The following is a 71,133-nucleotide window of genomic DNA, read 5'->3' as shown; positions in this document are numbered from 1 at the left end:
TTCAAGCTTGCTGCCATGGGGCAGGTGGTACCTTCAGGGCACCACTCAAAGTAGTTTAAACATAGACTTTTTTGGGGAAAGGAGAGGTGAAAGGAACCTGGAAAGGCGATACAGGGGCCCTAATGTGGATGCACCAAGCTCCTTAAACTGGTTTAGGGTTCAAGCTGGGTCAGTGTTGTATCTAAACCAAGAAAATGCAAAATATTCCGTTTGCTGATGCAAGTGTGAAACCTGCTGGTAGAGGCTTGGGTTTGTTTAATGTTCTTCACCTCTGCAATGTGAACCCACAGGAAGGGAAAAGCAGCACGAAAAGGAGTCCTCAGCAGAGGCAGAGCCCAGTGTTTTATCAGAGCTGGCATGGATGTGGTTAATAAGATAATCTGCGGACCCTCCAACACAAAGAGAAAGTGAGTTTTCTGATCCATAAAGGATCAGTCTGCAGGAAGCCCCATCAGACTCCTCAGCGTGAAATTACACCACAGCAGGGGGGTACAGTCCTGCTACTGTACAACATTAGAGAGATGAATTAGGACTTGACATTCATGTGCTTAATATGCCTATTCCTGGCATTATCCCACAAGGACCAGTCACCGGCAAGGACTTACGGTCACCGGGTCTAGGAAGGTATTTAGGGTTGCTCATTTGCTTCCAGAGCCAGGCTATCAGGCTTCCCCATCTAATCTCTCCTCATCGGGAGCAGGGCGGGAGCACAGCCCAGCTCTGCTATCTCACAGCAGTCTGGTCTGGGGAATAACCACCAGGTGCTCCCTTGTTTCTCGAATAAATCACAGCGATCCTCCGGACTCTGAGTGCGGAACGAGGGAAAAAAACACATGAAAGCATGACTTGGTCCTCAAGAAGCTGAGAAAAGGGGAAAGAGCCAACCCCAAAAGTATGTGTCTTGCATAGTTGCTGCTAACAAAAATAAATATTTACTGGAAAGGGAAGTCTCAGCAGGTCTGTATTAGGAATTATTCAAACTGGGTTTGCCTCTCCAGTGTTAAACAGGCTGGAGGTGTGCCTTGGACAAACATGGGCACTCTGAGCTACTTTACCAAATGGGCTTTGTCAAGAAGCCAGAGTATTTCCAAGCCCCAGGTCTGGGCTGTGTGAAAATTCCTGCCTGTTTGAACTCCGAGCCAGGACAGAGTGCTTTTGGTTTGTTTTTTATCCATGAAATACTTTGTTGAGAACAAAATTTTTGGGGAAGGGGGAGAATCTACTCCAAATTCTGGAAGAAATAAAAAGAAAAATGTTGGCTACAAGGCTAAATAGTTTTTGAACTGATCATTTTCCAAGAAAAAAATCCAAATTTTTTTTTTCAGAGAGTAGCTGTCCTGCAGGAAATTCCTGATTTCATGGACGTGCCGCACTTCTGGCAAGTGCGCTTGTGACCAAACTGATTGAAAAGCCATTTAATTGGAACTGTTTTCAGAATGCAGAATGAGCTAAAACCTGGCAAAGCTAATGGGGGGAAGCATGGACAGACCCAGGAGAAATAAATGAGAAGCAGAATCCTCCCAGAAGCTGATTTTGCAATGGTCTGGCATGAAGAAAGGGCAAGAGCCTCCCCAGCATGAGCATATCCTTGCGGCTGTGATCACATTGTGTGGCATGTGGGCACTTTGCAGCTCACAAATCCTGCTCCTCCAGCTCTCCTCTTCAGCTGTGTTCCCTGGGGAAGGGGAGCAGGAATATGGTGGGATCTTGGCCATGGAAGTGATGATCAGCCTGAACATGCAGGATCAGTCCTGGGCCTGGCCATACAGAAACATCTCTTGTTCTGGACACAGAGAATGCCCAAATTTGTAACCCATTTCTACAGCACTTTGAATATGGGCACATTCCTGCTTGCCCTGCTTGAGGAGGGATAAAGCAGAGAGGTCACGAGACAAATTCAAGGAAATTTAGTGAATTTGGATTCTAAACCACAAAGCTGCTGTACATATATGGGGACATATATGCTGTACATATATGGGGACAGCGTCACCATGCCCCTTGACTTGGTTCTTCTTCTCTCTGTTAAAACCGTGGTATCCATGGGGGTGGAGATGAGGATTTCCATGGGCTTTTTCCCTTAAGCACAGATTTTGTGGGAGTATTAATTCTAAATCAGAGCTAACATAGTCATGAGTGAAATCGAATAACAATGTGTACACCCAGATATCTTTACTCTTTTCCATGTGATGGAATTTCTGGATCTGGGCTCCTACACCCTGACACCAAGCCAGGCATGGATATGATTCCTGGACTTGTAGAGCAGACTCTGGAGAATGCAGTTGCCATGGAGTTCAAGGCCGAGGTGGATGGATTACCCATCCCTATGGACAGGATGTGCTTGCCCCTGTTGTTTCCTCTGCCTAGTGGCACCATCTCAGTGAGTGATGTGTAGCCACCACTCCACCTCCTTAATCTTCAACAAACTAGTCTTTAAGTCCAGATAAACACTTCTGGGATGCCTTGTGTTCAAGGAGCCTCGAACACTGAAAACCGCACAACATTTTGGTTGTTCTGTTGTCCACACAAGCCAAACACAAAGTATTTCCAAACCCATTCTGTTGATTTAAAATAAATCCCAAGAAAAACATCCCTAAGTAAACCAATGTCTGGAGGCTAATGGAGCACTTCCCACCTGAATGATAAATTCCCATTCTCCGAGGGAGTGACAATTTTTTTTTAGCGTGTTTGGCTTTTGTCTCCTGTGAAATCAGAAGTCTCCCACTGAGGGTTGGGTTTCATGTCTGGGTCACAGTTTCTACTGAAAGGAATTTTCATTATGGGCTTGGAAACACTTAAGCCTCCCTGTGCAACTGATCTATCTGAGCTTTTCATATCCATCAGGACCATGGGTGCCACCAGCAATCAGGGGTGAAATCTCAAGAAACCCGAGAAGGAGGTATGAGCCTTAGGATGAGACAGGATCTCATAGTGAGATTAACATGGCCTGAGAGGGTAATTAACCACAGTAATTATTTGCTGAAGGTGAGGTGGGGGTACCTCCTTGTTGGCAGACTTTAGACTGGAGGATGGATTCCCTGTTTCAAGGGGGAGTCAATTCTCTGAGATCCTTTGGTTTGTGATGTGCAGTGACAGACCAAATTATGAGGCTGAAACAGAGGTTTGGGGACCAGCCTAGCAATAGCTGAGTCCCCAGGCCACACAAAGTGTGAGAAGTAAATAACTATTCCCAAAGTATTAAATGACATGGGAGAGAGAGAGAACATCCCAGGGAGATAGGAGGCCTAGGAAATGCTAACAAGGCAGAAAGCCTGGATGTATTCTGATCAGCAAAATTCAAAGATTGTATTTCTGTGCCTGGATCTTGCCCTGTTCTTTGAGAACATAGTAAAGGGACTAGTTCCTGCCCTTAACAGACCTTTATGTAGTTACAGCACCCACATATCTGAAACTCCCTTTGCTTTCTCTTTCCAGGTTACACAACATCAATCATCTCAATTTTTCTTCATGGATGCTGTTTTCCAGTTATTCTCATTATTTTTCTTTGGACTCTCTCCAGCTGATACATATCTTTCTTGAACTGGTTCTCAAAACCAGACATGTTTTTCCATCTCAGGTTTAACCAGAGATGAGCAGAAAGAAGATGCATTCCCATATCCTATGGCCTCTCTCAGGGTTGTCCATGGTTGTAAGAGTCCTTCATGGGTGTTGTATGGCTTCAATCAAGCAGTTACACCAAAAATCTGTGACAGGGGTTGTGTAGGCTGGAAATGGAACACTCTTTTGTGACTTTTTCTTTCTTGTTGAATGGGATGGAAATGAGGAATGTGTCTCCTCCCACCCACCCCCGCCCCCAACTTTCTCTGCAAGGTGAGATGCCAAAACCACAGAATGAGTTATAAGAAAGCAAAATAACTATTGTAAGGTGGACATCTTCATCACTATTCTATAGTTAAAGGTTTTCTGCATCAAATAAAACAGGTTTTGACATAGAATTACAAGAGAAAAGAGCTGAAAGGACTCAACCATTGCTCCTCCCCTGTTAACTGGAGATGATTCATCACAGTCCAGGTAGGCCCTTGGAATCTGGGGTAAATCTGACAAGGTGTGAATCTACAGCATCAATAATTGTACAAGGACATTCAGCTTCCTTTGACAAACAAGAAAACCAGAACCAGGAATGTGAAGCTTTTTCTCCAAACCACATTTAATGGGGCAGCAGAGACAGCAGCAGCAAGCCAAGCATCTCTGCCCTGCTCAAGGCCAAGGCTGTACTGTTTCCTAAGAGAAAGTTAATCCTCTAGCTTGGGTGGTGGGAGATCTATTTTTAGGTCTCTCTATTCTTTTATAGCTCATCAGATTTTTACCTCGTGGAAGCTGCTACACAGTCTCAGAGTGCTCCTCTTGAGATAGCACTTTTTTGTTGTTGTTGTTTCTTTTCTTCTCAGGATAAAATCTCTTTTTCAACATTAGGGAACTGAGGAGCACGTTTGGGTGGGGTTAGGGCACCTGGGAACAATTCAAACCCACCTCCTGCCTGGAGCCAGGCTGTTGCCAACACCAGGTCAAGGTTGTGTTTACCCAAGTTTCACAGCTGCTAGAAAGGGCTGAGAAGAAAATGCTGGTGGAGTTTGTGTGAACAAATCTGTGAACTAGGGCCAGCAGGATGGAAAGACCCCAGGGGAGTTTGTAAGGGGATGCTTTTGCAGTGCTGGGAATAAATTAGCCATCTCAATTTCTGCACTCTCTTTAACAACTCATGTTTTTTTGTGCCCTGTTGTCAGTTCCTCTTGAATCACAGTGTTTACAGCAGCAGTTTGCATTTGAAGGGGTCTTTGGAGGATGTCTGGTCCAGGTGTCACCTCGGTCATGGGGGGCAGCAAGTGGAGTTGGGGGTGGTAGGAGCTCATCCTTCTTCACCAGCTGCACAGTAAGCAGAGAGCAGCATCCTGATTTCTGGAGGACTGAAGTGATACAGGATGGAAAGACTGACACTGTCCTCAAAGTCCCACCTTTTCCTCAGTCCTGGAGGTTACACATCAGAGGAGACCCACAGTTCTGTGACAAATGTGAATGGCTTCCCATGGGCTCACAGGGAAGCTCCTTCCAAGCCAGCATTGACAACCTGCTGGAAGCTCTTCAGGGAAGACCCTGGGGCTGCCTCTCTGAGAGCTGAAGGCTCCTGCACCTGATGGGAATTACTGGGAGCTCCCAAATGATGTTCACTCATTTAATTCCTACAGCAGATTTCTCATGTGCTGCTGGCCAAATCCATTGGTTCTCCCCATTTCTGCTTCCTACCAGGAAAATGTCCCCTCCTCCTCCCACCTCCATCTTCTCTGTTTAGGTGAGAGGGGAAGGGGTGTTGATTTACGTACAGTGTACAAAGCTCTGCATGACCAGGCTCTCTTACTCCCTAGGGGAAAAAAAGCCTCAAACAGGATAAAAATCCCCACCAAAATCCAAAAAATGGCACTCTGCTGAGCAGGTTTGGGGGGCTGCTCTGCAGAGAGGAATGCGACCAGGGCGAGGGGCGAGCCAGCCCTCTGCGCCGGCCCCCACCTGCCCCTCTTTCCCCCACTGTGTGAACCTACTGTAGATTTCTTGAATTTCCCTTTGATGTTTATCTCCCCGCAGTCATTCTCTTGGGGGGATTTGCTGGGGCGGCGGTTAGAAGAATACAGCCCGGGAATAGGGCGGCCGAGGGGCGGGAGAATGTTGGAAACAGGATTAAGATCATATTCTACAAGCGGCTGTCAGCCGCTGAATGGGGCTAAAGTTTCTTATCGGGCCGGGGTGCCAGAATGCCTTTGGATTCCTCTCCCCTCTTTCCCTCCCCTCCTCAAAGGGCTTTCAGCCTGGTGGGGAAAGCACAATCGTGGTCCTCAATGGGGAGGTGGGCTCTGGGGAGCATCGCCCCACGGCGCAGGAGCTGCCAGAGGGGGTCAGGGCATTGCTGGGTCTCACGGGCAGCCAGCACAGCAGCCTGGGAAAAATAAGAAAAAAATTAAAAAAAAAGAAAAGAAAAGAAAACAAAGCAACACCCACCAACAAACAAACAAACAACCCCCCCCCCCAAAAAAAAACCCCAACCAAAAACAAAACCAAAAAAAAACCCAAAACCCAGTGCTAATGCTGAATTAATGCTGAAATGGCTGGAGGATTTTTAGGTGCAAATGTCTACATTAAGAGGAGAATATTCCCTTTTGAAAGTTCCAAGCTCAGTTTCTTGATTTCTTCTACTTTTTTTTTTTTTTTTTTTTTTTTTTTTTTTTTTTTTTTGGCTTGGGATTTCATGGCTTTCACTGGGCATTTTAGTTGTTGGGGTTTTTTTCTTCTTTTTCTCCTTCTTTTCTTAAGGTGGAATTGGAGTCCTGGTGAGAACTTAATTGGAAATATTTGGGGCTTGCTTCTGAACATTCCAGGTGGTAGGAACCAGAAGTTTCAGAAAGCCAGAACAATTTTGAAATAAAGAGAGGAGGGCGGAGGGAAACCAGAAAGTGCATTTTGAAAACTCAAAGCGTGTTTTGAAAACCAAGAGGCGAAAATAGTTGCGAAAGAGAAAAAATTTTGGAAAATTTTGAAGCTACTTTCATACAAAACAAAAACAAAAACACACAGAGCTTTCCTGGGGAATGGAATCAGGATCAAATTCCCCTGTGTGCTCATTTCAGAAAGCTAGGGACATGCAGGCTTTTGATGTTTCCACCTGGAAGATGCTTTTGTCTTTTTACAGTTTAGAACCTTGTGATAGAGAAGATTTTGAAGGGACCAGTGTCCTCACTTTTCCCTGGAACATGATGGATGGACCTGTGTGAGCCCTCTCAGAGCTGTACATTTCAGTAGAAAAGAAGCATTTCTGGTAAAATATTCAGATCCATTTAGGAAAATCTGGATTTCGTTTGACTCTGTGGGTGTGGAATGTTTTTCACTTGTTCTGCACAAAGCAAACAGAAACCTTGCCATTGCTTCTGGTTTGTGTTGGAAAAGGAAGTCCTGCAGGTAATGTCGTTTCTGGGCTGCCCAAAATAGCTGGGGAAAGGAACAACTTCTGTCTTTTTCACTTTCTGGATCATGACTACCTGTGGCTATTCTATAATGAGGATTTGTGTTTTTCTAGAGCCCTTGCCTGATTGAAAGCATCAGGCAAACTTTGTCAAGAGACCTGCTGATGAAAAAGAACTTTGCAGAAGCTGCGGAAATCCAGCAAGAGGAACTCACTGCCCAGAATTCGCACTTTTTGGGGAGTGACAGGGTGAAAGCCAAAGGAGTTAAGATCCAGCTCCCGGACACCTGGGAATATGAAAACACCTCTGCTTTTAAATGAGTTTTTCCCTTGTGGTTTACAGAAATTTGACAGCCGACTACAGAAATCAAATTGTCCTTTATGTACATGACAAAATCTCATTAATTATTTTAGAAACTTGAGAGTAACTTTCGTAATGCTTGTGGATGGCAATACCATGAAACTTGAGAGAAACAGAGACTGAGTGACATTACCATGTCCAGAAGCAATGAGGTTCAGGAAAGTTAAATAGTCCACCCAAAATGACGTAAAATAAATTAAGACTTTTAAAATCCCTCTGTTTTTCGTAGTCCTTAACAAATAATGCTTTCAAGTCAAATTACAAGGCAACATTCTGTAGTTCTTATTGATCTCAATTGCAACTTTGCCTAAATAAAATACTCCCGCTTTATTTTTGACTCTTTAAATCCATCATTTCTTGCTATTATTCCTAGACTTTGTCAGCTCACTCATTGCTGGAATCAGCCCTTGTTGTGTGAGGGCAATCTACTCTCACCCCCTATGAGCTCCTACCCCGAGGACCTGACAAACTGCTGCATTTTTGGACTTAAAACTTACATTTCCAGCCCCCCTTGTTCCTTCGAAGTAGCAGAATATGAACAACCACTGCTCATTCATGGAGAATTGAAGGAGGTAGGGTTTATGAAGGGAGAAGGGATCGTCACAAAGGCTGTTTGGGCAAAGGGTGCTCTGAGGCCCATGTCCACAGGGGTCACTTACACGTTCCATCTCCCATTCTGCTCCTGGCTCAGGGTTTTTATGTAAGTGCAGGGTTTATACAGAGTGAATAGATCATGCCAGTTAAAGGCGGTGTTATTACCTTCCTCTCGCAGCTGAGGAAATCACAGCCCCGTCGAAGAAAAGTCAAGAAATTGCAGTAACTCCTTGGAGTGAGCCAGGGTACAGGAATGCTCCTTCCTCAGCAAACTGCTGTCCCTGAAATATTTCCAAGAGCCTCCCTCCTGTTTGCATTTGCCTGTGATTGTACCACCTTCTCCTGAACACCCACTCCTGGGTGCAAGTGGGACATGTCAGGGTCAGCTTTCTGAGGAATTCTCCAACTTTCAGAAACTTTTCCCAGCTTTTGGAAGTCAGCTGAATGCAAAGCAGGGCTGGACTTGGCAATGGTTGGTCCAAGTGATCTTAGAGGCCTTTTTCAACCTAAATGATTCTGTGATTCTGGATCTGGCTCCTTAATACTCATAATCCCAGTTTTACAGCAATGCCTCCCCCTTGTGCAGAGGCAGGTTCATGCCCAGTCCTCCCTGTGACTCAAGCAGGTAAAGCAACATCAAGAATTTCACAGGACACCTCATAACATATACAACCTGTTTGATCCTTCTAATTACCTTTTCTTTTTTTTGTTTAATCAAGATTGAGACATCATAAACAAGAAGTGGCACTTTGGGAAGAGGAGAAACCTTTTCAAGAAACGCTGGGAGATGGACTGTTATCCCAAATCCAAAAAGGACAAGAAGATTGGTGTGAAATTTCCTTTTACCCCATAAATTTTTGATGCAACCTTCTGCCTTTAGCTCCTGCTCGTTTTGCCAGCACGGTGCAAAGTGCTCTCCCCCCATCCCAGTGTCACCACGAGACTCATCCAAGCAGAAACCCAAATACTGAGTTTCTTTCCCCACGATGCTGGGCCGTGGCCACCTAGAGCCATTCTGAGGCTGCTGAGCCACGTGGTGGCAATCAGCAGAGGCAAACAGCTGGGCAGTGCTGGGTGACATTCAGGGGGACAACTGGGAGCCTGCAAAGGGGACAGGAGGCTCTAAACACATGCTTAAACACGGTGCTTTTTGCCCAATAATCAGTAACATCGAGAGGGCGACATTAAACAAAATAATAAATCGTGTGCTGGCCCTCAAATTGGATCCCCCTTTTTTTTTATTTGATTTTGCTAGGATTTATTCCCTTTGACAAACCATGCTGTTTAGAATACAATAGTGGCATAATCACAGCCTGGGGCCCTCATTCTTCAAGATAATGGGATACTTATTCATCTAAGGCAGGTACAAGTCTGTCCTTGGCTTTCATTTTACAAGATTACTTGTATTTCTGTCTCATTTGCAGTAGGTGATATCTGTCAGAAAGCAATTTTCACCCAATTTGGGGTTCTTAATATTTTCTCTTTAAGCTCCTTTGTTGTTGATTTTCCCTCCCCCTACCCCTTGACATGCATTTTGCAAGCAACCCATGGACAAGCTACCTTTTATTTCCCCCCCTTTTAAACAAACAAACAAACAAATAAATAAAGAGCATCCCTGGCTCTGTTTACACAGCTCGATAATTTATTAGTTAAGCGTGACAGCACAGGAATTTTTCAATGTACGAGGCAATGTCCTGGCTGGTGTGTGCTCCACTTCCCCCTCAAGAAAAAGAGAGCAGTGCTCACTTTTGTTTGGCCTGACAGTCTGAAAGTTCAGAGGTAGGAGCCCCTCGTGCCCCCAGAAATGTGCCAAAAAAGCAGTGTTTTAAAGGCCAGCTGCAAGGCCTAGGCTGAGGTCCTGATTCAGGCTTTGAGGGCTTAACCTCAGCATTTTTTTTCAAGTAAAGATGAATGAAAAGCAAATGGTTAGGTTTTGGGGTTTGAGTTTTTTTGGGGGGGGAGAGATTTTTGCAGGTATTGTTGGGAAATTAAAACAAAAAAAACTGGCCCACTAGCAAGATTCTACTTCATGCTAAAAAGAAGTATGTGGTTGACTTTTTTAAGGTTAAAAATGAAGTGAAATGGGGAAAAGTATGTGATAATGTGTTTGGACCTAAAAGGCATTTAGATAAAATTCTAACTATTTGGGATTTCAGCCCTTCCAGATTCCCTGTGTGAAAGGCTCCTCTCCTTTCCTTGCTTTCCTGTTTTCCCCTGCTTGCCCTGCAGCCCTCCCTGCTGATTTTGGATACCCCGGGTCAATCTGTCCTTAAATTTTATTTGCAAAGTGCAATTGTTCTTGCTGAGAGCTGCAGGAACGTGGGCAGAGGTGAAGCCCCTTCCCACCCCTGGCTCCTGAGCTGAGCCCTGGTGCAGACACGACACATTCCTGCAGTGACAGCCCTGCAAACGTCCTGGGAGGTGCAGGGACTCAAAAACCCAGGTGGAAGCAAAGCAAACAAATAAAATTTGGGAAATGGAGCTGAAATCAAAAGCACATCTCTCGTCTCTCTTTGCTTAAGCTGTTTAGAGGAGCTCTGTGTGCAGAGGAATTACTTTGAGGTAACTCAGACACCTTTCTTTTCTCCGTGGGTGTCTCTGAAGGTGAAACTAATTCACTTCTGCTCCACCAGGTCTGCCCTCTATTGTTCCCCACTAATGTAATTTTTTTTTTTTGTCTTCAGAAACATTCCTGCTTGTGTAATCATCTCCAGCACAGACAGCAAGGAAAGGAAATTAAGATGTTATTGAGGGTTTGAGAGATATCTCATATTTCAGAGTGGATCAGAGGCCTTCTTTTTTTCCTTTCTCCTTTAAGGTGCCTCTTTTGGGGAGATGAGGCAAATATGTTGTATGGTTTGCTGAGATGAAGCAGGGCTGGTCTTCAGGAAGCTGTGATGCTTTTCTCTTGACATAGCAATAAAAATGTCCTTAATTCCACATGTGGGTCCCTCTGAGCAGGTAATCTCTTGGGGGAAGAGTTTCAACTCTGGTGGTCTCCCCAGGGCAATCCCAAGAAGTTTTTACTAAACAGCTCCCAGTTCTCCTTGGGGAAGAGAGGACTGGACTACGTGAGGTATCAGACAAGATTTTTATTTTTTTTTTGGTGACATGAAGCAAAACTGAAGCTGACAAATAATTTCTGAGTATTTTATTTTGTCTTCAACAAGGCCGAGCTGGAGGGAGCTGAGCTGCTTCCACCAGGCGAGTGATTTATCTTGTTACAGGAGAGTTCATTTTTTAACTAAAGAATGAGACTGAACACATGAAAATCCATCAGCAAAGGTTTTTCCAGGGTAACACAGTGTATTTCTGTTTTCCTCATGTTTCCCAGGGCAGTGTGAGGACCTGCATGGAGATTTTAAGGTGGCTTTGAAACTGCTTTGTGTTTCTCTGCTTCTTCTCATGGTGTCATTGGAGAAATGGTCTCCTGTCCCCAAGAGCCACACCGGCCATGGCCACCAAGCCCCTGAGATGACACTTGGCTTAACTCACAGAGCCTTTGTGATGCTCATGATCTACTCACTGACTCCATAAGAAAAAAAATAATTGGAAAATTAGCATAAGTATTGCATGTCAGACTAAACTGCTTGCAGCTGCCTTTGAAATAAGGGGTGGTGTAAAGTTTACTGCACAAAAATGATGGATAAAAAGTCAGCCTGGGAATCACAGGTGCCTCAGCTGGGCTTCCTGAAGCTGGTGTGTTGTGCTGAAATAACCTCAGCCTCCCGTGCATCAGTTTGCCCATGTGTTCCTTGTGGACAGGTTGTAATCCCACACTGATGTTTCACCTTACTAATGCAGAAAGAATGTGCTGGAAAGAAAGGCAAGCTGAGGGAAATCTGTACCTTGCTTTTTGCATCTGTGTGTGAGTGAACTAACTTTGCTTTAGGCCACTGCATTCCCTGCTCAGCACTTGTTGGGATGGTGATTTGGAAAAGCACGCAGAGTGGATGCTGCTGGAAGCTCAAAGCTCTGTAAACATGATCTCTGCCCTGGTGGCTTCCAGGAAAAGCACAGCTGAGAAATGGACTTGGCCTGTCCCAGCACTGCCCTGCTCCAAACAGGAAAACAACTTGGGGTGCAGGTTTGTGAAAGAGGAGCAGGATTAGGGCTGCAAGGGGGCAACTGGGTCACTCCGCTCCGAGTCCTGCAACATGGATGCGAGCCTGGGTCCAACTGGGCTTGGCTGAGCCACCTGGATGGATCTTTGGTAAATCAGGGGTTGAAGAAAACTATTTCCCTGACGTCTGCTGATTTTTATGGAAGTCAGAGAGTTAAACACGTCTGGGCTCTGTGTCTAATCTGGCGAGCCTGGTGCAGGCGAGATGCAATCCTACCATTTCTGCAGCTGGGCACTCTCCCTGCACCGCGGGGATGGAAATATTCTCCTTCATCAGCTGCAAAAGGCAAAGAACAGGCTGCAGTCTGACAGTGGAGAGGCTGGGATTCATCATCCCCATCCCCATCATCCCCCACCCTCACCTGGGGTGCTGCTGGCAGAGACTGGAAGGTCAGTACTGAAGAATTTGCCAGGGCTGAGCTAAAAGCAGCTTTTATCCAAAAAGGGGCTGCAAAGCGTGGAGACACCAGGTAAAATTTAAGCAAGAGCCCCAAGTGGTACACAGACAAAAGCTGCAGGAATTTAAGCCACTTAGGCATTATTAATAGCTGGGTTTGTCTGACGTGTGCCTTGCAGCAGGTTAAAATAAAACACCAGCACGGTCCCTGCTGGACTTGCAGCTCCTGAAAACAGAGGCAGCCCTAGTGTGTAACAGGATCTTCACTGCTGTTCTGGGGCTTGAATAACATTAGGGTGACTTTGCATAGATTTTTGCCCTTAATGCAAATAGGGAAATGATTTTCTAATCAGGTAAAGATTAGGCTGGAACATGATAGCTAGAGTTTGGTTTGTTAATGAAATACAAAGAAATAGCCTGTACCTTTGTAAACTATTCTTTAAAATAATGCAATGTTAAAAAAAAAAGGTTTCTTTGGCTAGCAGTCATGTGAGAGAGCCTTGATGCAAATCTTTGTAATGAGTGCATTCCGATGAGCATTCGAAAAATATATATGTATTTATTTGCATTGATATGTTTATATGGCTTTACATATCAACTTAGTCAGGAAAAATTGAATAAAATGTCTCAGGTCTGGGAAATGAGAAGAGATTATGAAAAGCAGATTTAATATAGCACCGTTTTTTGATGTTTGTGGCACATTTCATCATATTGCCAGAGACACCCAATTACACAGCTTGCAGAGTAATCAGCAAATGGGGAATCCGAAGGAGAATATTAACTCTGGTCTTTTTTTTTCCCCTTCCTCCTCCTCCTTCTTTAGCAAATATTATGTTATGCCTTATGGAAATGGATCAAAATGCCACATGTGCAGTTAATACTGAGCTCTGGAGCTCTTTCAAATCTTATTTTTCCCCTCACATTGTATTTTTCTGGAACAAACCTCCTGATAACTTTAGGACATGGTCTTCAAGGCCAAAGCACCACCTTAAACTTCCTGCAAGTTTGGGTTTCAGTTTTAGCTGGTGGCTGACTTTACCTCATCAACCTTGTGTGAGGGAAAATTGGAGCTATTAATTGAAGATAACCACGTGCAAGGACGTGATCATAGTTCATCCATTGATTTCCCTCTTTGTGAAGGCAGGAATTTACTGAGCAATTTGGTGTCCTTGATGGTCACAGGCACTCCTTACCCACATGGCTTTTAATATTCAAAGCAGACCTGAACCTGCAGCGGGAAAGGAGATCTAAGATTAATATTTCCCTTATTGTGGATTAAAAAAAAAAAAAAAAAGCAATGGCTGCAGTGTAGGGCAGTTGTGGCTGGCTGATATTTTGGGTGCATGTGATCAAACAGTCTTCAAAGGCACTGGTGGAACTGGGTCAAAACTATTAGCACTAAAATTTTTGCAGGCAAGGGTGTTCCCAGTCTCTGCCCACATTCCCACTGTTCTCGTTCTCTGCCTGGCTTAAGAAAAAGCCACTTTTCTTGAGAATGTCTAAAAAGCTATTAATCACTGTTACAAATGCACTTGCATTTCCTTCCAGATTCCTTTTTCCCTTCTGTGTGTTTCCCTGTACATTATTTCTACAGCTGAGAAAAGAAACTGGGAAATCATATTAATGGGGGATGACATTCTGAAATGGAATAATTTGATTGTTTTTAAAAGAGCTTGATTATCAGATGACTTCAGGAAAATATTGATAAACTCAGAAAAATATTTTTTTTCCATCTGCTTTACCAGGCATCAAATTGGGCCTATACCCAAGGTGAAAAGCCCAAGAAGCAGTTTCACCTTTTAGGTTCAAACTAACCCTGAAGGAACAGCAGGTGCAGGAACAAGTTTGCAGAAGCTTTTCTGCCATCTCCTGGAGCACGGCCCGCATGGCTAGGCGTAGAAAAGGGCACAGGTCCTCCACCAAAAGAACAGAAACATCCTCAAAATCACATAGGAAGCCCAGTCATTTGAGAGTGGTCCCATTTACTGTGCACCACTGTCTTCAGAGATGGGCTGTCTGGTCTTTCCTATCTTCACCTCACCAGGCAGGAATTTTCCCCTGGGTTGTGCAGGCAGGTGACAAGAGCTGCTGCAGCCACTGCAGCGGTGTCTTGAGGCCAAGGGGGATTTCCACCTGCCACCCCAGCTGGAGATGTCCACCCCAACAGCAAGAAGCTGTTCTTCAGCGCCTTCTTTTGCAGCTTTTTCTGGTAGCCCCAGCCTCAGGTTAATGAATGATTCACAAAATACATTTTTCTTGGGTTTTTTTCCCTTTTTATTAGTGGAGTATGAAAACAGGCAATAATTTTACAGAAAGCAGGACTGGCACAATTGGTACATAGCATCATGCTGCAGCTTTTCAGAAATGAATATAAACTCTTTTTTTCTTCTTCTTCTTCTTTTACCTACCAGAATAAATAAATATGATACACATTTGAGTTCCTCAATAGTGAATTCTAAAGCACAAGGTCTTACACTACAGCTCAATTTTACAGCGATCTGTACAGTGTATTACTTTGATTTCCTTTTTGCAATTTAAAAGCCTTTGTTCCTTTGCAAGATGGGTTTGACATACAAACACAGGTACACTTTGGAGCTAACTGTACACCTTGGGTCAGAACCTGGGAAAAAAAGAACAAATTGACTGCCTCCGGGCCTGAGAAAATAAACAAAAAAGTTAATTTTCCATCGCACAGACACATCTAAGGTTCTGCTTTATGGGATGGCCCCACTCAATTGACAGAGCAGTTAGAAAAGGCTTTGGCCATTCATAGGCCATCAGCTGCACCCTTTAATTTGCTGTGGGTTTAATGTGTGTCTAACAGAGGTTTTGAAGAAGACTTCCAGCCTGGAACCCAGACTATTAAAAACATAATAACTTTTGTTGTTGTTGTTGTTAGTATACAGAAAATTGTCTATTCTTTCAATGTGGGGGTTAAGTGTTGCTCCCAGCTGTGCTCCAGTGAAACTGGTGCAGTAATTCCACTCTGGCAAGTGATGAGGGTCTCAATTCGTTCACCTCAGCTTTTGCATCTCTTCCCCAGGAGCCCGGGACAGCCAGGGACGATGTGGATGCTGCTGCCTGAGCAGCTGGAAGCAAACAGCATCCACAAAGTCTGTGGGAAGCAGGGAAGGGAACCTTCATCCCTGCTGGGCTGGTGTGCAGCAAGGTGGGAGAGTCGCAGCCGCACACCAGAGCAGGGGATTTTTTTGTTTGTTTGATCTTGCATTGCTGACATTTTTGGGGGTTTTTCTTTTTGTTGTTTATTGCACCAACCTCTTCTTATCCTTCCACTATGGATTTAGGCTGAGAGCAGACCTAGGCAGAGAAATAGCTTTTTTTCACTCAAAAGAAAAAAAAAAAAATTAGATGTATGCTGCTGCTGCTGCTCTAGAACAGATCATAAAAAACCAGCAAGGGGCACATGCAGGGCTAAGAAGGGAGGAAAAGAAAAATCAACACAGCTTGTAAAAACCAGCAGGAAAGTTCTGTAATTGACTTTTTTCAAGCTTAATTGAATTATGTTTCATAGCTACTGTAATTAAACTAATAGAATATGGTGGATTTTAATTTGCATTCCTTTTCTAGAGAGGATCATTTAATCCTTTATGTATGAATTCTTCAGAAATGTCCTGATGTTGCTCAAAATTGTCACGTCAGTGGAAGCACCACACGTGGAACGCAGGGACAGAAATAATTACAGTTCCCAAGTCTGTGTCCACCCACTTTGTTTTTTCTTCAGCAAAAAATGAGCATCCCTCTGGCTGGCTGCAGTGGCAACACATACCTAGAGCTCATTAAAATTCTCCACATGGTGAAACATCTAAATGAGAAAGAAGATGTGGATGGATCTGCTTGCTGATGGTTATTTTCATATTTGGCAGCATTTTTTGTGTTTCCTACACAGCAAATGATGATTTTTCTTGGAGGAAATATAGGGGAAAAAAGTATCTCCCTTTATTCCCATATTCACCATCAAGGATACTTCCCCTTCTTAGCCAAAAAAAAATTAAAGACAAAAAAAGGAAAAAGGCATGTTTCCTTACAGCCTCCTAACATCATTACTGGATACTTTCTCATTTAGCATTTCCTTTTTTTTAATTTTTTTTTTTTTTTAATTAGCACTTATTAGACTTCTCTTGCAGTGTAGAAGACATTTAACTGGAAACTTTTGCCCTCAGTATCGTGACTGATTTTCTCCTGGGTCTTGATCCTGCAAGAACCACGTATAAAACCTTTATAAATTCCCTAAGGAGGGTTTGGAGCTGTAGCTGGTTCACCAAGGAGAGGCAAAGCAAAGCCATAGGAAGGGCAAAAGATTGGCAGAGGAAATCTCCAGATCTATAACCTGTTTCCAAATAGGAACTAGGGAGAGTTTTTCCAGATTTTCCACCACTGTTTTTAAAGGATTGGGCAAATTCTTTTCCTGGCCTATATGCCATGCTGTGCGTTTGTCTGGCATTCCTTTCATACATTAAAAAAATCAGCTTGATCATCTGCCCCACAGAACACAAAACGTTGCTTCCCTTTCTACATTTCACCTCCCCGTGGGTGGAGCTGTCTGGGAACGCCCTGCCCTGGCACCAGGTTGGCACAGCACCCAGGGGGGACGGGTAACTCTTTGTTACCCCTATTAATAGTTCAGTTGTAGGGTCTCTGTGTTACACTCCAAGCATTTTATGCCTGTGATGGAAGAAGCCACGTTATATCCAACTAAAATGTTTGTTAAGAAGTGTCAGATCTCTGCCTGGAAGTGAGGAGGGGAACCTCAACCTGTTTTGATTCCGAGACTCATCAGTGACTTCATTTTCCTAAATATCTGGGGCTGGTGGAAGGAAAGGGGACAAGCAGAGCTCACATCCCAAAGTGGGACATTTGCAGGGGTTCTTCCCACCTGGAGAAACATCCAGCTTTGCAAAGTTCAAAGAGGAATGATGCAGAATCAGTCCTTTCAGCCTTCCCAATATATATATGCAGGATTATATTGCAGGGGGAGTTTCTCCCTACGTTTTTTCATAATTTTCATTTGGTCAGAAATAGCCCAAGAGCTCAGAGACCTTACAACAATATGCAGGAAAGATTCAGTTTTGACAGATAATTATTTATCATACTTTCGCAAGCTGTGAGCCTAGCTTCTTGCATTTTTGCGTTTCCAAATAAATTTTGGCTTTTCAGGTCAGCTCACTCCCCTCATGGATGTTTAAGGTTGACTGTTAAGAGGGTAAACACCAAACTTTGCATAGAATACTTCAGGGGCTCATCTATATTTAAGGAAATCTTGTTTTTTCTGTTTATTTTTAAATATTAGGTATCTTCACCCTGATTCAGAACGGGAGAAATAATCTCCAGGTGGGAATGATTCACATGCCCTGGTCCAGGACCAACTGCACCTCGGTCAGCTGCTGCTCCTTGCAGAGGCAGATGAGGAGGATGCTGAACAAATATCCCTGTGGAGTGATGGAGATCCGATTGTCTCCTCTCCCAGTTTGCTTCCTGAGCCGTGCTGGCCTCACCCCAATGCTGGTTTTTAATGGGGTGAGAGATGCTCCACTGGGGAAGTTCCTGGTAGCAGCTCCAAGGCTCTGAGAGGAAGGAGATCAGCAGAACCCAGGGATGAAGGGGGTCAGGCTCCAGGGTTGGGTGAGACGTGTGAAGGCTGCAAATGTTACCATGAATTTTTGCACCGAGGCAAAAAGGTGCAAAAGGGAAGTGTTTCCCTCCTTGGCTCAGTGGGGAAGGTCTTGTCTCCCTCCAGAGGATCACGGCAAATCTAGTGCTGGATCAAGCTTATCTCCTGTGCTCTCTGTCCTCGCCTTGCAGGAGCAGGCCATACACCCAGGTGTGCTGACCTTCCTGTGGCAGATGCTGTGGTATCCATCATCAGCCACGGTTAGGCTGTGTGTGCCCTGGTATGAGCTGATGCCTGCCTTTCCAGCCCCAAGGGCAGAGAAGAGATGCCTGTGTTACCTGGGATGCTGCAAGAGCAACTGCAACCCCACTGACATGAGCTGCTCTGCCTGACACACCCAGTGACACGAGCTGCAGTTTGATGGGCATCTTTTATTAATTAAAAAAGAGCTCAAATGCAGATCTGATCTCCCACCCAATTACCTCATGGGTTCACTGGCACAAGGAACATCATCAGAAGGGGTGTTGATTAAATTTGTGTTTGCCCTGCTCTGGCAAAGCAATTCCACCACCTGGAATAGTGCAGAGGTCAGCAGGGCACAGAAAAAAATATAGGTGAATAAAGCCTTTTGAGGAAGGAGGAGGAAAATTAAAGCTTTGTTTGGGTGTCCCTGGTTTGGGTGACAAGACAGCAAAAAATGAAAGCTGGGACTTTATTTTTGGACAGAGTAAATGTGCTTTGGTGGTTTTAATTTACTCAGACTCCTTTGAAAGCGGCAGCCAAAAATCTGCTTCCTACAAATACATTTGGTTTTGGCAAAGTGGAGAATTCTGCCGGTCACGGTGGCTGATTTGACACAGTCAGGAAAACTAAAGCATGAGAGAAAAGCCCCAAACTGAAGTGTTTGGCACAACAGAAATATTTATGGAAGACGCTCCATTTTCCTTGGAAGCTGGTGCAGTTGATGAACTGCCCCCTCCGGAGGTCTGCTCCTGCTACAACTTTATGAGGGACAAACCATTATTTCCCATCAAACTGCCGTTCCTACATCTCTATTTGTGGGAATTAGATGCATTTCCAAGAAGCAATAATGTAACAGAAAACACTCTTTCCCTCCAGGTTTAAATAGGAAATTTGACCCCAAGTAAGAAGCAAGGTGGGAGTGAGAGGGGCCACACTTGGGTGGCTGTGGGTCTGCACTTCAAGCTAAATCAATTCTGATTATTTGCAGAGAGACAGGACAGATCTGCCCAGGCTGTCAGTGACACACCCAGGCGACACTCGGGATATAAACATACCACCTGCCCCAGAGTCACTCACTCTGGATTTTTTTGATCCTAGGCAATACTAGAGGTGAAATCTGAATATCATCCCTCCTTAATGCTCAGAGGAATAGCAGTGAGTCCAAAATGTTTATTTGGATTTGGTTAGGCATAAAAAAAAAGGAAGAAAAAAAAAAAGTTATTTAAATTGGCAGAAACATTCCTTCTCAACAAGGAAAACCACCCAAAGGTGAATGATGGGTCATTCCAATGAAAAGAGACTGAAACTGTTCAGTCCAGTAATTCTGAAACTGGTGAATTCTGGTTACTTGCAAACCCTGCATTTTTGGCAAGTTCATCTAACCCCCTTCAGTTCTCAAAAGAACATAAAGCCCCTGCTTACACCTGCTTTGCCTCCAGCAGTTCAGCATTTTTCACTTGTTACATTTTCACTTGATAACCACTTTCTGGACTGAGGGCTTGAGAACAAAATTTGGTGATCAGAGATTTTTTCCTAGACACAGCTTGCATTAATCAAGTTTTCTGTCAAAGAACCATAAAGTTCATCGTGTGTGAACACACCAAGAGTCCGTATGAAATTTTTATTACTACCTATTGTCAAAGTAAGACCAAAATGCTCTCCAAAAGGAAAACCCTGTAACTTGTAAATAAAGTTTACACTTCTCTGAAGATCAAAGAGGAAACAATATAGATCAAAAATAATCTGCAAATTTGGCCTTCATTTTCTCCCAGCCAGCAGCATTTGGCCAATATTTTGTCCTCTTTGAGCAAGTGCTATTAAAAAGAAAAAGAAAAATGCTTGCCTTATAGGAAGTGCTTAAATAGGAAATTCACCTTCAGATAATTTCCTGCTTGTTAAAAAATTAGCTTTAGCAGAGAAGGGAGAAGTGGAGTGGTGAAGTGCATGATCATGTCTCTTCCTCATGAACACCTTTAGGATGCTGACCCAAGAAGAGCAACTAGCTACCAGCTGAGGTCATGATGATGGCTGATTTGTAACTCTGATACTAGCTACTAAAATTGAAAAGGAAAGGGGAGTAAAAGCAAAAGAGGTCACAGTTCTGTAACACTGACAGTAACACACAGATGATGGGTGCTGTCAACATTATAAACTATATACAAGACGAAGCAGGACTCTTGCTTCCCCCAAAGAACGTAACAACAGCAACAAAAGAAAAGGTGAACAGAACACAGTTGGCACCTTATCGAGGGGATGAGGACAAGGGGCTCCTCCTGAACGTTACAGGCTGAACTCATGGCAGTCCAGAGGACAGTCCACCTGTCTGAACACAGATCCTCTCCCCCTTACTCATTAAATATTTAGTGAAGACCAGGCCAGTAGCAATGTCTGACGCAACCGTGGTGCTAGTAAGACGTTAATGAACGCCAAGTTTTCCCTGCAAGGGAGCACCTCACTCCAGGAAGAGGTGGGGGTGAGTGGGGATCCAAGGAGTGCCACGTGTAGTGCCAGCCTCGGGGCACCTTCTCGGGGGCAGTCAGTTGGGGAGGGTGTCCAGCCCCAGGGACGCCGCGTGCTGCTTCGCCCGGAGCCTCAGGTTCTCAATGCTCGTGGTTTTACTGTTCAGGCTCGGCAGGGAGCTGGAGGCCTGCAGGATGGGGGAGGACCAGACCTGCTGAGCGTGGGACAGCGACTGGTAATAGGACTGACAGTGCAGGGAGCTCAGCGGGGCCATGTTGACGTTCATGCCCAAGTAGGGCATGGCAGACGGTGTCCCCATTTCAAAGGAGGAGTAATGGACCAAGTTGTTGGTGGCTGCCATGTGCTGGCGGAACTGCTCCTGCAGGCGGAAGAGGCTCAGGGGCGAGGAGGAGTAGGAGTGAGTCTGAGCCAGGCCACTGCTGGACGAAGGCGTCACAGTCGCGCTGATAGGGGACTCTGCAGCAGGAGACAGAGGGGATGGGGGTTATTCCTACAGGCTGGATAAGCAGGTGCTTAATCATACCCCAGAAAGGTTTGGGCAGCAGCATGGGCTTGTCTCTTGCACCAGAGGGCAAATGAGAGAGGGTGTGACAACTCACGAGAACTAAATACATGCCCTTCCCACACCTGGCACCTCAAGAGTGTAGAAATGGGGCTAAGCTCTGCTGCTGCTGGGCACTGCTCTCCCCAAGATCTAACCGCAGCAAAAGGTCTTTGCTCTTTCAGTGTTCCAGCTGCAGTGGACATCCTGCCCTCTGTGGGGCCTCTTCTGTGCTGAGGACAAGCCTGGGCAGCCTATCCATGAGCACCCACTCCACAGGGAATGTGGGGCTATACCCAACCACCAGCATCCCCCTTGGAAAGGGGTCCTGACCACCAGCCTGCCAGGGTCTGACACCAACCCCCATCAGGACACTGCCCCTCACCTGCTTTTGGGCTCGCTCTCTTGCAGTTCAAAGTCTTGCTGTCCACACCAGGGCTCTTGTCCACTTTGGCCTCATCCAAGGTGCTCTTGAACTCCTCCTCCCTGTCGGTCTGGTCCTCGGGTGCCGACTCGCTGGCAGACTGCTCCGACAGAGTCAGGTTGAGGTCAGTGCCCACCTCGCTGGGGAGGCTCTGGACCTTCTCAGTGTCCGGGGTGGGAGCCTGGGTCTCCAGCACAGGGGGCTCCATCTTTCCCTCACTGTGGCTCCCCTCACAGTCCTTCTGCTTCTGCAGCTGCTCCTTCTGCAGGCTGCGCTGCTTCTTCCGGAATTTGGCTCTCCGGTTCTTGAACCAGACCTTCCGTGCCACAAACAGCAAGGGAGAAAAAACAGTGAGAATGCTGCTCAGGGCCAAATTCAGCATCACTCAGCCTCAGAGCTTCAGGGGAACCACAAGTAACGAGGTGCTCCAAGCCCACTGTGCCCAAAGGCCATTCCACTTTGCTGGACCTTAGAGCTCGACTGTTTTCAGTGAATCTACAAATAATATTTCAAACAGAATAAAAAAATATCCAGCGTATATTGATCCTTTAACGATTCTTTAATCTACTGATTCTTTATGGGCTCCACTGCTGATGTTTTTTGGGTTTCTTTAGGTTTTTTCCCCTAAATTGGTTAGGCAGCTCATCCAAAAAGAATGTCTTGCAGCTGTAACATCTGATGACATTACACTGGCTAACAGTCTGTTAAGTTTCTAAAACCATTTGGTTATAAGTGTATCAAAACTATGATGGCAGCACTCAAAGTAAGTCATTTCAGGCATAGGCTTTTTTCTGGGAACTGCATTTAGGAAAGGAGGAGAGAATCTGTTATTTTTTAACCTAAATCAGTAGACATGTATTAGAAGAAATATATTAGCAAATCTTCTTTGTTGTTTGCTTGGTTAGATAAGGGGACAAACCATTCTTTAGATCAAAATGCATTGATACTTATATAAAAGAACTTATTTTTTTCCACAACTTTTTCTCTTCACAGTTAAAAATATTTGCTTTTAAAAGACAAGAACTGCTTCACCAGCAGGTTATGAACTAACACACTTCACTAATTGAAACTAAAAAGCAAACAAAAACAAAAAGCAAACCCAAACCTTGGCCTGAGATGTTACAAATATTGACACTGGTGGAAAAGAGCAGCTGGAATTACTTGGGTCTTTACTTTTTTGAGAAAGCCAGAAAAGCCTCACAAATAAATAAATAAATAGACTTGTGTTGCTGTTTCTAAAATTTCCCCCAAAGAAATGTGAAAGAACAAATGAAAACCAGTGTACACTTCAGACAATCCTAAATTTAAAAAATGTGTGCATGGATTAGAAGTTTCTTAAGCAGATGTATGACTTCGGATAATTTTATCCTCCCTGCCCCTGCCTTTGACAACTTTACTGCCCCAAAATCTTTGGTTCCACTGGAAGAATTCTGGAAGGTCAAGGGAGCTGTCAGCCCGCTGGGAACCTGGCTGTGTTCTTTCAAACACCCCCACTGGCAAACCCCCAGAATATCAGTACCTGGACTCTGGCTTCAGGCAGGTTTGTGCACATGGCCAGCCGCTCTCTCATCACCACATCTGGGTAGTGAGTCTTCTGGAAGGTCTTCTCCAGGGCCTCCAGCTGCTGGGCGGTGAAGGCCGTGCGACTTCGCCTTTGTTTGCGGTGCTGGGACCCATAACGTGCCTCCAAAATGATGTCTTGAAATGTACAGCCGTTGGAAGACAAGGAAAGTGGCCAATTTAATTATTGGAATTTGTACGCTGACAGTCGAATAAAGCACTCACTAGCATCAGACAAAACTATGGAATGTTTTTTCCATTGCTTTGGAGCTAGTAAAACACGTACATATGGATTTTACCGGTTCACTGAGGTGTCCAAAGAGATAAAATGATAGCGGAGGGGTTAAAACTAGATGACCTTTGAGATCACTTCTGGCCCAAACCATTCTATGATTCTAAAAGCCTGTTCTGGAGAGAGAACCTCTTCCTGTGACAGCTGTGAAAGATGTTGAGACTCCAGTGCTGAATTTGGCCGAAATAACTCAACCTGCTCCCGCATCAGTGGGGCAGGACATGCAGATGCCCAGACCCTACCATGGCACAAGCACCTTCCAATAAGAAACACAACTAAAAATGATGTGGGGGCATTCACTCTTGTACTTCTTTAATATCTTGTGCATAGCCCACTGCAGTCCTCAAAGCATGATATTGGAGAGTTGTTCTGGGCTCCGGTTCAGAGAGCATTTAATCTCATGTGCTTTTGTGCATTTTGCTCCAAAGCACATCCTTCTGCGAGCACGGACACTCTCCAACATCTGGGGTGGAAACACCAGCCAAGGCCACGTCCAGCCCCACTGGTTGCAAGCCCAGAGCTCGTGTGCTGAGCTCTTCTCAGCAGAGCACCTACTCACAAGGTCTGACTTTGCAAACCAAGCTTGGAAAATTGAGGGCAGAGAAGAAATTCAGACTGGGGAAAATCTGAGGCCAACAGTAAAGGGCTTATTATTTTACCAGAGGGGTTATTATTGCACAACAGTTAGTGGGAGTAGAAAGATCTTAAATCAATGAAAATAAGTTACTCGAAAATGAAAAAAACCCACCCTTTATTATGCAAGTTGGGACATGCTGTGCTACAGCCCTGGAATGAAACAGTCTGGCAAGAGGTTTGCTCTCATAGAGGAAATGCAGAAAGAGCAGTGTCTGGTATCATTTTTAATTCGGTTAAGAATGTGACTTCCAGTAGAAGGGAGGAATGAACACACAAGAAAACAACATGAGAGAGAGAAAAGCTGGCACTATCAGCACACGGAGCCCGACGAAGGCTCTGGCTGCTGTTTGTTTGCGCTTTTGTCACGAGCGTCGTGACACGAATCCAAACAATAAACAAAAACCTGCTGTCCCCCAGCACCACACAGCCAGGCCTCAGACCCACTGGCTAAGGAGCGTAGCAAATCAGCTTTGCACTGCTCAAACATTCCCCTTCCAAAACTTCCAGCTGTTCCATTCTAGGTCAGCACTCGCAGCGCCCTTCTGGGGGATTGCCAAAGCTGCGTGGTTTTGGCAACCTGGCAGAGATGTGATCAGGCTAAAGGTCTTCAACAATATAGTGCTGGTTGCATACAAGAGAATTTTGTGTTTGAGGAATCAGAGCTCCTTGGGAAGTTCAAATGCTGGTGATAAAGCTGCCCCTGTGGAGGCCGAGGGACCAGCCTTGTGCATCCAGGCACAGCTCACAGAGCAGCCAGGTGAGGAGAAGGATATTCAGCACAAGAAATGGAATTGAAGCTGCCCCGAAACGTTTTAAAAAGCTAGCATTTGTGTTTCAAGTACACGAAAACAGGAGAAAGGGCACTGGTTAAGCACCCTACCTAAACACCCTACCTGCAGGCTGGAATATTCCCAAATTTCTAGAGCAGAGGTTAGACCTACCAGCTCCCCAGAGGCGGCAGCTCATGCATTAAGTTTGGCCACTCCAGCGAGAGGCAACCAGCAATTATTTTAATGTTTTAACTATGTTTTCAGGCTTTGTGCAAGAAGGAGAATATAAATTGCAGGTGAGGGTTTGCAGTTACCACCAGAAACCTCTGTTTTCTGACTTAAGGTCATTTGCTTTTGTGCTACTTTATTCTGACTGTCCCTGGAAGGCAAATGAGATCTATAACCTGCACTGAAAGATATTCAGGAGTAACAGAATGTGAGGCAACTGCAAGGGAAACAGCTCATAGGTATATAATGCCTACACTGCCAATGATAAGCAGACGAGGGGACTGTGGGAGTTAATTTGGAAAGTCTTCCAGGTTGGTTATTAATTTTAAAGATAAGAGGTCAGGAAACCAATTGAATCTTCCAGTCAATAATATGAGAATAGTTTTTAAATTCTTTTTTAATCTTCCTCTGCTTTAGCCTAGTTAGGGCCAAAGACATTAAGTCCTCCATGCTCTACTCTAAAAGATAGAGATCACAAACATCTTTCAAGAGATCCTTGCAGCTAGAAAAGGGGCAGCTTGGGACCCAGGGTCTGCAAGGTACATTGCAGAGTTCAGGGCCATCTGCTCCCATCTGACAACCTGCATAATGAAAAGGGGCAGGGAACAAAGGGATGGATGACCAGGACAAAGACAGTGCTCTCCCCATCACTCTGCAGCCCAGCAACAGAGCCAGGAGAAGAGTCTAGGTCTCTTTGATTCCATTTTGGTTGCTCATTGATGAGGACAGTGACTCCTGCTCTGCCCTGTGCCACCCCAAAGATCCCACAGGCCACTTAGAACCATACTAAGAAGGTCACAAATAGCAGCTGGGTAAGGGAACATTGCTGCCACGAAGATCTGACAGCCAGCTGTGGCTCACTGATCCAAAGAGTCCAAGACCTTCATCATCATGCTTTTGTGGACTGCCCACCTTCCTGAAGGACCTTCCTGAAACTTCTGCATCCTTATTTTGGCTTAAGCTGTTATTTATTACGTTTAGCCCACCACAGCTGTCTGGACAGGTTATTTTTCCCAGCTACTCTAGACTGGAAGGAATCCCTCTACAATTATTTTTTTTAACTTTAATATCAGACAACTAGAAAGCTATCCTAGAACAGATACATATTTATAGGCAGTCAGGGAAGATAATTCCATTCTGGGGAAGTTTCTAGAATCACAAGTATGGTAACTTTTTTACTTTATCTTCCATATACTGGTTGTCAGGTCTGCTTTGCATCACTGCATCCATGTCCTGACCAAAACAGTGATGTTGCAGCTGGTGATCACTTGCACTGCAGGAGCCTTTGATGATCTCAGCCAGGTCTGGATGTTTTGTGGCAGGCTGAAATTCAGAGCAGATATATGTGCCCTACCACACCAAATAGACTCAGGTCTCCATCCATTATTTCTGAGCAATTACCTCTACCAAATCATAAAATACTGTCTGGGCTTTGCCCTCCCTATTAATGAGAGCATCACTGCAGCACTGTTACAACCATGGCTGAACACAGAAAACCAGCTCAGATGCTCTGGACAAGCAGCTCCAGTCCTGCTGCCCCACCATCAGTGGTTCTGTGTAAATGACACTGCCTGGGTAAAGTCACACGTGACTTGATTTGAGCTAAAAAGCTGTTTTGTGGAAGGCAGCAGGATCTGCAGGAAAGTGTCACCCAAGGCAAGGTCTAGGATCCCCAGAAAGAAATAATTCAAGGTGAACCCAAATAAGATACAAATGAAGATCATCTCCCAGAGAGAAAAAGGGGGTTTTAGGAAAGAAGTGGAAAATAGCTGCATGAAGGGACAATGGGGAGAAACAAGCTATGGCCCGGGATGGCAGGAGGTGGCCGTCAGGGAATGCAAGACCTGGGTGCCTGAGCTGGGGAACCCAATTTACTTTGTGATCATGTTCACTCTGCCCTTATTTACTAACAAGAAAGGGAAATCCTTTGCTGTTTTTTCTTCACTTGTTAAAAGACTTTTTAGTGTATTTTTAAGCCACTCTTTTCAATCCCATATAGTGGAACCACGTCCCATCTCTCCTGAGCTTCCCAGCAGCCGGAGGCCAGTCTGTAGCAAGGAGGGGAGATGTCACCTGAGGGCTTGGCCACAGGGACAGTACTGAGGAACACACCATACCCCGTGGCTCTCTCACACTCCAGAAGAGTTTCACTCAATGCAGGCAATTATTTTTGTGCTGGGTTTTTTGGTTTCTTTGTGTGTGCGGGTTTTGGTTTTTTGGTTTTTTTTTTTTTTTGGGGTGGGGTTTTTAGAGCCAGGCAAGGGCACTTGCCGTGAGTTGTTCTTACCAGCCAGTCTCTCTGCCAGGGTGAGGGCGTGCACGGAGGGCCGGTAGTCGGGGGCGTGCTGGGCCTGCTGAGCTGCCTGCTGGTGCAGGTTGTACATGGCGCTCAGCGAGTTCATGGCGTGCAGCGAGTAGCCGTTCACTCCATAGTGCTGCATGGTGACATCAACCTGCAAAACAACACCCACAGGACACAGGCACTTAGGGACCTGCTCTTCCAGCAGCCTGGTGGCTCAGCACACCTTTGGAAATGCTGAGCTCAGAACTGAAGTGCTGCATGCGAGGCTCGTGCCAGACCTCTCGGCTCCAGCAGGTTCTGGGGCAGGAATGGAAATATCTTCTGTACACCTGAAACACCAGCAACACAAAGCCAGCTTCCAAACTCAAACCCCAGAATCCGACTATATCTCACTCATGCCGATCAAAATATGGGAAATTAATTTTTTGTGTACTACAACACAGTTTAACATATTACAGTGACTTTTAATGCATTGTCCTAGCTCTATCCCAGGGCTAGCTGGGATTTTGCCCCTGTGACTGCCTACAGTGGACTATTTGTAATCCCAGTGCTGGAATGTCAAATAATGTTTCTCATTTGAACTCAGTCATTTACAAATTGTTTCCATTCATTATTCATTTTTCTAACAGGTCTTCTTAAGAAAACACAAATGATGCAGGGAGGGGGAGTGGGAAAAGAGCATGTGGTGAAAAAGAAAATAAATCTGCACCATAATAGCACCAAAAATGTTATGGCTAAAGAGGGAATAAGGTTTGCAATAAATACCGACATTTCATAGCTCAATAGCAAGGAAATTATTTCAGAAACCTAATGGCTTTTTTTTTTCTAGTGTGGGCTCTGCTTGAAACTTCAAGCTCTTTTTCCTTACAGACCATCTGTAAAACTGAGCTAATATTGATCTCAAAAGCCAAGCAATGCTTCATTCATCCCTGCTGTAAATGACTGAGGGCCTCCAGGATGTCGTTTCTGCAGTTTGTAAGACATCAGAAAGGAAGTTGTGAAACATTAGCCACAAAATAAATTTTTTAAACCACCGTTTACATCAACAAGTCACCATCTGGAAAGTCAGTGCAATGAACAAACGCTCAGGGAAAGAGGGTCAGCTGGACTAACTTAAGGAAAGCAGACATCTTTTCAGGCAGCCTCTTAGAAAACAATTTAAACACTGGAGGGAGGTGATGATTTCAGGAGAAATGCCCATGGTTTTAGGAGGAATGTGATTCATTGAACAGTCAAAATTTGGAAGAACGATTATCTGCTGTATTTTCTGTACTGTGAAAAGACCTTCATATTTGCCTGTAAATTATTTGTACCAAGGAGCGACAGACTCATGGTGAAGAGGCAGAGATGGAAATGAGCTGGTGCCACTGCCACTCCTGCTCTGAACTCCTGTTCTTTCCACCTTGATGTAAGAGGTACAAACATGAAGTGACCTCGTGTAACAGCCAGAGACCAAGCAGGAGTTCATTAAAAAGCAGCTGAATTTAACACAACAGGGTCTGGGACATCTCATGGCTTCACCCTCACAAGCATCTCTGCACTGGGGAGCCCAGCAACAGGGAAGGGAAACATGCGGCTGAGTTTGGTCAAACACTTTGCCAGCCCAAGGATGACACTCATGAATGCGAGCTCTGGTTCTGGGATTGTCTTCTCAAGGAGGCTGCAGAAATTACGAACCCGTAATTTTGGAATTTAGCACTCTGCTTCATTCCTGTTTCCCCAAGTCCCTCGTGCTCTGCCACTGCATCATGACAGGTCCAGGTGTGGTGACACCACCAAGATCTGATACACACCCTGATGCCAGCTTCATCTGCTTTGTGTCTGCCTGCTCACTCACTCTGGACTGACTCCCCATTCTTCTAAGATAAAATGTGAAAATGGACATTTTCCAAAGCTCACAAGGATGCCATAGCTCTGCTCTAATAGAGCTTAGGGAAGACTGAAGCAATGACAAAACCGTTTGCTGGTTCTCTGAACAAGGTGATTGACTTCACACACCAACAGATTTTTGGCTATCTTTTCTATTTTCCTCACAACGGGGATTCACAGCGGAATTACAGCTGTGATGCTGCTTTCTGGGACTGCAAAGTTTTGCTGCTGGTGGCACGTGTTAAGGGACATGTATCACTGACATGGCCACAGAGGACATCTCCCATCACGTGGGAAAGACCGACCTGTGGTGCAGCCTCACCCCATCGGTGGTGTGGTTCATTTCCCAAGAGCATCATATCACCCAATAAAATAGTTCACTGCCTCGCTGTCACAGACAAGGGCTTTTCTGGCCAACACAGGCAGCAAAACAGAGATTTGCAACTTCATTCTGCCTCCTCCCCTCTCACCACCTCACTCGTGAACCAGCTGGCTGGTTGCACCAGCTTTGGCCAGCGGGGTAGAGGTCTCAAAGCTTATTAAGTTCCTGCGTGTTTCGTGAAAACCATCTGAGGACACAGAACCTATTAACTGCCCTGGGCTGCTGCCAGACCTCTGTCCTTAATGGAGGCTGGAGAATCCACACCGGGGCTCAGCCTTGCCAGGAGATACGTGGGAGGCCAAGTGTCTTTGACTCCCAACTCACAGAAATGCCTGTTTTTCTTTTCTAATCCCCCTTGCATGTCATCGGCTGTGCAGCAAGCTGGCACATTAAAGGAAAAACAAAGAGGGAGAGGAAGGGAATTTTCCCATATCATACAGTCCTCCAAGGACACTGCCAGGGGTGTTGTGTCTGGAGCCCGGTGTTTCCACTGAAACACTTGCTCCAGGAATATTTTGGTGGTTTTGATTGTTAAAAGATGGTTTTATGTGTACATTTTTGGGTGGCCTAGAAGAAAATGCATTAAAAAAAAAAAAAAAAAAAAAAAGAAAAAAAGAGAAGGACCTCATGGAGATGGACTCAGGATGGGAGTCAATGCCCATCAGAGCTTTGGTGATAAGTGCCTGTTACACTGCAGTGCAGGCAACAGGCAGAACTTCCTACTCACTTGTGCAGCAAATGTATCATCCCAGATCCCGTATAAAAAATGAGGGAATTTACTGAGCGAGACGGTTCAGCCGGGTAAGCAAAGTTAACCGAGACCACAAATAGCTCCTGTTTAACTGTCAGCTCCGAGCTCACTCCAACCCCAATAAATTAAATATTTAAAAGACATCATGCAGCAATTTTTTTTAATGGAGAAAGCCATTCATCAAGCCACTGCTGTGTTTCACAAGCTGTCGAATAGTGCTTACACTGGTTAAAATAATCTTTATATTTCATTAAGCAACCAAATAAGCTGATCCCTTCCCACTGGCTGTATGGATGGTTTTAATTTTCAAAATCTGCAAATGCATCTTTTATGTCTCTGCGTGGCTGGAGGGCCTCAGGAACAGCCACAGCCAGGAGGAGGATGAGAGCAAAGTTTGAACTCCTGCTTTCTTCAAGGGTATGGGCTTAAGCAGCTGGGGATAAGCTGGGAGGGTAACAGGGTCCATCCTGAAAGAAAGGGGATTCCTCATCCTGATTTTGTGCATCACCGATCACTGAAGAGTTAGGACCGGCGAAGAAAGGAGATGGAAGCTGAGGAAAGGTGCAGGAAAACAATAGGTGGCAGAAAAATGCCCCTGCCGGGAGCCTGTGGGCTGATGCTGCAGCGTTTGCTCAGCACAGGGGTGGTGGATGCTGCGGGCAGTGCCTGGGCTGGCACCCCCTGGGCCGGTGGTCTCTCCCTGCACAGCCCCTCAGGGCAGCAGCAGAGACTCTCCCACCCCCAGCATCCCAATCCAGCCCTCTCCCAGCTCCCCACATCGCTCAGCACTGGCTGTGAGGTCTCCTCACATGCCCTGCACCAGACCCTGCCAGGCTCCCACTCCTCCTGTCTGTACAATCCTGGTATTGCTACTCCCGTGTCAAAATTCCTCCTATGGCTCGCACCTCTCGTTTATGTTTTTGCTATGGAAGGCTCATGGATGCTGTGCCTACTTTTCTTCCCAAGCCTGCAGACTTCTCAGACTGCTGGGGCTGTGTCCTGCCAGGATCCAGCCTCACAGACAGCACGTGGGATTTCCCCTAGCTGTAACTGCTGCTGTCCATGAGAAATCCAGCTTTCTCCATTCCTGCACTGCTTTGAGGCCAGGCAATGCAGGATTCTGCTCATCCCAGACTAATCCAGGGACCCCACCACTCTGTACTCAGCTGCTGCTGTTCAATCTGATGCAGAACAATCTGCACATTCACCAGCCAGAAACAGGAACCCTGTTATCCCAGGGCAGAGCTGCACTGCCCCAACCAGCGTGGCTCCCATCCATCCCTTCCCAGCACTGCCTCGAAAACCTCAGGTTCCCCCGAAGCTATTCAGCACAAAAGTGCTGCAATTTATGGTGCACCACGTAACAGCATGGCATACAGGGGAGATCTGACCCTGGGTTTTAATATTCTCAGCTTTGTACAAAGCTTTAAGTTTCCCTATTTAGCTGGCAACTAATTTTGTATAATTCTGCATGTAATTCTGTCCTGAGAGAAGATGTGAAGAGAGACCCATGCATTTCCTCACCAGCTGAAAACTGCTTGTGTATATGTGGAATTAAGACAGATCTGAGAACAATTTAAAAAAAGAGGTGTTGAAGTTTTCTGAAAAGTACCTGGCAAGAAAACATCCATATTTTCCTTTCTATCAGGAAAAAAACAAACCAACAAATCACCAAACCAAAATCACAAAAAAGACATTTGCCTCTCTCAAGCAAACTCTGTCAGGTGAAATGAGGCTGGATGTGGGACATGCAGCTTTACAGGGGCTTTGGACCAATTCTTCTTATCCCGAAGAGTGAGTCATCCCAAATTCAAAGAAATACTGAGACTAAATTCATTGACCTACACGAGACACTCAGGTGCCATCATGAAGAACAGGGTAATAAATACGAGTTAGAAATATGGAATGATTCCTAGAGAGTTCAAGAAGAGGATGCTAGTCTGACTGGTCTGATGACTAGTCTGCTAGTCTGATGCTTTTGACTGGTGGGCACCATGGGGTGTTTCTTTATCACTTCATCAAAGCTGTCCCCAACATGAGAGGGTTGGTGATGGTAGAGAAGGTGTACGAGGCTTTCTTTACGTGGGAAATAGGCTGTACCAAAAAAAAAAAAAAAAAAAAAGAAAAAGGGAAATAAAAGAAAAAGAAAAAAAGTAAAATCTGGCCTTTGCAAAGTCACTATCAGAAGGGAATTTCAACAGTGTAATTCATTGCTTATAGAGAGATTCACCACAGATGCATTTAAAGTTTGGAAGAGCGTGGCTCAGCCTCGGGTCTGTGCCCTGATGCACGGCACAGCTTGAGCACAAGGAAAGGATCAATTAAAAAAATCAAGCATGAAACAGAAGTCTGGTGCACTTGACTGGCATTCAGGGTTCTGCAGGTGACAGAAAAAAATAGGAGTAGCCCTGTTAGGTGAAAGGAAGGTTGTGGTCCTCAGCTTAAACACTTGCAAAGGTGCTACAAATCACTGCTGGTGTTTATGCACAGCACAGTAACCCACTGCTCACTACTAACAGGGAAAAACAGCAAATGGTTTGTGCTGCAACATCCTTTCCCCCTTATTACCACTGGCAAAAAACATCATTGAAAATAGAATCACAGCAGAATATTCCCCCTCACCTCCCCCGGAGCTGTTCTGTGTTATGATTTCATGCTTTAATTCCTTATTCAGAAACACTTCAAATCAGAAAGATAAGTAACAAATCTTTGAATCTGTGTAACTCACATTCTAGGAAAGCAGGCTCACTCTATAGACAGACATTGGGTTTATATGTATTTGGTGCTAAATGAATTACATACCTGGGGGGTTATGAATAAATGATCTTAGTGAGAGGTTTTCTTCAATCTTTTTTTTAAATATATCCCTAAACCTTTTAGATATATAAAGGCCCAAAATAATGTAAGCTAGTAACTAACACGTTATAAATCAGTTTTGTTCCTCAAGTGAGATTACTGAATATCTAAGGAAACAATTTCACCTCTGTAGTGGATGAAATATCAATAATTTGAAATACTGTAACACATCAGAGTTTCTCATTCAATTGTCAAAGTCTGAGAGCAGCATGCACTATAAAAACAGGTTTCCAAAAGACTTATAAGGAAATAAGGAACTGAGAATAGCTCCCAAAAAAAACCCCCGCAGGACTCTGTATTTCGCATCTTCCTGAAATCCCTGTGAATATTCCTGGTTTTACATAAAGTTAATTTCTAAGTGCAGAGAGAGATTGTAACTGAGCAGGATCTAGTTAAACCTACGTGACAATGCACTGAAAGCCAAACCTGACCAATTACACCAATTCTTGCAGGTCGCACTCAGCTATTCCTAGTGACCTCGGTGTAAATAAAGAGATATTTTATACAAATAAGGAGATTTTTTTTTCTTAAAACCAGGAGGATTGCTAGCAGCTGAAATCTGGAAATACTTCCAGTTAGGGACAGCGTCACCAGTTTTGGGAAGATCTTGTCAAATAAGTGACTCTGAGGCTGTGCTGATGATGAGCACAGCAACAGTGCTTGTAATGCTCATCTATCTGCAGTGGAAACATAACAGGATGCAAGAGGGCTCGCAATTTTTGTAAAACAAACCGCAGAGCATCCTGCTGAGACAAAAAGTTTTGTTGCAGGACCCTAGAAATTCTCAACACCAGGTTGTGAGCAGCTGAGGTAACAGGCCCTGGCTGGCAGGGGTAACTCGCATCATTTGCTGTGATTTTTTTTTTAAGGCTTTTGTGAAATCATCATTTTTCACCCAAAAGATAACGGAATCGAGTGACTGATTAGACACTTCCTGGCAAAAGAGTTTCCAATGCCTCTGTTCACAGTGGTACAAAATAAAGAAAATAAAATAAAGACATCCCTAAAGGCTCTGCTTTTGAGTGGGGGCTAAGTTTCATTCAGGGCTCGGAGCCCAGCAGCTTGCAGTGTAGAGCCAGGAGTGGCATCACTAAATATCACTGTGGTGCAAAATCCCTTGCTTGTCATAATTTGCACGAAACAAGCAGTGCTGACAGCTGAAACCAGGACAAACCTCCCTTGTCCCATTCAGAGCAGCACTCAAACCTCAGTGGAAGCTCTGGGAAATTATATCAAAGTGGAGCACTTTCCTGGAAAAAGAAAAGCTCTTGATATCAGTATCACTTTGACTCTCGTTTCTCATCTCATTCTGCTTCCAGATCAGTCAGCAACAACAACAAAAAAATCATGCATTTAAGATTTCCTATCATTAACAGCAGAATGGAAACTGAACCCTGCAGCCCAGCTCTGCCACGGCTGCTGCTGCAGGCTGCACATCCGTGGATATGAAATGCGGCCGCATCCCGCTGCAGCCAGGCTCACTCGTTCCTGTGCTGCCCACCTGCTCTCCCCTCTCCAGACCTTACAGCATCTCTGCCTCTGGACTGCCCTGAATTCAGAACCTCGAGTAATCCTAAAGCACCCTGCAATCAAACTGCTGGATTCACAAACTGCTTAAAGGGTTTATCTTTGGTGTTTTTATGAAAAGAAAAACAACAAAGTACCTGCTCAGTCCTTTGCCTCGCTTCTGTGAAAAAGGCTTCCTTGAGAAGCATCATTTTTTTCCCCTAACACTGGCAAAGGGAATTTTCCAAACCAAACTCTGCCCTTTCCCAGGGCTGCTGGAAGCAAGAAGGTGGCTCCCTGCTTGCTCTCTGCCCCCAAAGCAGCTTTTGCCTGCAGCATATTTGATTGCAGATTGTTCCCATGTGCAAACTGACTGTCTTCGAAGGCAGCCTCTTGGGACTTCTGGTTCAGGAATCTCCTGTCCCTGGAAGATGGAGCAATATCCTGGAGGATTTTACCCATGACAGTCTCATTAGGAAGACAAGGATCTACAGTTCTGTGTCAAAATACGTTTTTAAGCCTGTGACCCTTCCTGTGTCTATCCCAAGCACTACAACCACGACGCTGATCCGACAATCTAACCCTGAGCCCTAACAAGGGAGATCAAACCCTGCAAGAAATGCACAGATAAGCTTTGTAAAGATTTTCTGAGGCAGTGTAAGACATTCCCAGCTCCTCTCCTGCTGCTCCCAGGTGCTGCAAGCCCGGCAGCCAGGCTGGCAGGAGGGAATGCAGGCTTGCCCTGGGTACTGCCTGAGCCCAGATGCTGAGCTCCACGGGCAGGCACTGGGATGAGGCATGCAGGGTGGGTGATTTCTCCCCCCACCCCCACCACTACTCATCAAGTGGAAAGTAAAAAGTTGAAGCTGTAAGTTCTGGGTGTTCAGCTGAGGGAGTTTGGTATGCACATGAGGAGGGGAGCAGGGTGTCTCTGTGAAATGCAGAGGTTTCTGCCACACCACTGGAGTCTAACCCTGCCGGCAAAAAAGGACTTTCCCAGGCGCTCTTTTAGCTGATCAGATGGAGGGGTGGGGAGGTTATGATGCCAAGTGCAATTCTGCTCTAAGGTGATTTTGAGAGATAGAAAGAGCAAGCAAAACTTGAGAGCAACAGAAGCTGAGAGCTGAACTCAGGATGTTTCTCCAAGTTCAGCTGGACCCCACCACTGCAGATGATTCTTGCAGCACTCCAAAGAGTCACAAAACATGGGATGGCAACTGCTCCTGCTCAGACTTAAATCAGCTATAAGGCAAATTAACAGACAATCCTACTTTGGCCTAAAAGGGAAAAAAAAATCCTGAAAGGCAGGTACACAAGCTGCCTGCAACTGTGGGGGGCTTCTAATACCTTAAAAGAATAAACCAGAAGTTTTTTTCTTCTGCAAGTGGTAACACAAATGTTCATCCTACCACTAAAAAGATGCTTGAGCTCAGTGGCTTTGACAAGGATGGGCTGGGGTGGGGGAAGACTTGTGCCTCCTTAAAACAGGGCCACAAACTGGAGTTAGGGCAGCAGTGCCAGGGGCTGGGGAGCACCACGGGCACATGTAAGGCTTCCTTTCCCGTAAGCGTCTGGATCCCTGCGCCGCATTCAGCGCGGCCGCCAAGGTAAGCAATGTATTTTGGCCACCAGCAGGTGATGTGTGCTCTAAAGAGCTGTGTGCTGTAAAGCGGGCAGAGCTGCTAAATGTCTGCTGGGTTTTGTGGGGAGGCTGAAGTCCCTCAGCAGAGGCACGTTCACCCACCTCGGAATAACACACGCCAAGAGCTCCCAGAGCTGCTCCCTGCTCACTCTGCCCAGCACAGCTGGAAACACCAGGTTTCCACAGCTCCCTTGGGAAGAACATTTCCTCCCTGGTGAGATCCATCAGCTTGTCTCCCCCAATACAATTGTGATTCTTTCTCTGGAAGATCCTAGTGGAGCTCCCAAGCATCACAGCCACACTTTCAGTTTTACAGCACTATTTCTCAAATCAGTATTTGCTCTGGCCATACAGAGGCTGCTGTTGGTCCTAAGAGAGCTGTGCCAGCTACCCACAATTATTTATCCACCCACTCCTGGTGTAAATATCTATTTCCCTGCCTTTGGAGAACTGCTGGATCATCCTGCTCCCAGCCCTCCCTCAGAGACTCTCTCCTTCCCATGAGCTGTAATTCCACCAGAACTGCTTTAGGAAACGGAAGAAGTCTGATCCAAAACCTAATGAAGTTAAAAGGAAAAAAGAAATCAATTTCAATAACTCTTAAGAGTGAAATAAACTGACGGGAAAAGACCGGGTTTGGCTAACCCCAGAGCACCATGAATTAACTCTTGACTATTTGGCTACATTTCCAAATTCTCCACCAGCATATTTTGATGGAAATTCCCCCGAAGTAGGTTAGTTTATTAGTAGCTGTATAGAATTGGAAATTTGGGGATTTATTGAACTCCTGTTCTTCAGCATTTTTCCAAATGAAGCAAGGTAGCTACAAACATTCTTTTCAGACACAAGCTCTAGAAACCAGCACTCAGCCTTTTGAAAGGGTTTAAGCCCAGCTGACATTTATCAGTGCCTCAGTAGAAGCATTTTCAACTTGACAAGCTGAATTTTGAGATGCCCCTGAAAAACCACTGGAATCTAAGAAAACATGGACTAGTTCTAGCAGAACACTTTACCCATAGTGTAACCAGTAAAACCAGTAGGGAGCTCTATCAGAAGAGCTGGTCCAGCACCTTCTCTGCAGCAGCTTTGTTTCATCTGGGCTGGTTGTGAAAATGGCAGAGTTAAAAGAAACTGCTTGCTCCGACTTCTTTTCCTCTGATTTCCCTCTTTCTCAGCAAAATATTCTTTTAAAGGATAAAGACACTGGGAACCAAAGCCACTGCACTCTACAACAGTATTGTGCAAAACTTGCCTGGCAAAGCCTGCCCTTCTCTCTGATTTGTGGGCAGCTCCTCTGACTCTGTTTCTTTGGTGCGGGCAGCAACACTGGCACTAAGGAACAGCAACATCTGCTCCAGCTCTGTGAAACAGAGAAGCACTTTCTGATTCGGCAGTAAGATCACCTCGTATGTGTGTGAGCATGAGGAGCATCTCCCATTTAGACATGAAGATCCCTTTAAATTAGTGGGAAAAGCTGGAAGGCTGATCTAAACCATTTTTCTGTGTACTGGTCGTACAATTTTGGGTGTATTTTTGCATTGACTATGTTGGCACAATTTAATACAACCTCTCCTCAGTCACGGGGTAACTCAGGGTTGAAGTCACTCTTACCCTTTCAGGAATTTTGTGCCCATTGGAGCTCTTAGTTAGAATGGAAAAATTGAACCTAGAAACACAATCCAAAAGCCAAAGATTGTAGGTCCAAGTCTCTCTGTCTGGGGCAAAAAAGGAAGTAGGATTGACTTGCACCAACTTACTCATGGGTGAAAAGTGAACACGGAAGGGATAAGCAAGCCAGTTCTGAGATGTGGTCAGGAGAAACACAGAGCAGTGAGAAACTGCAGATTTACTCTCTGCCTGCCACTGCACGGGGGCTGTGGGCCAGGGAGGGTGGAAAACCTCTCATCCTCAGGGTGAGTCCCACCCTGCTCTCCCTGGAACACGCAGGGCAGAGGAAAAGCCTGATCTGCACTAGGGCACTCCGTGAGGCTCAGCCTTCGTGCTTCATCGAGAACGCGACCCACGTCCTGCAGGGGGATGAGGTACCCAGCAGGGTCAGCTGTCCACGGCTTGGAAACTCAGGGAGGAGAGGAAAAAAAAAATCAGCAGATATTGTTTGAAAAGCTGGGGAAGGTGGGTGCTGAAGGTTACCCCCGCAGCCCTCCTCGCTGAGCCCCGGGCAGGCTGGGAAGTGACCAGCGGCTCCCCCAGCCTGACGAGGGTCTCACCCGACCCAGCTACGAGCAGACTTCGCTTCTCTTTTGCTTTGTGTTCTGTGCAGAGGTGAGGGAGGGAGAGGGTAAATAAACCCCAAACCCTCCAGCCCTGCCTTGGGGGAAGCGGGAGGCTACTTCAGACAAAACTGTTATCCATTAACATCCAATTATCACTTGGTCCAAGCCATTAATTATAAATCAGCCTCCTAATTGGGATAATTAGCTCTCTGCTACTTAATGTAGTATGACTGATGCGTTTGGAAAGAAGGTAATCAGTCCATTTGTTTAGCGCTAGGCGAACAAATCCAACTCTCATGGTTTAATTTCAGCCTTCGCAGCGCCTTCCCCCCTCGGCCCACCATCAGCATTCAGAGCTCATCGCAGCTCCGTTAATTGTTTGGGAATCACGGCAGGGATGGGCACACGCATCTCCGCGGGGCTTTCGGGACAGCAGCCCCCAGCCCGGGGATGCGAGCGGACCCGGCCCTCCCTCGAGGGGAATTGCTGGGATTTTGGGGAGGGGGTTAATTAGAGGGGACGGCTTTGAAGCTGAGCGCGACCCCACAGTTGGGATCGTTCCGGAGGAGCGAGGGGCTCCGCTCCTCTCATCCCCCCGTCACCTCGGCCGGGCCTCGCCTCTAGAAACCATTTCAGGGAGAACGGAAAAACTTTCCTCTTCATTTTTCCCCCCCTTCTCCTTTTCCCCACTTCCCCTGGATGTCTCATTAATGCCGGCTGCTCGGCGAGCCGCCGATAGCTGCGGGACATGATTAGATATTTATTACTGTCATTTACATGGAAAACTTGAGCTAACCAAGTGGAACTGGAGGGGGCCGCCGGAGGGGACGGGATGAGGCGGAGCGGGGACATTTCTTTTTCCCCGGCGGAGGCGGAATGCGGGACACAGGCGGAGCGCGGCCGGCTGGAGCAGAGGGTGCGGGGACAACCCCGCAAAGCCCCCAGCCAGGGGCAGGGCTGTGGGGCCGAGCCCTCCCCGTGTCGGCGGCTGCGATACCACCTCGCTCCGGCCGCGTTTCGTTTCCAAAGGCAGCGGGCAGCGCTCGGTGCGGGACTCCCACCGGGAAACGGGGGATGCTGCCCCCTCCCTCCTTTCTGCTGACGGCCTCGCCGAGGCGACCCTCGGGGACACCAAGGACCTGTCCCGAGATGCGCTGACCCCTTTACCCCGAGGGGCCGGAGGTCGCCGCCTGGAAATAAATGGAAAGCGCAGCCGGGAAAAGCCACCGACCGCGGGGACAGGACGGCTCCGTGTGGGGCTCTTCTTGTCCCTTCCCTCCCCAGATAAAGGGACTGGCACGGCAAGTGTCGCAGTCAAATCCCACTTCCATCGGAGGAAAAAACGTCCCCGAGGGCCTTCCTTTGGGCTAGAGCATCCCGTGTGTCCGGTCCCCCGCAAGGATGCCGAGAGGTCACCCTCGCCCGATCTCCTTGCCCCCTTGCAAGGGGAACGGGTCCCGGGTGCCCCGGGCAGCCTGCACCGAGTGGGGACACGGACTTTTTTCCGCTCAAGTGCTGGCCGCGGCGGAGCACAACCCACCCCCCTTCCCTATCTGTTATCCCATGGCCCGAGGGGTGACTCTGGCGGAGATGTATGAGATCTCTTGCGGTAAAAATATGCACGCGAGTCCCCATTTGGTTAGCCCTATAATGGAGGTGTAAATAGGTTTCGACTGCGAAGCCCTTAATTTATCAAGAAGGGCTGACAGCGCAGGTCCGGGATTTATACACCCCTTAAAGAGGGAGAGCGTGGAGGGGGGCCGCAAAGACCGGCCTGCCAGCTCCTTACAGGGGGGTCCCCGTCCGTTTTGCCGTCCAACCTCGCAGGGAGGTGATGTGGGGGTGCGAATTATCCTAGAAAGGCTTCCTAGCGCTGCCGGCATCTTGCCCTCCCTTGCCGTCCCTTCCGCACTCAACTTCCAGCCGCACCAGAAAGAAAAACCAACCCGGGAGCCACCCCGAGCGGGGCCATCGTCCCCGGACCCGCTCGGGGCTGTTTCTGCCCTCGGCAGCTCTCCCCAGGCTGCGCAGCTCACTAAAACATCATTATGTAAACAGGGGGAAAGTTGCGCTCTCCTCCCGCGGAGCCCGGCTGGCGGAGGGATGCGCGTCCCCCACCATTCCCCGAGCCGGGTTACAAGCCTCGCATCCCCGCCAGCTGCCTGAACCCGCACCGGAGCGGGCCGGCACTTGGAGTCAATAGGAACGAGGCCCCGAGCTGGTAGTGGGGGTTTGCATTATTTTTTTTTTTTTTCGCGGTAGGTTTGTTTGTTTTTTTTTAAGCGCGGTATACTTCAAAGAAACAAGGAAAAAATAAAGAAAAAGAAAAAAGAAGCAAAGAGGGACGGGAGGACAGAGAATTAGGGCTGGAGCCCTAACCCGCTGAACCCCGGGTCGGGTTTCTCCTCGGCTGTGCGCGCATCCCTGCCAGCGGTCCCTGTGCCGGCCGCACATTCCCCCACGGACAGATTCCCTCTCCTCGCAAGCAATCCCCAAAGTCCCCTTCTCTCCCCGTCGGCATCCCTAGCCCACCCGGAGCCGCGCTGCCCGGGGGTGCGGGGGGGTTCTTACCTGGGGCGGTGGGGCAGCCTCCCGGCCCGCCGCGGCAGCGGGGACACGCGTGGGAGCGCGGCGCTGCGCCCCGGCCCGCCCTACTCCATCCGCCCGCGCTGCCTGCGCGCTGCCTGCGCGCCCGGCGGAGCTGCCATCTACCGGGAGTCAGCATTGGAGAAGGATTTTTAAAAGGAGCTTCATAGCGACCCGGGAGCTACCCAGCAAGATTTTCAATGGTCCTCCACCCTGTCAATCAAAACGGGGCTGCTGGTACACCCCCCACCCCCCCAACACTCCTTACTAGTCATTTACTCCAAGCCGAGGTGTAAACGCCTAATTAAATCCCTGGAAGCGGACGGGATGCCGGTGGAGGGAGGAGGGCTAGAGCCAGGGCCGGGGGGGTGATGGAGTCCGTCAGGCACAGGGAAGGGAAGCCAAGCCGTGCCTCTCCCCGCGCCCCCCGCTTAGCACCGCGCTGGATCAGACCCTGAAGTTCCCCTGTCCCCCGACGGCCCCTGGGTGGTGATGCTGGTGGGGGATAATCTCCCAGCTTTAATTACAGAGCCACCGCGGCCCCCCACCCTCCTCGTGGCCGCCTCGCCGTCCCAGCTTTGTCCGCTGCACCCCTCGAGTACTCTTTAGAATGGGGGGGTTGGGGGAACGGACACGGTCACAACACGGAGAAATAAAATAGGAGCGGTGGCAGGAGCTCAGAGCAGCGTTGGGCGATGGATTCGCCGCCCGCCCCGTCGGGAAAGCTCCGCTGCGGCAGCCGGGAGCGCACGGGCGGCCCTGCCGGGCCAGGGGAGCCGGGGAAGGCAGAGGGAGGGACAGCGGCCAAGGGGGGACACCGCGGAGCTCCGACGGGCACGGAACGAGCACTTAACTCATCTCCCCGCTCATGATTTTTATTTTATACTTTTCCCCGAATAACTTATTTTTCTTCCTTTCGGTATGTAAAAAGTGGAAAACCAGCTTTTGCTTTCCTTGTATTTAATTTTCTTTCCCTTTTTACTCTCTCTGCGGGATTTTCGCAGGTACCTTCCCGTCCAGCGGCCGGGCTGGTTATCTGGCAGAGCTCACTAACTGGAGCGGTGGTTGTGTTTGCTTTTCAGCTTTGCCATGCCTTCGCACCAGAAAGAGCAGTTTAAAGCCTTTAGAGAGATTGCTAATAGATGCCAGTTCCTTGCCTTTAGATTCTCTCCCAGCCCAGGAGGATTTAGGATGGGATTGGGAGACGAGACGCCATTTCAGGCTCCAAAACACCCTGTTTTAAAATGACTGCGGGTAAGAGGATTAAAACAATAATACCCTTCTCTTCTTGAAGGTTTTTTTTTTTCCCTCTCTCCCTCCTATAGAAAAGATTTCTTCTCCCAGAGCAAAACCGTTTAGACAGGAATTAAGGGAACAAGAAAGAATAAGACGGGGGGAGAGGACCTTTTAATTTGAGCTTGATATTTTGTACAAATTCTGACCAAAAGAAAAAAAAAAAAAAAAGGGATCGGTCTGGCTCGGGACACCAGAAGTCTCCGAGTGCCACTTTCTTGTATTTATTTTTATTGCATATATTTATTTTTTTTACCAGAGGTTATGGGGTACCAAGTGATCGTCTCGGGACAGAGAGGGAGGGGGTGAACCTATTGAAATCTATTCCAACCTATTCGTGCCCTCGCTCCGCCGTCCCGCTCGCCCCCAGGAGCGAGGAGAGCCCCTCGCCCCGTGCTTCCCCCCGCACCCTCGAAGCCAACCACGCGCTTTTGGCTGTGAAACCGATTAGGCGAAATTCGGCGCATTGATCGCCGCGATCTCTTTTCGGGTACGTTTCTCGGGGACCCGACCCCGGGCTGGCCCGGGCAGCACCCCGCACAAACAACGCCGAGCGGCCCATCTTGCCTTTTTTGAGGCGCCCTTGCAGAGGACCCCACCAAAGCCACCGCCCCCCGAGTTCGCCACCGGCGCCTTCCCTCCTGCGCTAATCACAACGACTTGGAGCGGGGGACGGCGGGGAGCGGGATGGCGACGCTGGCCAAAATTCAGCGGCCCCCCTGGAAGCCCCTCCTCGCCCCTCACAGCCCGGTCGGGAGCAGCCCCGCGGACCTGTAGCTCGCGGGATCTGGGCACAAACATCAACCCCGGGGCACAGAAATCTGTCCCAAAGCCGGCAAACTTGACGGGGCTGCTGCGCTCGGAGCAGCGGGGAAGGGGCTCCCGAGAGCCGGGGGGCTGCGCCCGTCCGGGCTGGGGCAGCGCCTCTTCTCAGTTGTTTCTGAATTGTCGCTTGCAGCCAGGCACGAATTCCCAACCCCTGCGACCGCGATGTCACCATTGTCTCGGCTCTCTGCTCGCTGAGAGCACGGGAGATTTTGTAATGACTTCGACGAAAAAGCCTGCTTTAATTCCTCCCCTCCCCTCGAAGAAATAAAAAGAGTTTCCCTCTGTCTTCAGCGTATCTTCCCGAGCTCTCCAGCGACGGGATTCCTGCCGTTTAACCAGCCCCCAGAAATAAATAATTGCGTTTAATTCGGCGTTTATTCGCAGAAACGAGTAAACAGCGCGTTTAGCGCAGCTCGGTGAAGTGACCCCCGTTTGTCCGCGGAACGGACCCAGCGCATCTCCCCCCGCCCCGAGGGATCGATGGGGCAAAGCGCCAGGGAATCCGCACCACTCGTGTCCAGATCACAGGGGTTTCTTCTCCAAAACGCGGGGAAGCGACGGAGGGATGCGGAATGCGCAGGAGGAGGGAAGGCAGCCCCCGGGGGATCCCCCCAGGAGCCCCCCGCTCCCCCCACGAGCCTCCCCATCCACCCCGGGGCTCCTCAGACTTTTGTCTGGCACCGGGTCCGACACAAAACCTCGGCTCGGCTGGGCGAGAAATGGTTCTTTTCACCCGTTACAAAATAATTAATAATAATAATAATAATAATAATAATAATAATAATAATAATAATAATAATAATAATAATAATAATAAAAAACAGAGGAGACAAAGGTAGATACCGGGCAAATTTTTCTCTGTCAGTTTTGCCTCACAGAACAAAATGAAATATGGAAATAAATAAATCTGCCACCCAGACTTGATGCTGCACTTCGAGACGGGGTGGGAGGAATTTATTAGTTCGCCACGTAGCAAGGACATTTTAAGTTTCCATGATATTAACGGTAATATTTTTGGCAAACTGTGTGGGACTTTATATGTACCAAAAAATCCCCTTCAAAGACAATTTTTTAATGTATTTCCAAAGTAAACCGTGAATTTCAGGCTTCCATGTAGGCTCTAAGCCCCCTCACCTGCATGACGGGAAGGACAGCTGCTACTTTTAATTTGAAAAACTGTTTATTTTGTGGGGGAAAAAAAAACCCAAACAAAAACCTAACCAAACAACAAAATAAACCGTGGAACCATCAGGGAATAACGTTGGAAGAAAATTGTGGTTTTCTCATTTTATTTAAAAATACATATAATTTCCCCATCTCGGGTATAGAACGCACACCTCCCCATCCCCATCCCTGCAGAATAAAGTGTTTGCATTTGCACAAAAATCGTGGTCCTTTCCTTCAGAACAACTAAAATCCAAGCCAAGCTGGTTATGTTTTAAACAGCTAATGCATTAACTCCCTCTCTCTCTCTCCTTGTGTTTTTTTTTTTTGGGTTGTTGTTTGTTTGTTTGGTCGTTTGGCTTTTTTTTTTTTTTTTCTTTTTTTTTTTTGGTGTGAATTTTATAATACCTCTTGCCAGGACAATAAACATTGCTAAAGAAGTGAAAATTTAATTTGAGGCTGAATAATAAGAAATAAAGCTCCATCCTTGGAAGATGGACAAGGAAGAAAACTCAGAACACTGACAAACCTCCTTACCCCTGGATCTATCGCAAATACAGTGCAAGACATTTCTACTTGCCTCAAATTATAATGGCAACAAGGTCTTAAAATAGCTACTTAACTAAATCAAGGCCACTTTGCTGCTTGGTTTTGGGGTTTCCCCCCCAATCTCTCTCTTTTTTTTTCTTTATTTTATTTTTTTTTTTGTTGTTGTTTTGCTTTTTTTTTTGGTTTTTTTTTTTTTTTTTTTTTTGGTATGGGGCATCTTTTGGGGGTTTGAAATGTTCCAGACATTGTCCAGTACTTTGTCCCCGACGCCAACCGCATTCGTGTGAGACCGAAAGGGGATTAACTTGTGAACTTTTAAAAATCAGAACTTAAATGAGAGGCAAATCTAGGCCACAGCTCATTGTGGGAACCGTTTCTTAAGCAATTAAAGCGAGAAGAAATTCCTCGCAGCCTTTTTCCTTAAAGCAGCTTTCTGAAGGATTTAAGGAGGACTAGTGTCCGGTCCATCAAGAAAGATTTAAACTGCACAGTGATATAGAAAATCTCCACTTGCTCTTATTTAAAGGGGCACTATCACCATTTCCATAAGACCCTTGACATTGTTTCTTTAATCTTGTTTATAAACTTAAACAGATTTAAAAAGTTTTTTTTCCTCTTCTCTGCCTCCTTTTTTTTTTCATGAATTCATTGAAAATATATTTGATGCAGTATTTGAAAAGAGACCAAAATAGGCTCTCAGTTGGCTCACAGTTAAGGATTTTCTGTTACTAAAAAGTCTCAAGCCACAGCTTGCTACATTTCTCCTTTTGCTCTTGGAGGTTTGGAGGAAAGCGAGATTAGTGGGAAGAGGAATTTATATTTTTTTTTCCTCTGAGGTCAAGTATGCAATAAAAGTTTCTTTCTCCCCAAATTAAGAGGACACAAAGCACCTTTCCCCCCCCCGAAACAGACTCAAACCTTCATGCCTTCATGCAATATTTGTGGTTTGGCACATTTTCCTTTGGCTGAGGGTAGAATTATATTCCAAGCAGCCTCCTGTAATGTCAGGTTTCTTTCTTTTATTCCCTCCTTTCTCTTTCTTTGCCCCACTAGTGCTCCGTCCTTAAGTCCTGGCTGTTGGGGCTGGTTCCTGCCCATATTTAGAGGTCAGCCAGTATTTCTTACAGTTTTTTCAATTTGAGCTACTTGACAAGGTTTTCTGCACTGCATTCAAAAAAATACCTGCTAACCTTATTCCAGAAAAACCAGTTGTTCCCCCTTAAGTCTTAAAAAGAAGAAGAGGGAAAAAAAAAAAAAAACAGAGAGAGAGTGAACACCTTGGAGTCACCAAAGCTTTTGGTGCTTATAGCTAATTAATAGCCCTAATGATATTTTTCCAAGTCCATGAATACATTATGTTTGCAATCCAAAAAGCGTTAGCCCCATTCAAGGGTACTTCAACATCTGCTCATTTAAGGGCAATTAATCATTTTGATATATGGTTTAAAATTGACTGCTTCCAAGGGACTTTTTTTTTTTGACAAGAATAACAAAGCAATTTGCCAGGAGCCATCTTCTGGACATGTTATTAGCAGAGCCTTCATCCTAAGGAGGGTTTAAAAAAAATCCTCAGATTTAGGTACCTGCTTTAAAGGGAACCCAACACCTTCTCTCTCCTGCTTGCTTTCCTACTCTTCCTCCAATTCTTCATCTAGCTTTTCATTCCTCTGTCAAGAGTTAGAGAACACTTCCATCTAGACCTAAAGTTTAAACCTTGACTGCAGAGGCATGTGAGTTTACAGTTTTACCCCTCAAGGAGAATGTGAGCTGAGTATTACAAAATACAGAGCAAGCTCATCTCCTCCTCTCATTTCCACTTTCTCTTAATTGTGATAATAACTAGTTTTATGGTTTTGAGTAAAAAATGCTTCATATTCCCTCACTGGTCTCAACCTTCTCTCAAATGCAGCCAAAGAATTTTTTTTATTTTTTTTATTTTTTGCTATTAACTGCGGTTCGTAACTGTAATAAGCCATTCCTTAGTTTAGCCTATTTTTCAAAAAATACCTGTAAGGAATCAAATCTACCAAGAGCATTAGGTGAAAACAGCCAAAAAGATCAATTTTTTCAGCCTGTGGTTCCTGGTAAAAGTGTTAGCTGAGAGAATGTAAAGGGGAAGTCTCTCCCGTGCAGGGAATTTAAAGTATAGTTATGACAGGCAGATCTACTTATTTATTTATTCAGTGAATCCCAGCTGTGTTCAGAGGCTCCTGCCAAACAGGGGGCCCTTTCCAGCCCGGGAGCTGCAGATGAAGGAGGGCATCCAGGGCAAAAGAGATAAGCAGGAAAGGTGATGAGAAAAGGCAAATAAATAGAGGAGCGGTGTGCGCAGCAGAGGCAGAGTCCAGAGGAGAGGCCTCCCTCAGCTGAGTCCCTGCCCTCCTGGGAGAAATGGATTTCAGGGTCCATCTTCCCTTGGGGACGCTGCTCTGCTCTGTCACAAAGGCACAGGTGTCTCTCCTCCTGTCGTGTCACAGGCTGCCTGCAAAGAACCAGCAAAATCGAAATTGTGCAATAATGTGTCAGAAGGGCTCCTGTTCAATTTAAAATGTTACTAATTTATTTTCTGTCTCGATGCGTCAAAAATTGCCTTTTTGTTAATACCTGGGTTGGATTCAGAGCCCTTTATCTGTGGCTTTATTCTGGTCTGGGGCCATCCAGTGCCCAAGCTACTCCTTGTGCTCATGCAGTTTTTATTCATCTGTCTACAGCCAATGAAATGCCATTATTTGCTTAAAAAAAGGTTATGTAAATGAGTGGAGGTGATTTAAAAAACATCCCCCTTCTGGAAGATTTGGGTTTTTATCAAGAATTCGAAGGCACCCTCCAAGTAACTAAGTAGCCTGGAAAAAAAATCCAACCAGTGGAGAAATGTGGGTGGTTCCGAGTTGACCCTGCTGCTGCGGTGTGTTGCAGTTTAGTTTGGGTATGAAACATCTCCTGTTCTTTGAGGATGGAGTGGTGGGGGCAGGTGACATCACCCAGGCCATGTGGGGGACACAGCATGGGTGGGAGGTTGGTCCATCAGCCACCACATGGCCAAAAGGACCAGGTAGCTCCTTGGTTTTAGATCTCCTGAGAAAAATGTTCTTCCTCCCCAGTGAGGCTGCAGGAATGACAATTTAAAGTCATTGTAGACCCTTCAACTTTGTGTTTTGCTGGTTTTTTTTTTTTTCTTTTTTACAATTTTGCTGTATTTTACAGACAAAAGGCAGGGAAACATCTGAAAACAAGCCACCTTTCAGTCAGTCCCACAGATCAGGAGGGCTGGAGCACAGGCTGAAGGTTCAGCTCATCTGCTGCTGCTGGAAGAGGAACTGGGGAGGCCTGCCCTGCCCCTTTGTAAAGGGTGGGGAACATGGTGGGGTTTGTTGTTTTTGTTTTTGGGTTTTTTTTGTGTGTGTCTCACTCATGGATTAATTTAGGGGAAAATAATCTCGTGGGGTTTTACAATGGTCATAATGAAACCTGGTCCAAACATATCCACCCAGGCAGCTCCACAGACATTCTTTATAGCTCGGCTGTGCCTGGAATTTTAATGTTCTCCACACTCATGGGACACACATTGGGATGCTGCCTCTCCTCTGGCAGGTGTTTCCTGGCCAGAAAAGCCTTTCCTTGCCCGTTTGAGAGGTGAAGAGCTCTCCATGTGGCCACTGCTTTGTAATTCAGACCCTGATGGGACTCTGAAAAGAAATGTGAATGTGGAGGAAGGCTGTGATAGGGATGTTACAGCTCCTGGAGGGCTGGAAATGTTATCAAGCAAAAAACAAACCTCAGCAAGTTGCTTATACTCGGGCCCATGGGAGGGCTTGGCATGGAGAGACTGCATTTTCTAGCTTGAGACCCTTCCCACATGAGAAGCAAAGGTGGTTAAGTAGCAAGGCAGTCTCTGCTTGGGTTCCCTTTGCAGCACCCCATAATTTGGGCAGCTGTCAACAGCTGGGGAATTTGTGGTTGTTGTTAAGAGCACAAGGTAAATCCATAAGAGGACCTGCATCCTCTGGGAACAAATTATGCATGTGGGCAAATGATGACTGAGTGGGCACGAGTCATGTAACGAGTTTGGGCAATGAAGGCGTTTCTGACCCTGACTTTCCTGAGCCCTTAAGCCACTCTTGTATCAGCCCTCTGTTCCTTTAGCTGAGGTCCAGCTCTGCACTGTGGGGGGCTTTGAACCCAACATCACTGTCTGCTGTGGCTAATCCCCCAGAGAGCTGCTTCTCCTTGTCCTCAGGAAAGACATTACTCTTGCAGCCTGGTTGCTCTAAGCGTGCACTCAGGCTTGATTTATACTGAGAGCTGGGTTCTCCCAGCTTTCCATCCCTGAAACCAGAGGAGGGCTTTGCCACTGGCACCAAGGATTTGTCCCTCACCAGCAGATCAGAGCCAGAGCTGGATCTCCCTAGCAGTCTTTTCAGAAAGAAGCCCCAGTGTTGATCTCTTGGACAGCAGCGCAGGCTCTGCCAGTCCTGGCAGTGAGGCTGGATGCAGTTCAGTGCTATTTTGCTGGTGTAAACCCCAAGTAATTTATTCAAAAGCAATGATATTTATCTAGATTTACATCATTTAGCACTAAGTTCAGTCCTTCAGTAACGGATGCTCAAATGCATGACTGCATTTGTTTTGTACCTACCTCTGAGCAAAATGACAGATACGTTTCCTGGGGGATAAAATCCATCTCCCAGGCACACAGCCAGGCTGGCCGTGTTTTCTGCAGCAGAAATTTCAAGGACATAAGAGGAGTGGGGAAAAGGAACTTTTCCTCCCAGACCAGGAGCATGGCCCAGTGGCCACCTGCACCAGCACTCGTGCCCCAGTGGCTCCAGCCTTGTGTTGGGGTGTTGGAGCAGTGTTTCAACCCAGTTTCCCTGCACTGCTGCCAGTTTTGGGGATGTGTTGGCTGCAGGCACCAGCCAAGGCTGTGCCATCTCCTGTGCCACCCCACCTCCATGGGTTTCTCTGAGGGGGTGACAGAGGAGGGGAAAGGGGAAGGAAAAGGAGCCTGCTCAGTTTTGTGTAACACATGACATGAAATATGTTAGGTAAACACCTTATTAGAAATGATTTGTCATCCCTCTGCCTCTCTCAGCTGCATGTAACTCTATCTCCAGACTATTATAGTATCAAATATATTTTACAAGAGTTTTACCTACAGGTGACTTGCTCTTTATTACTGGATGTAGGCAAAATCAATATTTTAGTAACTAGAAGATCATTTATTTTGCTTTTTGAAACATTTTTCAACAGTGGGAGAGCAGCTAAAGCCTGTGAAGCTATGATTAAGAGCCCCAAACTCTACCTTCCTTTCCTTCTATGCCTCCTAACCCATTTATTGACTTATATAGGTAATTTCCAAACCCAGAACATCATCTTGAGCGGCCACTGCTGGTGCATGGGGGTTTTTTTGGGTTTTTTTGGGTTTTTTTGGGTTTTTATTGGTTTTTTTCTGCCTTGCAGACAGATAATTCTTTAAACTTGGATAATTTCAAGAGGGAATCAACTTAATATAAATATACCTGTCACTGGTTGAAATAGAAGCAGATTCTGGCCTTTCAATAAGGCCACTTCTGCAGTCCCACACTGGGGAAAAATCAAAAATTGCTCAGAACTGATAATGCATTCCTCCAGCTCCACAGCCCTGATGGAGTTCAGTCAGGCCAAATACCCTGGCTGCTTTTATGTGTTTATTTTACCTTCTGATTTGTTTTGAAGGTCATATGATGCAAAGATGATGGAGAGGAAGTGCTTCTTGTTTAGGGAGGTTTGTCCCGGAGTCACAGTGCTCTGCTTCCTTTCCACAAGGAAAAGAAAATGCTGCTGGGCTGGTGCACAGGCAAGAAAGGCTTCTTCCTCTTCTCCCCAGCCACAAAGGCTTTGTTATCCTTCAGGTTTGTGGCTTCTCTTGCAGCTGATAGAGCACTTAAGCAATAAAGAAATAATCTCAGGTGGAAACGTCCATGTGCTCCGATGCCTGGGACTTGGAGGGAACAAGTGACATTGCTATATCCTTGCAGGTGAGGGCTGCTTGGATAAAAACTCATACTTTAGATGCCCAAGAAACAGCTGAACATCTGTACTTTACATCAGCATGAGCTTTTACTTACCCTCCTGTGAGCCAAGGAGAAGGGCATTCCCCCGTGTAGAGGTGGGGAGGAGCAGCCAGACAACAGCAAGAATGATGAAAAATACCCTTCCTCCAGAGAACCATCTCTCCAAGCACCTTTCCCCCACCCTGGGATGTGCTTCCCATCCATCCCACCACCTCTGGCCCCTCTGCAAACTGCTGGTCCAGTGAGACCCTGTCATGGGGTCACTTTGGTTCACTTTGGTGTCAGCCAGCCCACCCAGGGTTCTGCTCCCACCCCGTTCTCCCTTCCACCAGCAGGAACAGGACTTTCCTTATGGCAAAACACAGGGAAAAGCAAAACAGAAGATATTTTTGCTCATCATCCCTTTGGTTTTAACAAAACTTCTCAGCCAGCGATTTGGTATCAAATGAGCAAAGATGTTTGCTTAAGAAAGTACATATGCACATAGTGGTGTGCTCACATTCAAACACATGGACAAGTGTATAACCTACTGTTTTTAGACTATAACATTGATCCTCTGGAATGCCCTTTGATAAAGTCAAAGACCTTCTGAGTCACTTAATTTTCCAGAAAAGTCTGATGTAATAGTCTGCTTGTGACAAGAGGGATTTTTAGGGTTTCTTTTTAATGGTACTATCTCTTTAGTGAAATGTAATTTCCTGTTTCGGAGGGAAGAGCTTGATTCCCTTGCTCATTTAAGCAAGGATACTTTTTTCATTCTGGCACAGCTGCACAGGGTCACACACACTGGGGGAGGATGAGGATCCTTTAGACCCTGCAGCCCAACATGGTGTTACATCTGTAGTCTCACAGTTTTGCTACAAGTGCTGTGTGTATCAAGGCATGACCCTGTGTCCCCCAAAGTCAAGAAAGGGCTGGGGACATACATAAATCCTCACAGGATGGAAATAAGTCCTCATTCAGGAGTTTTGCTGGATTTGAGTTGGGGTTTATTCTTGCTCCTCGTCCCTGCTTTTTTTGATCTTGTCATGCAGGAAGGGTTGGCAAGTGTAATGCCCCTTTGTATTTTGATTTGGGTAGGGGTAAGTCTCCCATATGTGTGAAACCTTAAGGTTTTGGAGGTTCTCTGTCTCCTGCCAAAAACCCCCACAATCTGTCTTCTAATGGTTGGAAATCCCGTTGGCAGAGAAAATGAAGTGCCATCATCACTTGGTGCTCGGTCTTGATTTATTTCTATTTTACTTACAGCTTTTTTTGCGAGGATATCATCACATGAGCCTTTTCCAGCTTGTTCTGCTTCCTACCAGAGTCACGGCAGAGGACCTGGGCCTGGCTGATGGGGACATCTCACCAGCACACACTAAGATTTAAGCACCTCTTAAAGGTGGGAAGGCTAAGGATCACCATTCCCTTGTACAGCTGGCTGGTGTTTGAATAAATGAGATTCCCTCATCTCCCAGTGCTGGGCTCCAGCATGTCTGGAGCAGTGCTGTGGCTTCTTTTCACCAGGTTTGCTGATGGTGGTCCAAGTTTCACTCAGGAGAAATGCAAGTTTCACTCAGGGGCAATGCTGCCCAAGCCCTGGTGATGCCTTGCCTTCCCCTCACTCTTCTCTTGCCAGCCCCAGCTGAATTTTGGCCATTTTGGAGCAGGAGCCTGGGAGGCTCAGGCAGCCTCACCCCCTGTGCCCCAGCACCCACCGTTCCCACTGCAGCTCTGGCCATCTCGCATTCACAACGTGTCCAGCAAAGTTTGTGTCAGGGGGTTTAAACTTTAGATCTGTGTGACCAAGGAATTCCCAGTTCTGTTGCATGTGTTCCCCTGTCTCTCCCTCTCCCCCCCGTCTTTCTCTTGGCTGTGAAACAGCACAAGGAGACTCTTTGTATGCTCCTAATCCTGAAGCAACACAGCTTTAGCAACATCCAGGGATAAAAGCACCATCAAACCACAACTTTATGGGGGCAAATCTCCTCTAATCCCTCGCTTTAGCTAAACAAAGCTTCTTGCCCTAATCCGCTATCGCTTTAAAAAAAAAAAAAGCTCAGATTTTGTTTTTAGTAAGAAGATGATCCAAAGGACTAATTTTAAGAGAGACTAACCAACTCTGACAGCTTTTAAAATAGGCGACAAGAAAATAGATGCAAACTTTCCTCTCAATTCAAGGGTTTTCAGGCTATGCAATAAGAAAAATATCCAGGGTTTAACTGCTTTCCTTTAAGCTCACTTTTATTGTATTAAATGCTCTGACCAACTCAGATTCAAATCACCAGGCCCAAATGCCATTTGATCTTTAAAGAGAGAGTTAAAAAGTGTGCATATTATTCCCAGGAAGGCAGTCCAAGGAAAATCAATTATCATAAACAAGGATTATATTACACACACGGTCAATATGGAAAAACAAACATGATGCCGATAATGGGCCGAGGAAGTGGCTCACATCTGAGGCCACTTTGACTGCATTAAAGATAGTTCTTTATTAATTTCAGGATGGTTGTGTGTAAGTATGGTAATGAGGAGAAGTCAAGCTCTTAACAGTCAGGCCAAGCTTTCACTCCAAACATGAACCAAGTGTTGAATTTTCCTTCCTTTTAATTTTTTTTTTCCTTGTGGGATGTGGAAGTGTTACAGTTTGACTTGGGGGCTCAGCATGTGTGTGTGGCTTAGTGCTGCTTGGCTTCAGCTGTGGGAAAATGCTGGGCTTGGAGCAATCAGGGGTTACCACTGTGCTTCCCCAGGGACCCCGCGGGTCTGAGCCGCTGCAGTGAGCAGGTGCCTGTCTCACTCCCATCGTGTGCCCTGGGTGCTGCAGGAAGCCAGCTAAACCCATTGGATTCTTCCCCTGGCTTATATCTCAACACTTACTGTGAGGAATTTTCATTATCCATCAGCATCTAGTCTGACATTCAGCAGTCTGCCTGCAGGATGAGGAGGACGAAGAGTGGGGTCGTTGCAGCATTATGGTTTCATCCTTACTCATGCTTTGCTCCCAGGGAACAAGTAAAATGTGTACCCATACTTTTCTAACACGTTTGATACAGCCTGACCACCTTGCTGATGTGAGGAGGGGGAAGCTAGCAGGTCTCAGTTCCCTCAGCACACCTGGGTGGGAAGGGATGGAACCCCACCCATCTACTCCTGTGCTTGTGACCTTGCCTCAAACTGGGCATGGGAGCTTTCCTCGTCACAGATCCTTCCTGCAAGCTGGCTGGGGAGCAGCACAAAAACCCAGACTAGCATTTCTGTCCCCAGGGGAGTTCCAGCGCTTTGAAATGTGCTTTGGTGCCAATACCACTGGGAAGTCAAACTGATCTGTGGATAACTTTGGCGTTCTGACATCACAGGGTGTGAGCAAACACCGATTACAGCACGAACGTGGTATTCAATAAAACTGAAGCTGTAGGAATATTTTGACATAGCATAAACGTAGAAGCTAAACAAAGTGAGGAAACTCCCCACCGTGTGGAAACTTGCTGAAATGAAGCAGTTTTGATGCTCAGTGTGCAGAGAAGCTCTGGGCAGATTCCTTGGATGTTCTCCCATTATGAGAGGCTGTCGAGCATGACATCTTTTTGCCACGTGTCGTGTGATTGCAGTCAGATGGGGAACGGTTCTGCCTGCCTCGTTGGGAACGTTCCCCATAAATCCAGCTCGTAGGGGAGCCTCAAGCCCCTTCTTGCTGCAGATCAGCCCAGCCTGCACCAGTGGCCGTGGATCTCACCTTTGAGGGAAGCCACTGATGGTCTCCCAGATGTTCCACCTGGTCCCTGTGCTGGCACTGCACCCGCTGGCTGCACTTGACTCCAGTGCAGCTGTGACAGGAGCGTGTTTCCTGAGGCCCTTGGCTGCCCGGGAGCTTTGTCCTCAGCCAGAGAGACGTGTATAATCTTTGGCTAAGCTCCCCCAGGACCCCCAGCCTCTCTCTGCTCAGCCACACTGAAAGGGCCCTTTTGAAGTCCATCCAGCATTGCGGGGTGTGTGTTTGCCCTCGGACGGCACATGAAACCAGTAAACACCATTTCTGGGCAGGAATCTCCAAAGTCCATATCCTTTCGGCCTTGAAGTTTCCCTTTCTCATTGACCTGTGCCCAGAAGTGACTCCTGATTTGAATAGCAAATAGTAGCTGTCTTTCCCTCCACAGCCAAGCTGTTTTCTTTTCTTCCTCCCAAAGCAAGGTGGGAGCTTTTCACTTCCCTCTTCAGAGCGGCCAAGGGGAAGGGAAGCAGCAGATTTGGTGGGTGCTGAGTGGAGCCCCCATCCTGCTCGTGCAAAGAGCCTTTGTTGGACCTTATCCCCTCTGGAGGCCCAGGCAGCAGTGGTTTTCCACCAGGTAATCATGACCCTGCAGATGTGTTGTGGCACATAGCTGGGATTTTTTGGAAGCAGCCTTTGGTTTGGCCAGCATGGGTCTGGACTATAAGTGACACTGATTTCATAGCACCTTGTGTCACCTGCTGCTGTGTTGTGTATTCAGCACCAGATGTGGAATAGGGACACCCCAGTGGAGGTGGAGGAGAGGGATGATCAGCAGGAAACTTGAACACTTTGAATCTCAGAACACAGCCAGAGTAAAAATACACCCCCCACCCCTGTCCCAGCCCCACGCTGCAGAACAGGAATGAGCCAGTGGGCTGGGTCTTGTAGCCCATAGTCAGGCCCAGGAGATCAAATCTCAGGTGGGACAAAGCTTTTGAAAGGCACTAATTTGATTTTTTTCCCCCCTCAATATGCTTCTCCTCCCTGCTGGCCTTTGGAAAAACTGATTTTCACAAGCCCTGGAGGATGCAGCCCTGAGGCTGGGGACTCTGCCTTTCCCAAAACAGCCACAAGAAGCTGGCAGGTAAAGGGGGCTCTAAAGAGCTCTACTGAGAGTTGTGGAGGTAATGGGATGTTTTCTGTCCCTCTGATGGGGCAGCCTGGGAGAGTTTCCACAGGTCACTGGCACTTTGCCTTTTCAGTGCTCTTCCACCAGAGCAGGACAATGGGGAAAGCGCCTTCATTTGCTTTTGTGCTAATGAAGTCAAACAAGCATCAGGGAATTTGCACTGGGGATCTGTATTAGGGGTTTGATCTGTATTAAAAAAAAAAAAAAAAAAAGGTTCTTTGGGTAAAGCTTATCCCAAAAAGCATCTGGTAAGCTGAGGGCATCTCCTTTGTTTTCAAAAGTTGTGACTGGGAGTGGGGAACATTTTTTCCCTAGATTTTGATTTGAATCTATATTTTTTCTTTGTTCAAGGGGGAAGTGATGGGATATGGGAATACCCAGTTTGATCTCAATGCTGGTAATCAATCTGTTCACTGAAAAGAAAGTTGCAAAAGCCTGCAGCCTAGTGAGCAACCCCATTTGTTCTCCATCCCTAAATCTCCAGGTCCAGGAGTCATGTGACAGTGCTAGACTCTTCACTTTGACTTTTAATCAAGGTGCAGGAAGGGACCAATGTATCATTTCAAAAGCCTGAAAACAAGAAAGGAAATGTGTGACATTATGCTTTATTTTTCTTTTTTTATCTCTTGACTTTAAAGTCCAAGCTATGGACAAGGGCACGGAACAACCTGGTGGGAACATTTTGAGGCTTAATGCAATTATTCAGCATGATATTTTGTAAGATTGTAAAATCCTGTTCTTTGTTGTCTGGATGAACCCACCTGAAATCTGTGGAGTTCACTGTACTGGTGCTGCTGTGATATCACTTCTACTTTCCACCCTAAAAAATTGACAGCTGACTTTCAGCTCCAGGTTTTGAATCTTAGGCCTGGGGCATCCAGCTCTCTCCTTCAGCCTTTTCTACTTTCTATTGCTTTTCTTACCATTGGATGTGAATAGCTCATAAAACCCCCTGCAAACAGCAAGCAAGCAGCAGACCCAAACATGTCCCCATTGCAGCAAATGCTGGAAGAAATAAATTTAGCTGAAAAATCCCTGTCTTGGTTTTTTGTTATATTTCTTTCTCTTGGATAAGGCAAAAGAAGGGGGAAAAATTAAAATCCCTTGGTTGCAAAAATGCCTTCAGTCAAGTTCTCTCTCTTACTGACAGCTCAGTTCCAGCTACAGAAGTCTTAATGATATTTTGGCCATAATGCCGAGAGAAGCAAGAAAGCCCCTTCAGACACCGGCAGCTTTCACCCGAGTGGAGCAGTAAGAAGACAGCTGAAATGTATCTTTGAACCCAGGCAGGCAAAACTAGTTTGTTGTGGTGTCCCTCCTCCTGCCCACATCCATCTCCCCAGGCTGGCACAGCGGGTGCTGGTGGCACGTGCGCCAGCGGCTCGGGGCTGTCCCCACAGCGTGCTCAGGGATGGAGGGCTGGGTGCTACCAGCTGCTCCTCTGTCTGAGGTATCTCCTTCACCTGGCCTGGAGGGGCTGGTAGGACACAGTGGGTGTTGTCTTTGGCATTTTTAATTGTGTGGGTAGTGCAGGTGTCCCGTGGCTGCAGATCTCAGCCTGGTCACCCCAGCAAGCAAAGGTTCCTAAGGTTCACTAGTACTTGGTTCAGTGAGCTGTGGCACCTCGTGTCTTTGAGCATTGGTTTGTGTTAAACTGAAGCTGAGCTAAGGCAGAGGCAACTGCTCTCCTCTCAAGTGTGGGTCTTCCAGGGCCTCCAGCTCCCCACCAGTCCAGGTGGACTTAGGTTGGATATTAGAAAAAAGAGGGTGGCTGGGCCACTGGAACAGAGAATGGTCACCCAGAGGGTGGCTGGGCACTGGAACAGAGAATGGTCACAGCATCAGGCCTGACAGAGGTCAAGAAGGGTTTGGACAATGCTCTTGGCCACGCGGTGGGACTCTTGAGGATGGTCCTGTGCAGGGCCAGGAGCTGGTCTCCATCCCTGAGAGTCCCTTCCCATCCAGCATATTCTTGACTCTGTGATCTCCTGCCCCAGAGCTCTGGCCAACCCTACTAAGCCCTCAGTGGTTGTGTCTGGCAAAAGAGGCTGATCTCACACCCCTGATTTTGGACCTATACTCCTTTTTTTCTGCTGCTGACACCAAACCTGCAGGCTATTTCTCATGGTGACCCTGTCCTTGGAGCAACCCCAAGGTAATACAGTACTGTGTTCTGTGGGGACAAAGGGCTTGGCTGTGCAGACTGTGCTCCCTCTGCCTGAAGAGGCTCTCACAGATGTCCTCTCCTCTGTCTCTCCCTTCCTTGTGTCCTTCCCAGGACTGAAGGCAACACCAAACCATCTGGTAAAGATGTTTAGAAGTGACACCTTGGTGCTCCCTGACACCAGCCCTGATGCTGCTGGGTTTTGTCCCACCCCTCCTGGGTTTGGCAGTGGACTGGGGCTCTCAGTCAGGAGCACACCACATAGGAGAGGCCCCAGACTGAAGAGGAGAGTGTTGTACTTGCAAGGCTTTGAGTGCTCACTGAAAGTCATTTTCAAAAATGATCTTTTACCCCTTAATCAAAGTCTTTATCCATATGTTATAGTTGCCCTTAGTTGCCCTTCCTGCCCTTAGGCTGGAAACATTTGCAGATCTCTCTTGGCTATTGGCTGATCCTAAGTAATAAGCACTAATATTTGAGCTTCAGAATCACTTGCAAAGTTGCAGTCTGGTAAAGCCATCTGGTTGAAATCTGTCAGTATTTATTATCCACTGGAAGTTTCTCTTTGGACAGCTCTGATGCTGCCTTTCATTATCATGGAAAGCTGATCATATTAAACTAATTACAGGGAATAGCTGATGACAAGTTGCTCTTTAATCTGCCTTTTTTTTTTTAAATCAGAATTAAGGTCATTCTCCAAGACCTTGATTTTTGGAAACTCCCTGGCAGCAGTTGTTAGCTGGGTTAAAATATTTACAAATCCGTGTATCTTCTGTTGCTCCCGTTAGGAATGAATAAGCAGGGATTTGTTAGTGGGGCTGAAATTCACCATTGTTTTAGAAGGTACTAAGTACTGTTCCCATGTGCTGCTTACACCACGTGGGGTGGATAAGAGAGGCTTTCACACATTCAAGCTTGCCAAGTCAATTTTTCTTAGGCAATGTTAGGTTGTCTTTAAATCAACATAATTTGTTTCCCATCCCTAGACTTGGACACACCACAGTAATGCCAGTCTGGTCTGTCAATTCTTCTCCACTGTGAAGAGAGAACAGCCTCTGTGCAGGCTGGTCCCTGCCCGAGTCCTTACAGACACCTGGAGGTAGATGGGGCAGCTTGTGGGGCCAGCTCAGAGCTTCTCCTGAACAGGAGGTTTGTCACCTTGCAGCAATTGCAAAATGGATTGGAAGGAGCCACTGTAAGACCTGTGGATGGCTTAGGCTCTGCCTCCCTGGTCTGCTAGCTAGTGAGTTGTGTGTGGGATGATGTGACTGCTGCCTGCCTTTTCTTCCTGGGAGTTAAAGTCAATCCCTTGTGGGGAGGCAGGAGGGAAATCTAGGCATTTGGAATCCATTTTCTTTGGATAATGCTGTTTTTAGGTTGTTAATTGTCTATGTTCAAAGTTTGGAGGCTGTAGGTCTATCCCTCTCTACGGCCTTCAACAGTGTAATGTTACTGCACCTGCTCACAGTCTGCTGTGAGACCTGGACAGCAGCTTCTCTGCCATGGCACTTCAACTTCCACCTGCCTTTTCCCTCCCATGTGGATTTACAGGAGAGGAAGGGTTTGGTTCTGAATGTTTATACAGCCTGGCGAGGACAGAGCTTTCCACTTACCTCCATACTTCACAAATTGCTTTCCTGTAACATGATGTAATTTATAGCTTGAGCTCACTGCCAGGTCCCTGGGATGTAACTTGGTATGACTGCCTCCATCCATGCAAACAGGAGCAACTGGAGTCCTTCCCTCAGGGCTTACTCAAATACACTATATTTAATAAGAGTTAATCCCTTTAACACAGTTGCTGGCCTTGCCTTTTAAAATTGGATTAAGACTGATGCACTATAGAGAGTTTTTAATGCCAATGAACCCAACCTGTTCGAGAAAATGGAAGTTGTAAACATGGTATGGATTCTAAGATCCGTCTAACCTTAGGAATTGGCCTTGGGAAAGGCTGCACAAAGGCCTTTTTCACACCTTTAACTCTGCAGGACCTGAAGGCAAATCTGTGGATAGATGAGCAAGGCTGTGAGGAGTTCAGCTGATTCTCTGCTGCTCTGTCATAGGCACAATTAAATGGCAGCAAGGCAGAGAAAACACTTCCAGTGCAAGTGTCCTGAGGAGGAAAAGCACCAGGATAAGGAAACCAAAGAAGCCAATCTCTAGAAGTGACCTTAAAACTGAGTAAAACTGATGCAGATCTTAATTACTGCTGGATCAGAAAAGTGAAAAAATACAGTGAGTGTGTGATTGACAAAGGGTTGTGACATCTCTGGGCTAAAAAGAGCTGTAGAGGAAATAGTTCTCATTCTCCTAGAAATGCCTTTGAGAAAAAATGCTAAGCTACATGCTTCTGAGTTAATTTTCTGAAACGTTCATATATTCTTTTATCCCATATCTGGGGACAAAGGACTTTACCTATAAATTTTAAATGTAAGTTATGCATTCATATTTGAGCTTGAAGGCAGAAATAAGGGCTTAGCCCTTACTTTTCACCAGGGCTGGTTGCTTGAACTCTAATTTCCTCCTCTCCACAACACTGAAGCTTTTCATCTTATCTCTTTTTCAGAGCAATGAGGATAAAGAGCCACATGTGGAATGTGCCTGTGCTGGATCTCAGGTACAAACAGAGCAGGATGGAAGCTGTCCCATGGACAACACCTGGACTGCACCACACAGTCAGGCCTCCTTCATGGGGCATGGCACTGAGCAAGGCTGGCATGGACAGCCAGGGCTTGATTTCATTTACTTCCTCCATACCTTTCATGCTTTTTAAAATATCTTTCACTTTCTGAAGCAGTAAGGGGAAAGAGGTGTTTGCTTAGCCTCCTCTGTTTGCCCCAGCATTTGTAGAATGGAGCCATAAAATTAAATCCAGGGTATCTTTAGCCTGTTGATGGGCACTGGCAATCTCACATCCCTTTCCCTGAATGGAAGGGGCAGTTCACTCACACAAGCAACTGCCAGACTGCAGTGGTATCTGGATGGGAGGGAAAAAAAAAAAAAAAGGGAATAAACAGACCTGGGGAACTCCAGTTTGACATAAAAAACAACATGATGGATAGCCCACAGTGACCACTGGCTCTGGTGGCTGGAGGACAAGGAAAGAAAAAAAAAAAGCAAGCAAAAAAAGAAAAAAAAAAAAAGCCAGGACAAGCAATCTGCAACCAGCCTAGGAAGATTACTGCCATAAAAGCAATGCTGGAAGGGGCTAGTTATCAAGTGGAAAACAAGAAAGTACAACTCGCTCCCCAGCCACCAGATTTAGGGGACTCTGGTTGGAAGGTTCATACTCTGGTGGGCCATTAGAGCAGAAACAGAAATGGATGCAGTAATCCAGAACATATTGAGTCTCTAGGTTGCCATGAAATATAATGCAGGGAAAAATGAATTATTTTCCAAGGGAAGCTGTAGAAAGCACATATATAGACTTTTTTTTATTGGGACTGTGTTATCAACAGTCTCTCTTAATAGTCGAAAACAGCTTCTTATGTTTTTTATAGAGTTTTAAGGATCCCTCTGGACGAGGAGCTGGATGGGGGGACCTTCAGGAGGAGGGAGCAGGGGAAGAGGAGAAAGGAAGGAAGGGCTGTAAGAGGGAGCACAGTGCTGATTTCCTTGTGCTGTCTCAGCATTTGGGTGTGGTGCTGCTTTATGCTAATTTTTCCTCATTCCTTGCACAGAAACAATGTCACACACACACATGGATGCTGTTCCATGCACAGCCACGCTGGCCCTGTGTTTTCCTTTGCAAGAAGGTGAACCGACACATCTCCAAAAATTGGATAGAGGTAAAAAAAATGTGATTTAATGGTGTTTTCATCCCCCCTGGGGCACCTGCAGGGGATGGTAGAAAGGCAGCTGGAGGTGCCCATGGAGAACTAAGCTCCTCCTTGTTTTGCAGGTTCAGGATCATCTTGTTCTCTTAAGCCCACATTGAAAGAATGAAAGAATCTTGTGAAATCCCTCTCATGACATTGATGGGACTTTAAATGTTTGGGAGTGAAAATATTAAAGCAGACTAAAAGGTTTGGATGGTTTTTTCCATGCACAAAGAACAGTTTTATACTTTAACACCTGTATCCACTTGTAATACTAACTTCTGGTGAAGGAGCTGCTGCTGGTGACATGAAGTTGTCACAAAATGAATCTTGAGATTATGAAAATATTGTGTAGTAAGGTCTCTTTTGCCTTGTCCCCTGACTTTGAGGCTCTGTCTTGTGTGCACGTCATGTTTGCAAGGCTTTTAGGCAACCACAGGTAAAACAAAGAGAAAAGGGAAGGGGAAGGGACAAGAAATGGGTAGATCCCAAGCAAGATGAATTGTCTGTTTCACAGGAGCTGAGGTTTGAAGAGATCAGAGCCAAGGACTCAAATCATAAGGGCTCATAGCAGAGATTTTTAGTCACGGCAGAGTCCTTCCAAGGAAAAAACCTCTGAGTTCCCACGACGGACAGAGCACACAAAAGCATGAAAATCACTTTGCTTTGCAATAGCCCGCCTGTGCCTGGAATTGGGAAGCTGCCTCCAGAAGCAGCCTCTGAAATGTAAAGACTGCCGCATGCAGGAACCAATCCATCAGCCAGGAGTGCAGGGATATTGTCCTCAAAACATAGAGTTGGACTACTTGGAGTAAGAGATAAAAAAATTTTAAAAAAGGAATGATCAGTCTAAAACTCAGAATTTTCTTGAAAAAATGAAGTATCTTGGATAGAAAACTTGATTGATGCTCTCTGTCTGACCACTTAACACTCCTGTGCTTTTTTCTCCCTGTAACTCCACAAAGCTGTTCAGCAGAAGAGCTCATAGCTGCAGTTTTTACTGTTTCAGTATTTTTTTAAACTGCCTGTCTTATTAGATTCCTTAAAGTTCAGCTGATGCTCTACGCAATAGATATCAAAGAATAGGGCAGGACAGTAAATAGAGTCTCATTTCATCACTCCCTGGGGAGATGCTGGTGGCAGGATGGACTAATATATACAAAGTGAATTCTGCACCAAGTACACCCCAAAATAATTTCAGAGGCCCAGGCAGTGATCTGGCACACCATGCAGCCTAAATTACCTTTTTTTTAAAGCAGCCAGAGAGGTGCTTATCTCAGCTTAGCATTCACCTCTCGGTGCCAGAACGGGGATCCCTGCCCCAAGAGCCAGCCCACAGCCCTGGCACAATCCCACTGGGAAGCGGTGGGATGTGGATGCTGCAGTGAGGTGGCTAAATGTCAGCACTGCCTTCCTTGAGAGGAGGGGGCTCCTCCAGCTGCTGGGGCAGACATCCCGGCCTGGCACGTGCTGGAATTTCTTTCTTGCTGTGCCAGTTTCTAGGCCTTGTGGGAGCATTTGGGACGGCGGTGGGGGCAGATTGGCACAGATTTATATGCCAGCCTTGTCTCTAGCTCTGACTCTGCTGTTCCGCCTGGGCTTCCTTCATTTAGAGCCCTTTGTTACAAAATGTAATGGATATTGCCCTAGGAGCCGTTTTCAATTGCTCGTGACCACGCAAGAAACAATTAGGCAAAGCATATTTTTGTTTATATCCTCACTGCCTCCTTTCCTAGGAGAGATTTAGAGATCCCTGGCTGGTTGGGTTATTGAAATGTTGCTCAGTCTGAATCTCACAGCCTGGGTTGGGGTTGTGGCTCCCCCCAAGCTGTGTAGGGGTGGGAAGAGTAAGGTACGGGGACAAACAGGAACTGAAAGTAACAAAATGAGTGGATAACCAGAGAATTTAATTTTTCATTTTCTTCAAAAAAGGTTTCCAAAGCTGCCCTAAGGGCGGTTTGTAGGCTGGTATTGTTCTAACGAGAAAAACCTGCCTGGGGCACTTCAAACTGTGCCATGCTTGGACCTGGGACTGAAATTCATATTTCAGTGCTTGTGTCTGGTCTGCCAGAGCTCCTTGGCAGATGATCCAGGCACGGGTGGAAAAAGAGGTGGTGTAGGAGGAAGGGATGGCAATGCTGCAGAATGGTGATGCTCAGGGAGCCTCATGGCTTGGGCTGTCCATTCCAAGCTGGGTTGAAAGCTGAATGCAGTGGGATGTGCCTGGACATGGGATCCTGGTCCTGAGTGTGTGTTGAGGAGATACAGAAAGGGATTGAGACAGTAGGAATCCTTCTGCCTCTCTCCCTCCCCTGAGGGATTCTGATGATGGGTGTGAGCTGCCTTGGGTGTTCTGGGGAGGAGAAGTGTGCTCTCAGCTCAGGTACCCACCCGGAAATGTTGTCAGGCAGGTCCTGACCCCAGTGGGAACAAGGCCAAGGGAGAGCCCAAGAAGGAGAGGGGCTGCTGAATGGGGAGAGGAAGGGGAGAAAATCCCACCCGCTGCTTAGGGAGAGAGGTGACAGAAGGTGACAGAGCCCTAAACAGCATCATGAGCAGGGGGATGTGAGTCCAAGTCTGAGTGTAAGGACAGGCTCTGTGTCAAGATGTCTGAGAATGTGATCCCAGAATTTGCTGGGGCCTTCCACAGAGAGGACAAGAAGCACAGACTGCTGTCACATGGGCTGTGGGGACACCAGGCTTGAACTGATCAGGCTGATCCCTCCATCCTTCAGACTGATCTCTACTGGGTGTCACTGATGGCCCATCTCCTTCAGAGCAGCCCAAACTAAGTGGTTTGCTGGAATCATCCTTTGGGAAGAGGGCTCTCCATCTACTGGACATGTTGCTGCCTTTGGACCCTGCCTATAAACAAAAAGCAGTCGAAATGCTCCTGCTCTGTGCAGGCAGAGGCAGTGCAGCCCCTGCCCCCATTAGGGAGGGCAGCCCCTTCATCAGCTTAATGAGCCCGGCGATCTGCATGCAAACAAGGGCGGGCCGGGGGGGCAGCATTCATCGCGGCAGAAAGGGCTGGGAGATGCTCGCAACACATGGCTTGTCCTTGGGAAATTGTAGCCCGAGGATAACACAGTATTCGGACCTTCATCTGGCACAGGGAATAAACTGGAAGCTGCCTTCCCCAGTCATTTCAAATAAATCTCGGTTACTGATACAAAAGGCTCTCAGGGGGTCATTGATAAACCTCAGTGTGAAACCCAAACAGCACAGCTACCTCCTGGTGAGGAAGGAGCAGGTTTAGAATGGGTTAATTAGAAAGATAATGAGCTAACAAGGCTTCATTTCTGTTCAGTGGCTCAATGAGGAATTCATTAGAAAGGCTTAATCTAACTGAACAATCCCAGGGCTTAGAGAGATTGCCCATTGATTGCCAGCCCAAACTGTTTATTTACAGGTTTTTGCTGGCTGAAAGGTCTCATTCCTTTATTTCTAAGGCCATTCGGGTGTGCCACAAGGATGCTGTGCACCCAGCAAAAAGCAGCAGCCATAAAAATCTGGCAGTAAAGCCAGATGGGAAGGAGAAAGGCATCAATGATCCCAGTAACACCAACCATGTAGTTTTGGTGTGTTCCCCCAGCTAAAGATGAGGGCAGGGCAGTTTACGTGTAGGGTTTGGGTGCCACTGGAAAGAGAGGAGAATTGAAACATTGAGAGAGAAAAAAATGGAGCAGGAACATCATGTAAGTGGGGAGAGGGGCTGGAGCTGAGCCCTCCAGGCTTTTCTATTTCTCACTTCACATCATAAAATGGATGTCATTTTGCAAGTCTTTTTCAGGGGCTTTCAAACACCCTGGGGAACCTTCTCATCTTGGGAGTGTGAGGTGCTTCCACAGGGTCAGGGAGAAGCCAGGAATGTGCCACTGGAGGAAATCTCCTAATTAAATCTCTGCAGACAAATCCCCCCAGCCCTCCAGCAGCCACATTCTCTCCCTTCCCTTATGGGAGGAGGTGGGAATCGGCACTGCAGGGGCAGAGGGATGGGCACCTTTCCCGCCGCAGGACATGAGTCTCCAGCACATCAGGCACCAGTGGGATTCTCTGCAGCCCCTCCTGGTTCCCTGTTCAGTTTGTAAAAACATACTTCTCATGTTTGTACAAACTGAATTGATGCTGGGCTGGGCTGCACAGACATCCCAGGAGGATTCTCTGGCTGAGATCAGCTTCTGATGGTGCCTCTCTCCCGAGAACTGGCAGGTTGGTAACATTTCAAGCCAAAACCACTGTCACTGCACTGCTTTGGCAATCTGGCTGGTTTGGAGATTTTTTTCTTCACTGTTATGCTGGGTTGTTGGTTTTTTTGGGTTTTTTTGTTTGTTTGGTTGGGGTTTTTTTCCACATGGAAGCAAAGCTGCTGGAGACTAAACCAACGTGTTCCATGTCCAGGAATCTTGGACCAGAACTTCATGAGTTTCTTCATGACCTCGTACACCCTTTCAATGGTGCTTTTTTTAACAGCATGTGACAGGACAGTATTTAGTAGGGAAATGAGTGTCCTGGACATGGGAATAGCCCCTTTGACAAGACCATCTGCCACTGTCAGAGAAATGATGAGCCTAGACCTGAGCAAAGTTGAGAGTTGTACGCTCTCAAAGATCCCTTGGTCATCTTCCGGTACTGTAAAAGTGAAAAAAACCCAACAAACTAGAGTGCTTTTAAATAACTGGGAGACTGGTGCTGACCTGCCTCAGTGTTTTCAGGCTCTCTGTGGTGGGTGAACATGACCTGTTGATCAGAACCATTATTGTTTGTGCCACTGAACAAGGCTGGTGGTAATTTCTAGGTGGAGTATGTTAGAGTCACATTATACTTGCTGAGCTTTTAAAAATCTTGCTAGATTAATAGCCTTTAAAAAATAAAGCTGTTTTAGTGCCACATTAACCACAGGCCACAGTGTATTAACTGACAAAACCCAAATTGTTCTTTAATATTCCTAAAGCTGGTGTTAAGCACAATAAGAACAATTTTCACTTTCAATAAGAATCTGACCCTGGATTTGCCCTCTGCCCTGACCTGGGTCTTTCTCTACAACCATGAGGGACCATGTGGAGCCATTCTGTTCTCCCTTCAAATGATGATAATTAAAAAGCATTTGCTTTCAGATTTTTCCTCCATCTGATTATCTCTTCTCCTTTGGTCTCTACTCCCTTCTGGACGTGCAACTGGATTTTCTGTATTTTTTTGGTGTGTTACTGGTGAATTCCTCTGTTCTTCTGGTGAATCACAGCACACAGCAGTCCAGGTTTTATTTACTGCTAGATTGAGCTTCCTGAGGTTTATTTATGGCAGAGAGAAGCAGCACAGCCCACTGTACAGTGTGTTACTCTGTTGATGTGCTTGCTAGCTCAGGGCAAGTTAATGGCTGTCTCTCACCTCAGTTTGCCCATGCTGTGAAGTTTGAACAGCAATACCTGTCTGGAATCCCCTGGCTGGGGATTTAACTGGGTGACTTTAACTGTAATTACAATGAAGGAAGTGTAAAAAGTAGGAAAAAATTAAGAATAAGAAGCAGAGTTTTTCCCCCTCCTTGCAATGTGTTATTGAAAGGAAGAGCTTCGTATGTCTGGTGCTGATATCTGGACATTTTTGTGGTTAGCCTCAGTGACAGTCAATGATTTGTAAGGGACATGAAACCTCCTGCTTCAGGGTTTAAACTGATCTCCAGGTGTTAGGATATTTCTGTGTAGTCATGGTCTGTCTGCCACCAAACAGAGTTACAGCACCTCCTGCTAAAGTCACTGGTGCTGGTTCCTGGTCGGGATGGGAAATGTGAGCCAGAATGTGGCAACTCCTGGCTACCTAAAATTGCAACCTAGGGGAGAATATTTGGAGGAAATAATTAGTTTCCTAATTACATCAGTTACATCATTGTATAACAAAATCTGTCCTGCAGCACCAGGACAGCTTAGGAAGCAGTCACCTTCCTCCCTGCCTGCTCTGCTGTCTTTCCCTGCCCTGTCAGTGCAGGGGCACTGCTGTCATCTCAGTGACCAAAACAATGAAGCTTAAAAATGCCCTTCTCCTTTCCTTTCCTTTTTTTTTTTTTTTTTTTTTTTTTTTTGACAGATTTAATCCTGGATCAATTGGCTGATCAGCGTGGAGGGGATGGAGGGGCAGAAACTTCTTAAGCCAATCCTAAGGAGTGGCTGAGCCTCCCATATTTAGAGCAACTGAGGAAATCAGGGCATCTTCTGGATGGAGATTTTTTCTCTGCCATTTGGAATTAGAGCAGCTGTTACACATCTTGGACAAGCATCCCTTGGAAATGCTGAGAGGAAGAAAAAGGACTTGCAGCACCCGACTTGTTTTCTGAAGTGACTGACAAATTTGCATGCTTCAAAAATACATACAGGAAGCAGAGATTGCCTATGCAAATAGACCAAAATAAAAAGGGGAGAATAAGTAAGTTCATTTACTGATTTATTCAGAGCAGAGCAGACAAACATTACTATTGTCAGTTTGGACAGCTTCTGTAAGGGAAAGAAAACACTCAGATTTCAGCATTTCTGACAGTCTACTTCTTTAAAATCCTTTAAAGTCCTGAGCCTGGAGCTCCCCTAAGAGCAAGCTGATGTAATTCACTTCCTGCACCGACTGTGGCCAGGGTCTGTTTTATGGGTTTGGCTGCTGCAATATAAAATCAGTGTGGGTAGATTTGTATTTTCTTCAACCAGAGGACTCGATAACGCTGCGCTGGTACAACACTGCAAAATATTTACAGGCTCAGAGAAGAGCAAGGGAAGAATTATTGAAGGCAGAATTGATGTTCCTAACTTGAAGTTTTCCTTGCTCTTGGTTTTGGGTACCTGCTCCCCAAGAGAAGTAGTTGGGGGGTGGAAAGAGCAAAGAGTATTGTCTCTGTTTCCATGCATTGTTCCCTATGAAAGCATCTCCCTGCAACCTTTACCTTCTGTTCAGACGGCCCCAGCCTGTGAGGAGAGAATGGCAGATTTGTGCTTTCTAAGCTCCAGATGGGGCTCCTTTCTTCTTCCTCTGTAAGTTAATGGTGTCTTGCTGAGACCAACTGGGCATGTAAAGATTTGGGCAAAACTCACAGCAGTGGTCCCATAACCCCAAGGCTTTGCAGTCGCATCCCATCGTGACGGCCAGTCCCCAGCGGAGCTTGGCTGTGGCTCTGATGTGGTGCCAAAGGAGATGGGGAAGGTTGTGTTCATTACATCTGTTTACCAATGGTTAAATAAATTAAAAGCCCATTGCAGACCACCAGCAGGCCCTGCTTTCTGCCCAAGGTCCTCTTTGGATGCTGGTATCGCTCTCTGTGTGCCAGTGTTGCCAGGGTGGCTCTGGTTTGGTCAGGATGAATCTTCACAAGTCAAAATAGGTGAGATATGAGCTTCCTCATTTCAGCAACACCAAGAGCCTGAGCCAGATACTCCCATCAGAGCATGGCCACACCAGTGAAGTCACTGCCTGTCCACTGTAGGGCAGCTGGACTAGCTGCCTCCTTGCCCATATCCTATGCTAAAGATAAAATGGGAAGACATATTTGTGGGATCCCGTCTAAGACCTTGGCAAGCCCTGGAAGAAGACAGAAACCCTCATGCAGAAGGATTTTTCACTGTTGGCACAGCATGGGAAGGGTCTGCCCCTGATCATGGTCCCTGCATGCTGGGATTTGTGTAGAGCCACTGTAAGGGACAGTCACTGTCCTGAAGAACACGTGGTCTTGATAAGTGGGAGCAGAAACGAGCCAACAACAAAGTGGCTGCATGATGGGAGGGTGGGGAAAAGCTTGGGAGAGGATGTGATTTCCACCCATGAGTCTGATCCAATACTGTCACTCCAGCTGGCAGAATCCTGGGGGAAGGAGGCCTGGAGAGTAAGGAAGACTAAGTGGCCAGCTAGGGCTCCTCTAATTTCTTTGATTCTCTGAGCTAAGCCGTCAGATCCCTATTTGAGGATTTTTTTATAATTCATTCCTAAGCAGCCAGATTACCAGCCATATGGACAAAGGATACTAGAGAAAGATTATTAAGATTATTAAAACAGATTATTTTTGCCATGGAGTAGAAATTGTGATCAATGGGAAAGGCTTGAGCCAGGCAACTAAGATAAGAGCTTTCATACTTCTACTTGCCCAGCCTAATCTCAGATCTGCTGGTGGTTTCTTGAGCAGAGGTGTGTAATCTGTTCTACTGGGATGTCTCTGGGTGGCTGATATCAGGTGTTGCCTCTTATCAAAAATGGGGAAAGGGATGTTCTCAAGACCTCAGATTTGCCCATACATCACTATGTGCATGTATGGAAATTATATGTGGGAGTCCTGTTGGCTCTGATAGAAACTTGAATTGCAGGAACCACTTTTGGGGAAGAGAGAGGGAATCTATTCTTTGCTGGCTTACTCTTTTGAAGAGACAATTTCCCTTCTTTCCATCACTATATCTTATGATTTCCCATCTTATCCATCACTATATCTATGATGCCATAAGCTGGGACAGCTGACCCCAGCCGACCAGAGGGACATTTCAGACCCTGCAACATCATACTCAGCATATAAAGCTGGGGGGAGAAGGAAGAAGGGGATGAAGTTTGGAGAGGTGGTGCTGTCTTTGCCTTTTCTGGAGCATTACGTGTCATGGAACCTGGCTTTCCTGGGGATGGCTGTCCATGGGAAGTGGTGAAGGAATTCCTTTATTTGCTTTGCTTTGCTCACACATGTGGCTTTCACATCACCTATTAAACTGTCTTTATCTCAACCCGTGAGTTTTCTTACTTTCACCCTTCCAGTTCTCCCTCCATCCCACCTGGGAGAGGGCGAGTGGTGGCGTGGGGCTGAGTTCCAGCTGGGGTTAGGCCATGGCAGAAGGCTCAGCCACAAGTCACTACAGAGAGACATGCAGAGCTACCAGGCACAGACATTGCTATTTTTGGTATAAGTGTTCTTGTTTCAAGTTTTTTCAGGTGTGAAGTTTCCCTGTTCGACAGGCCATCAATCACATAGGGGACACCATTAATAAATCTGTCCATGATTCTC

The 71,133-nt window shown here is 46.4% G+C and overlaps 1 protein-coding gene across 1 annotated transcript; it reads right to left on the bottom strand.

Annotated features, from left to right (window-relative positions):
* Positions 1–20,335: 20,335 nt before the first annotated feature.
* DMBX1 (diencephalon/mesencephalon homeobox 1) lies at positions 20,336–41,483 on the bottom strand. Its single transcript, XM_038144466.1, has 5 exons — positions 41,357–41,483; positions 27,531–27,696; positions 23,277–23,455; positions 21,719–22,073; positions 20,336–21,248 (listed from the first exon to the last, which is right to left on the bottom strand). Exons 2-5 carry the CDS (start codon positions 27,682–27,684, stop codon positions 20,848–20,850), a joined length of 1,089 nt encoding a protein of 362 aa, XP_038000394.1. The 5' UTR covers positions 27,685–27,696; positions 41,357–41,483; the 3' UTR covers positions 20,336–20,847.
* Positions 41,484–71,133: the final 29,650 nt, after the last annotated feature.

Source organism: Motacilla alba, chromosome 8, assembly GCF_015832195.1.
Source record: "Motacilla alba alba isolate MOTALB_02 chromosome 8, Motacilla_alba_V1.0_pri, whole genome shotgun sequence".
In the NCBI taxonomy this organism is placed as follows: Eukaryota; Metazoa; Chordata; class Aves; order Passeriformes; family Motacillidae; genus Motacilla; species Motacilla alba.
Note: the sequence above shows the minus strand (reverse complement) of the source record. Positions and strands in the feature narration are given on the sequence as shown.

Bases quoted from the DNA above. Each gene is read 5' to 3' on its own strand.
- DMBX1 (XM_038144466.1), bottom strand. From the start codon at position 27,684: ATGCAGCACTATGGAGTGAACGGCTACTCGCTGCACGCCATGAACTCG. The intron at 23,456-27,530 runs GTAAGAACAACT...GTACATTTCAAG, and splicing joins CCTGGCAGAGAGACTGGCTG to ACATCATTTTGGAGGCACGT. The intron at 21,249-21,718 runs GTGAGGGGCAGT...CTCCTGCTGCAG, and splicing joins GAGAGCGAGCCCAAAAGCAG to AGTCCCCTATCAGCGCGACT.